Raw genomic sequence first — 72,089 nt, 5'->3', positions numbered from 1 at the left:
TTGACCTTTTGATCTTGGTTTTTAATGTGATACAATATGAACATGTATAAAAGTATGATAACATGTTTGGATCATCTGTGAATACATGTTTAGATCATAAAAAATGTTTGAATTGTATGCTCTTTAGCTATCACCACAGTGATACTAAAGTATTATGTTATATTAACATGTCATTGTGAGTCTACATCGTTTTGTGCAATCATATGAGAGTAATTATCACCTACAGGAGATGTTTGTTCAGGTGTTTGTATATATAAACATTAAGAAATAAACTATTTAGTCATACATATTAGAATAAAAAGTTACCCACAGTTAACTCTAATTCACATGTTTGAACAAATATTATGATTATGTATGTAACCATGAAAGGCATAATGTCCGCAGATGTTTGTCCTTGCTTGCTTATATATGTGTGAATGTTTTTATGACTTTATGACATGATTGTTGTTTTATTTAAGATTCTACCCACAAGAGTTTCTTAATTTGTATGTGTATGAGTTTGACTTTGTATATCTTTTTCATGTTTTACATCTTCTAGTTCTTAGTCTTTGCATTCGTATACTTCGTCTATCACATTCTTCAGTGGCACCAACTTCTCAGAATGGAAAGAGAATGTTGAGTTCACTTTGGGTGTGCAAGATATTGACCTTGCTCTCAAATTTGAAAATCCAATTATAGATGATAAGAGTTCCACTGAAGAAGGATCTCTTCAAAAAGTGAGAGAGAAGTGATAGGCTGAGCATACAGTTGATCTGAATGCACATTGATGCAAACATTAAAGGATCACTTCCCGAACCTAAAAATAGTAAGAACTTTATGGAAATCGTAAAGGAACGCTTTAAGACAGCGGATAAGTCTCTAGCTGGGAAGTTGATGGCTGATCTGACCACCATAAATACACCGGTGTAAGGTCAATGCACCAGCACGTGATAGAAATGCGTAGCATTGCTGCTAAGATCACTGAGATGAAATTAACTGTGGATGGGAATTTTCTTGTCCGATTCATTCTCAATTCACTTCCGCCTCAATATGCCCCTTTTCAAGTGCATTACAACACTATTAAGGAAAAATGGACTGCAAATGAATTGGGAAACATGTTGGTTCAAGAGGAAGCTAGGCTAAACCAGCAAGGGCTTAATCAAGCACATTTTGTCAATCGAGGAGTGAATAATAAGTGCAAGCCTGCAAAGGGAAATAAGGGAGCACCACAGAATAATTCTGGTCAACCTGAAAAGAATAAGGCAAAGAAAGATGACAATAAATGTCATTTCTGTAAGAAACCTGGTCATTTTCAGAAAGATTGCTCTAAGCATAAAAAATAGTTTGAAAATAAAGGTAATCCATTGGGATTCGTAAGCTATTTTGAAACAAATTTGACTGTTAAAGAATCTTCTTTATCATGGTGGTTTGATTCTGGTGCTAATGTTCATGTTTCTAATTCGATGCAGGGATACCTTTCAACCCAACTCACAAACCAGAATGAAAACTTCCTTTTTATGGGCGATGGCAATAAATCCCCAGTTAATGATGTAGGCATCTATCATCTGATTCTAGATCATGGATACTTTCTTGATTTGGAAAACACTCTTTTTGTTCCAACTATTTCCCGCAATTTAATTTCAGTTTCTCAACTAGATAGACAAGGTTTTCAATTTCAAATTGCCAATGGATGTTTTAGTTTGTTTAAAGATTTTAAAGTTATTGGTTCTGGTTATCTTTCTGATGGTCTTTACAAATTAAATTTATTACCGTCATCAATACCTGGAACCTATTTAACCATGCATCATAATGATAGAACTGAACATGCTGAGAGTAATTCCTCATTCTTTTGGCATAAGAAGCTGGGACATATATCTCGTGAAAAGCTTCAAAGATTGGTAAAAGATGGAATTCTAGAGAACCTTGCACTACACCAAAACCAGGATTTTGTAACAGCGCAACCTGTCACAGTTTATTTTTCAGTCACAGATACACCTGTGATAAGTCCTGCAACAGTTATAACTGTTATTAAATTTTGTATCCGTGATAATAATTAGGTTTATTAAATTCTTTTATTAGTCACAATAATATTTGTTGACAATTTTACAGACAATCACAATTATAATTCAAAGTGATGATTCCACCCAAATATTTCACCACATCTAAAACAACTCCAAATTATAACACTTTGAATTTTACTTGTCACTAATTTTCCCACATCTGTACAAACTAACAATTATATTTCATTTTTATAAATCAAAATACATTTTTCTTTTTCTTTTTAATTTTCTTAATATTAGAAAACAGGATCAAGACCAAGTCAACAAGTCATGACTTTATAGAAATTTGACTTTGACATATCTGCTTCTTCCGAAGACGGTGAAAATTTCCAGACTACCCTTATCGGAATAAATACAATAAAAATTCTGAAGATTGTGAAAATGACCAGACTACCCTTATCGGAAATAAGTAAAGTAAATATTACAGACTGTTAAAATGACCACATTACCCTTAATGGAAACAAGAGCAACAAAATATTATGCATGACTACCCTTATCAGAAATAAGTGAAGTAAATATTACAGACTGTGAAAATGACCATATTACCCTTAATGGAAATTAGTGCAATAAATATTATGGAGACTATGAAAATGACTAGACTATCCTTATCGGAAATAAGTAAAGTAAATATTACAGACTGTGAAAATAACCATACAACGCATATAAGTAATAAGTAAAGAAAATATTACAGTCTGTGAAAATGACCATTTTACCCTTACTGGAAATAAGTGCAATAAATATTATGGAGACTGTGAAAATGACCAGACTACCCTTATCGGAAATAAGTAAAGGAAATATTACACATTTTGAAAACGGCCATATTACCCTTACTATGAAAATAACCATATTACCCTTACTAGAAATAAGTGCAATAAATATCATGCAGACTATAAAAATGACTATATTATCCTTACTAGCAATAAGTGCATTAAATATCGTGGAGACTGTGAAAATGACCAAACTACCCTTATCGGAAATATGTAAAGTAAATATTACATACTATGAAAATGACTATTTTACCCTTACTGAAATAAGTGTTATAAATATTCTGGAGACTATGAAAATGACCAGACTACCCTTGTCATAAATAAGTAAAGTAAATATTACAGACTGTGAAAATGACCATATTACCCTTACTGGAAATAAATGCACTAAATATCACGGGGACTATGAAAATGACCAAACTACCCTTATCAAAAATAAGAAAAGTAAATATTACAGACTGAAAATGACCTTATTACTCTTACTGGAAATAAGCGCAATAAATATCATGGAGACTATGAAAATTACCAAACTACCCTTATCAAAAATAAGTAAATTAAATATTATAGACTATGAAAATGACCACTTTACCCTTATTGGAAAGATATGCAATAATATTATGGAGATTGTGAAAATGACCAGACTACCCTTATCGGAAATAAGTAAAGTAAATATTACAGACTGTGAAAATGACCATATTACCCTTACTGGAAATTAGTGCAATAAATATTATTGGGGGTGTGAAAATGACCAGACTACCCTTATTAAAAATAAGTAAAGTTAATATTTCAGACTGTGAAAATGACCATATTACCCTTACTAGAAATTAATGCAATAAACATCATGGAGACTATAAAATGACCAAACTGCCCTTATCAAAAATAAGTCAAGTAAATATTATATCATGTGAAAATGACAATTTTACCCTTGCTGGAAATAAGGTAATAAATGTTATGGAGACTGTGAAAATGACCAAACTACCCTTATCGGAAATAAGTAAAGTAAATATTACAAACTATGAAAATGACCAGACCACCGTTATCGGAATGAGTAATGTAAATATTACAGTATGCTAAAATGATCATTTTACCCTTAGGGGAAATAAGTGCAATAAATGTTATGGAGACTGTCAAAATGACCGAACTATCCTTATTGGAAATAAGTGCAATAAATATCACACAGACGGTGAAAATGACCATACTACCCTTATTGGAAATTAGTCAAATAAATATTATGGAGACGGGGAAATGACTAGACTATCCTTATCGGAAATAAGTAAAGTAACTATTACAAACTATGAAAATGACCATCTTACCCCTAATGGGAATTAGTGCTATACTGTGAAAATGACCAGACTACCCTTATTAAAAATAAGTAAAGTTAATATTTCAGACTGTAAAAATGACCATATTACCCTTATTAGAAATTATTGCAACAAATATCATGGAGACTATAAAAATGACTGAACTGCCCTTATCAAAAATAAGTAAAGTAAATATTATAGTCTGTAAAAATGACCATTTTACCTTAGTGGAAATAAGTGCAATAAATGTTATGAAGACTGTGAAAATGACTAGACAACCCTTGTCGGAAATACGTAAAGTAAATATTACAAACTGTAAAAATGACCATATTACCCTTAATGGAAATTAGTGCAATAAATATTATGGAGACTGTGAAAATGACTAGACTAGAATATCCTTATCGTAAATAAGTAAAGTAAATATTACAGATTATGAAAATGACCATATTACCCTTATTGGAAATTAGTGCAGTAAATATTACAGATACTGTGAAAATGACCATTTCACCCTTACGGCCGTAAGGATATAATGGTCATTTTCCAGGAAGGGTAAAATGGTCATTTGCACAGTCTATAATATTTAGTTAACTTATTTCCCATAAGGGTAGTCTGGTCATTTTCTTTGCCACCATGATATTTATTGCACTAATTTCTAGTAAGGGTAATTTGGTCATTTTCACTGTCAGTGATATTTACTTTACTTATTTCCGATAAGTGTAGTCTGGTCATTTTCACATTCTCCATAACATTAATTGCACTTATTTCTCCTAAGGGTAAAATGGTCATTTTCACAGACTGTAATATTTACTTTACTCATATCCGGAAAAGGTGGTCTGGTCATTTTCACAGTCTCCATAATATTTATTGCAGTTATTTCCAGTAAGTGTAGTAGGGTCATTTTCACTGTATATAATATTCACTTTACTTATTTCCGATAAGGATAGTCTGGTCATTTTGACAGTCTCCGATAAGGGTAAAATAGTCATTTTCACAGTCTGTAATATTTACTTTACTTTTTTGATAAGGGTAGTCTGGTCATTTTCACAGTCTCCAAAATATTTATTTGACTAATTTCCAATAAGGGTAGTATGGTCATTTTCACCATCTGTGTTATATTTATTGCACTTATTTCCAATAAGAGTAGTTTGGTCATTTTGACAGTCTCCATAACATTTATTGCACTTATTTCCCCTAAGGGTAAAATGGCCATTTTAGCAGACTGTAATATTTACTTTACTCATATCCGATAACGGTGGTCTGGTCATTTTCACAGTCTCCATAATATTTGTTGCACTTATTTCCAGTAAGGGTAGTATGGTCATTTTCACTGTCTGTAATATTCACTTTACTTATTTCCGATAAGGATAGTCTGGTCATTTTGACAGTCTCCATAATATTTATTGTACTTATTTCTGGTAAGGGTAAAATAGTCATTTTCACAGTCTGTAATATTTACTTTACTTATTTTTTATAAGGGTAGTCTGGTCATTTTCACAGTCTCCATAATATTTATTTCACTAATTTCCAGTAAGGGTAGTATAGTCATTTTCACCGTCTGTGCGATATTTATTGCACTTATTTCCAATAAGGGTAGTATGGTTATTGTCACTATCTCAATGATATATATTGCACTAATTTCTAGTAAGGGTAATATGGTCATTTCGTCTTCAGTTCATCCGAACGAGAAACTCAGGTCTAACTCTAGTAATCTGATATATTTCGTCTTCAGTTCATCCGAACGGGAAACTCAAGTCTAACTCTAGTAATCTTTGAACTTGTGATGTTCGAATCTGATATATTTCGTCCTCAGTTCATCTGAACGAGAAAACTCAGGTCTAACTCTAGTAATCTGATATATTTCGTCTTCAGTTCATCCGAACGAGAAACTCAGGTCTAACTCTAGCAATCTTTGAACCTGTGATTTTCCAATCTGATATATTTCGTCTTCATTTCATCGGAACGAGAAACTTAGGTCTAACTCTAGTAATCTTTGAACCTGTGATGTTCAATTCAGATATATTTCGTCTCTAGTTCATCCGAACGAGAAACTCAGGTCTAACTCTAGTAATCTGATATATTTCGTCTTCAGTTCATCCGAACGAGAAACTCAGGTCTAACTCTAGCAATCTTTGAACCTGTGATGTTCAATTTTGACATATTTCGTCTTCAATTCATCCGAACGAGAAACTTAGGTCTAACTCTAGTAATCTTTGAACCTATGATGTTCAATTCTGATATATTTCGTCTTCAGTTCATCCAAACGAGATACTTAGGTCTAACTCTAGTAATCTTTGAACCTGTGATGTTCAATTCTGATATATTTCATCTCCAGTTTATCCGAACGAGAAACATAGGTCTAACTCTAGTAATCTTTGAACCTGTGATGTTCAATTCTGATATATTCCGTCTCCAGTTCATCCGAACGAGAAACTCAGGTCTAACTCTAGTAATCTGATATATTTCGTCTTCGGTTCATTCGAACGAGAAACTCAGGTCTAACTCTAGCAATCTTTGAACCTGTGATTTTCCAATCTAATATATTTCGTCTTCAGTTCATCTGAACGAAAAACTCAGGTCTAACTCTAGTAATCCGATATATTTCGTCTTCAGTTCATCCGAACGAGAAACTCAACTCTAACTCTAGCAATCTTTGAACCTGTGATTTTCCAATCTAATATATTTCGTCTTCAGTTCATCCGAACGAGAAACTAAGGTCTAACTCTAGCAATTTTTGAACCTGTGATGTTTGAATCTGATATATTCGTCTTCAATTCATCCGAACGGGAAACTCAGGTCTAACTCTAGCAATATTTGAACCTGTGATGTTCGAATCTGATATATTTCGTCTCCAGTTCATCCGAAGGAGAAACTCAGGTCTAACTCTAGCAATCTTTGAACCTGTGATGTTTGAATCTGATATATTTCGTCTCCAGTTCATCCGAACGAGAAACTCAGGTCTAACTCTAGCAATCTTTGAACTTGTGATTTTCGAATATGATGTATTTCGTCTCCAGTTCATCCGAAAGAGAAACTCGGGTCTAACTCTAGTAATCTTTGAACCTATGATGTTCAATTCTGATATATTACGTCTCCAGTTCATCTGAACGAGAAACTTAGGTCTAACCCTAGTACTCTTTGAACCTGTGATGTTCAAATCTGATATATTTCGTCTCCAGTTCATCTGAACGAGAAACTTAGGTCTAACTCTAGTAATATTTGAACCTGTGATGTTCAATTCTGATATATTTCGTCTCTAGTTCATCCGAACGAGAAACTCGGGTCTAACTCTAGTAATGTGATATATTTCGTCTTCAGTTCAACCGAACGAGAAACTCAAGTCTAAATCTAGCAATATTTGAACCTGTGATTTTCCAATCTGATATATTTCGTCTTCAGTTCATTTGAACGAGAAACTCAGGTCTAACTCTAGTAATCTGATATATTTCGTCTTCAGTTCATCCGAACGAGAAACTCTGGTCTAACTCTAGCAATCTTAGAACCTGTGATTTTCCAATCTGATATATTTCGTCTTCAGTTCATCCGAACGAGAAACTCAGGTCTAACTCTTGCAATCTTTGAACCTGTGATTTTCCAATCTGATATATTTCGTCTTCAGTTCATCCGAACGAGAAACTCAGGTCTAATGATTTCTAAATATATTTTTGTATATTTTGGAACTCGTGTTTATCTTAATGATTTCCAAATATATTTTTCACTCTTACTACTCATTTCTTATACTTCCTAAATCTTTAAACGATATCACATGGTGCTCCACTTATTATTGAAACCAGAGAACCGTTCATAAATTTTGCTTTTGACACATGGCAAGAAGATAACCATCGGATATTCTTGGACCAATTACATTGGTGTTATAGGCAAGGTTTGAAAAACGGCCGTTTTTCCGAAAAAACGTCCGTTATAACGCTCACGCCCATATACCGTGCCCGTGAGGCTCACCAACACGCTTACCTAAATAACACCGATAAATAGGAAAAAATGGCGTTATTTAGACCCGTTATAACCGTTTTCACACCCGTGATTACCGTTTTTCTAAAATTAATATTTCAGTTTTTTTCTTCTAAATAACATTTTAACACACGTTTTTTACACCGTATTTTCCGTTTTCATACCGGTTAAACCCGTTTTTAAGGAAAAAAAATTTGAGTTGGAGAAATTCTTGTACAATTTTTAATTTCAAACTTACAACTAAAATTTCATAAATAATCATTAAACACTTCAAATTTTATAAACTTACAATAAGTAACCTAGTGACAGTAGTGCTTGAAATTTTAAACTTAGACAAACCAACTTGTACCGGCATTTTTTTCCTACTTATTCAAGTATTTTCTGTTTTCTCGACGATTCTCAGTTGATTCCTCCTCCTCTTCCTCCGCCTCATATTGGTTCGCGTAATTCATTTGGCTGTCGTAGTTAACAGTATCGTCATCTTCATAACCATAGTCTTCTTCCTCATTATCATTACGATTATCTACTTCATTATTGATATTAATATTGGAATTATACTCTTCATTAATTCCTCGGGTATCTTCTTCTGGACGATCTTCAGTGTAATGAGAATTGTATATGGGATTTTCATTTTCATGACCTTGTGTATTGTCTCCAAATGTTAGGTTACCAAAGTCATAAACAAAGTTACTCATTGGCAACCTTTGATATGAGATTTCAACTTCTGGATCATGCCATTCGTATGGTGGAGGGAGAGGCTCTGGATTATTAGCTGCTTCCTCTTCCAATTCATTTAACCAATGTTCTTCCTGAGGTAAAACTGGTGTTTCATCATCCCCTGCTATCCAATCAAGCATATTTTCATCTGTCAGCAGGCTATGAACATCGTGGACATCGATGTTATGTCGCTTTGCTTTACCTTGAACTCTTTTCTGCTCCAATCTTAAATTGTACTGAACATATACCAAATCGTTTATTCTTGACGAAACTAAACGGTTGCGTAGTTTGGTGTGAATTCTTTCAAACACATTCCAATTCCTCTCGGATCCAGACGATGTGTTTGTCTGGCTTAGTATCTTTACCGCGATCCTCTGGAGTGATGGAAACTGAGCACGTATGACAACCACCAGCTTACAGGATCACCTTGCAGAGCATCCAATCTTGCTGATGGTGATGCAAATTGGCCTTGCATCATTTGCATTCTTCCCGCCTAAAAATATCAAAAACTGTGAATAGAAATTCATATAATTACGAAATTAATTGTTAATAAAAATTCACACCTCTAGCATGCATGTCGCTTGTTCTTGAGGGCTACTAATCATTTTTGATATAACTTCACTGAGACAAATTTGGGGCTGAGAAATTTCATTGTTGATGAGATTGGCTGCTGGGTTGTAGATATAATATGGATTCAGAAAATGCGCTGCAGCATGAAGAGGAGAACTCAACTGATCTTTCCATCGTCGGTTAATCACACCTACAATAGAATTATTTCGAGTTTTACCCAAACCCCTTTCTATAGTTTCCACACATGTAGCAAGTGCATGAAACAAATAACCCATGGTAGGTTTATCTGAATCCAAGAAACGGATCATTTTCAATAAAGGACCAACCATCATGCATGCATTTTGGCATGTGTGCCAAAACATCTCATTCAAAATAATGTTTTTCACATCTTTAGCCGTACGAGTTTTTCCTTCTGGCGAGTTCACAAATTCTTGGTCTACAAAAAGACTCTCGATTGCATTACGTTGATCAATGATACTTTTGATTGCGATAAAATTTGTCGCAAACCTTGTTAAGCCAGGGCGCAATAGATTGCGTCCCCCAGAATGTTGTCTGAATCTAGCAAGAACCCAACCATGATTATAAATAAATTTACTGATTTTTCTAGCTTCTGAAATCACACCTTTAACAAAGGGGAACTTTTCAGTATCTTCCAACATTAAATCCAACACATGAGCTGCACAAGGTACCCAAAAAAATGTACCATACTCTATGGCCAATCTCATACCTATTAAAACAAAATGAGAAATGAATTAATAATATATAAAAATAAAAACTGTAATTAAATTAAGTTGTAATAGTTACCTGCGGCTTTGAATTGGGATCCTTGATCAGTTACTATTTGAACAATATTTGTCGGACCAATATCTTCTATAACCGGTCTGAACAAACTCATCAAATACTCTGCTGTCAACCGATTATGCTCGATGTCAACGCTTTTCAAAAATGTGTCCCATGGCCACTGTAAACTAAGAAGTTTACAATCGTATGGTTATTTTTGTTTTTCCAACCATCTGACATGAGTGTACACCCATACTCTCTCCAATAATTTCGTTGGACCGACACCACATCCTTCTGAATCCTTTGTTTTTCCTGCCTTAATAATGGGTTCGACAACTTATAGGAAGACGGAGCTCTGTATGATTTTCCGAAATTTGCAACTGCATTGAATGCCTCGTGGTACTGAGTTGAGTTGGCCACATTGAAGGGAATATCATTAGCATAGAAAAAACGTCCAACAGAAGAATCAACTTTTTCCCGGCATGTTTTACTTCTCCCAAAATTCGCCATGCTAGGTTGAGAATCCCTATTAGTATTATATTGTCCTCCCATATCTACAGACATCCTAGGTGCTTGGTGTGGTGTACGCATTGAAGAACTAGGTATGTCCATAGAGGCCTGTGGACGCTGTGATGTACCTTCTCCGGCATTAGTATTCTTACTTTTTCGTCCAAAAAGGTTCTTCAACTTCGATAACCCGCCCATTTTTTTTGTGTTACCGGCGCTTGTTCTTCTTCATCTATATCATGCACAGGGTTCCACGGTTCATTTTCATACATATCTTGAATTTCTGTATCTTCATATTCAGTTTCTGGTACTCGTTGCCGTTTTGCTTTGTTTCTGTCTTGCACCCATACTTTTGCTAAATTTTTAATCTCAGGTGGCACATGCATGCAGGGAGTAATTGTACCTCTTTGTTGTGCCAAATGCATTTTGAAACGCGAAATTCCCGCAGACACTTCTTTTTCACAAAAATTACACTTCAACTTTTTACCATCACTCATTACAGTACAATATGCATGAAAAACATCTCGTTTTGCAGATGTTGATCCTTCCATTATATTCTGTAAGTAGGAAATTTCACATAGCAATAAGTGACATATATAAATACAAGTTAAGTGGACATATTCCATCAATATAAAAATGGTTAGAGTAGCATTATAATTAGAAATCACAAGTTGCATTAGTCATTTACTCAACTTGAATATTAAAAGTTGAAATTAAGGATCGTGTAGCCTCTCATTTTTTCATGATTGAGAACAGGAATACAAACATACCATACATCAATTCATCATGCCATTTTTTTATAAAGAAACAATGATTTTTTACGTGCCAACTGATTCAAGTTGATGGACTATTTAATTATGAATATTAACATTTATTAAAACATTTCTTAAATAAATGATAATAAAATGAACAAAAAATCTATATTTCTTAAAACATTTCTTAGATAAAAATGAAACATTTATTAAGTAAATATACGTTAATAGAATGAAACATTTCTTCACTTAACATTTCTTAAATATTTCTCAAACATCATGAAAGAAAAAAACATCGATATTTCTCAAACATCTATATTCACTACTCTAACATCATGAAAGAAAAAAACGATAATAAATAAATTAATAACGTATTAATAAATTATATCTCTAATTGAATGAAAAATCTACAAAAAATAATTAATATTACCTCTTAAACTTGTATTTGAGAAATTCAAAATGTAAAGCATTCCTTTGAGCAAGAAGCAGAGAACCAGAGGTATTGATTTCATTTCAATTCTCTTCTTGTCCTTTTAAAGCATTCCTTTGGGCAAGAAGACATAATAGCTAGCAAATCGAAATATTCTTGAAACATTTGGAATCTCGTTGCATGCGTATATAAGCACAGGCTAGCTATGTCTTTGATCATGAAACCAACTACTCTTTTTACTTTTTTTTTGTTTTATTTTCTTTAACTTTTGAGTCTGAACTCTAAAGTACAGACCACATGTAGCATATACTGTACACACCTCCAAATGCAAAAGAAAAGATAAATCGACTCCCTGACTTCCCTCTCTCACTCTCTTTTTCTCTAGCTAGTCTCTGACTCTCTTCCTGTTGCATTCCTTGTTGGTTAGTCTTGTAGCAAGTAGCTAAGACCCTAGGAGTATTATTTGACAACAAAGTTTTGACTGCTTTTGAATCCGAATATGCATTATTGAAATATTGGGGAATGCATTGAACTATTCGAGTGACAACTTGAACATATCAACTGGATAGTGATAGTATGCGTGTATAAATATTGTCGGTAGACGATAACTACAATGCATTGTTATAAGTCATAGACTTAGGGTTGTGAATTTTACTAGATATCCATAAATTTTGTATGTTAAAAACCCATAAACAAATAAATAAAAAATCAAATAAATAAATTAAACCAAAAAAAATGAAAAAACGTAGTAACAACGTTATTTAGACCCGTTGTAACCGTTTTCACAGCTGTAATTACCGTTACATAGGAAATTCAGATCATAAATTATTTATTTTTCTTATTTAATCGTTATCACACCCGTTATTTTAAAAAAACGTCAAAAAAACGCGTTTTATTCCTATATAACGCGTTTTTGACCCAAAACGTGCTCACACCCGTCAAAACACGTTATAACGGTCACGCCTAGTACCTGTGACCTGGGCCGTGACCCGTTTTTCGAACCTTGGTTATAGGGAATTATCGTCTGGCTATACCACACAATAACTGAGTTAAGGTACTTGTGCGAAACGCACAAATAAGAAATCGCGTGCCTACATCTCCTTGATTAGTTATTCGAGGTAGGTTTTCTTATACTCCACATATCTCTAGAAGAAAGAGAATATCAATCAACTTTATCTCTTTTTCATTCTCCTCTCCTCTGCATCTCACCCTCTCACCTCCCTTTCCTCTCGTTTCTTCGTCCTTGATCACTTTATTGATGATGTTTTATTTAGTGATTTCGGTGCGTTTATGAGTGGATATGGTAATTGGTTTTGTCATCAGAGAGTATCTCGATTTTCCGTTCGATTCTCCCATCAAGATAAATTTCTTCTCTATATATCTCTTCTGAGGATCTCTTCTGAGGTTTGTTGGATCTTCTCATATTTGTTGAGAAAACAAATCAAGGATTCACATTTTTTATGTTTCTTCATTTGATTTCATGGAGTTTAAATCATGGGTTTGGTTTTAATTTAAGTTTTATGATCTCAGTTTTGAGTTAGGTTATTATATTTGTGTTTGTCTTAACAGTATTTCATCATTCAGATCTGAAATTTGTGGGATTTATAATGATTTTGGTTTGTGATTTTTTTCAGATATTGAGTAGATTAGTCGAAAGCTGAGAAGCAGGAATAATTAGAGGTTTATTTCTTTGATTGCATAAGTCTGTCTAATTTATTTGTATTTGGTCTCTGAGGTGAGGTTAGTTTAATAAGTGGGTTTTAGATTTCAATTGAAAATTTGGTTTTTTTTTTTTGTTGATTGGTTTAATTGTGTGTTAGTTTTCTCTTCTGCAGTTTGGCCTCGTACTTTAAGGAAATTGAGGTGTGGAAACAAAAGACAATCTTGAACAGAAGACCAACATAACTGCACATTAAGTAGAGAAAAAGCCTGAAAGTACAGAAAAAAGGGTAAAATTCTTATTGCATTCTTTATTTACTTCAGTAATGGTAGGGCTGCGATGTTGGTGTTGCATGATAATCTTGCAGGCTGTGGTTTAGTCTTGGGACTTGTTGGTTTTAACTTGATTAGGTTATTTGTTTTAAGAAAGAAGTTGCATTCCTAATTATATTTTTTTTGGCAGGTCATCCTTGGATTTCAGAACTACAATGATATAACAGTACCTACTGATATTCTAATATTTAGGCTCATGAAATCCTGTATGCGCTCATCATATCTATATAAAGTTACATTAAGAGTGAGTACTTTAATATTCTCGAAATTTGCTTTATTATTGATCATGTCTCATAATTTGGTTTGTCCACTACCCTTGCTTTTCTGGCATTGTCCAAGAAACTGACTGTAGATGAACTCTTTTATCTGAAGGAGTAGTTTACACTATTAGAACATAACTTTGGGGAATATCTGGACGGTAAGTTGAAGAAAGAAAGAACAAATAGATCACTTATTTGGTTTATGATTACCGGGCCTCCTTTGAAAGATAACACCAATCATTATTTTCCAGCTGGATTGTAAATATGCATATGTTAACTAACGTCTTGTGCTTCTGTAATTTGAATCAGGTGTGGATGAAACAGGACATGATGTTGCACCATAGATGTTACTAAGTAAGTTTGTTTTCTTTCACTTCATATTTGTGTGCTTACAAGGTGACCAAAATGCCCAGAGTGGTTTAGTGCAATGATATGCTAATAGTGCACTCTTGCAGTAGCATGTTGTGGCTTAGTGCAATGGATCTGCTGTTGTGTGTCTGTAAGAGAGTATGTAAGAGGAGTAGAGCATTAACATGTGTCTGCAGTTAACCATTATTCTTGCTTATGTTCTGCAATTCTCTTTTGCTCATGTAATTCTTCATTCTGCATCCTTTATTTTTTGAGGTATTGGATTTGTCAGTCATGAATATACTTGAAAGTTAGATACGTTATTTATTGGAGACACTGAATATGTTCTTATGGTTTTCATAGTGATACTTGGTATAGTTTAGTAATTGTAGGGCAGTTGATGGGTAATTGCTTTAGTGAATGATGCTATCAATCTCTTGTTAACCCTGGCATGTATTAGAATTATTATCTTTCGCTCACATAATATTAATGTATAGAGTTAATATGATAAGTAGGTATCCTAGATTATGGCTTTCGTATGTTATTATTGTGCAAGATTGATAGAACTGAGAAGTATGTATTGTGTCTATTGCAGGTATCTTGCCTACACCTTCAAGTATGCAATTTTGACCAAGATGGATGTTCTGATCTTGAGCATAGGAGGCCCTAGTTAATTAGATCCTCCTCCAGTTGAGAAGGTAAACATTTCATGGACTTGGTAGTTGGTCGCTTAAAATTATATAATTATCTTTTCAGAAAAACCTTGATAAACTTGGTTGCTTGTATAGATTTCCGTTGTGTCAGACATTGTTCGATATTATTTACTCTTGCTTGTATAAGTTATCTCTAAAACTAATTTATTTACTCTTGCTTGTATAAGTTATCTCTAAAACTAAATGCATTGATTTTTATTTGCAGGAAGTAGTGGATACTCTTATTTGTATGAGAGACTTTGGCAGGCAGGAATTATAGTAAGTTCATAGATTACTCATTTTGAATACAATGCATTCTATGAGGGAAGTTGTTTTATGGCTCACGTGTTTTCTTGTTTAAGTTTTATTCACTGAATATATGGGTATTAGTTCGGTTGCTTCATTAGGTTACAGAACTTATTCTTTTCAAAGTTCAATGTAGTTTAATTTATATTTTTGCCCAATTCATAGCTGAAGTAAGGTGCCATAGCATGCAGCCATACATGATAGAGAGTAATTGTAAATGTCTTCCAAAAAACTTGTGGTTTACTTTTTGCCAAGAATGTCGTATTTAAGGTTTTGAGAGTCCAATATTTTTTCGTGTTAGCTGAAGCAATGGTTCAGAAGTAAAGATTAAATTTTACAAGTACATATATAAGTAGCTGTTACCATGTGTGTTTGAGTTTTAAGGGACCTCTTTTCACGTTATTGTAAAGTACAAGAAGTTGCAATAATCCTTGTCCCTTTTGCTAATTCGCATCTATTTGATTTCAGTATTGGATCAGTCACTTGGAAATACCTACGACAGCCTACCTCTTTTCCCCTTTTCCTCTAGATATTAACCGAATGAGTTTTCATTTGCTTATGAATCAATTGTAGTGCCGGCCTGCAACAGGAATTCAGGTTCAAAACGGCCTGCAATATATATATATATATATATATATATATATATATATATAAAATTTTTTTTGACTCTTGACCACTGAACTCATAATGTAGGATAGAAATAATGAACACCAATCATGTTCATCTACATACCCCTATTATTTATTCTTGGTGGTGCTATAACATATTATTGTTCATGATATTCATTTATTAGAAGTAGCTGATATGAGCTTCACATCTAGTGGTGGTCATTATGCTTCACATCTAGTAGTAGTGAAGCAGCATTTAAAGAGCACATCTGTCTGTTGTTTGCGTCATTAACTAATATCTATGCTCAATTTTTATTGTTGGACAGGTCAGGAGTACTAGATGCCAATGCTGAAACTGGTGCATCCAAAGAGAACTAAGTGCTTTTGTTCTTGATCTTGGTTGTTCTCTTCAGGTATTTCCACTCCAAATCTTAGGTGTTTGAGATTTGGAGTTGAGCATCCAGCTGCTTAAGTTGATAGATACATTTGTCATGCATGTAACCTATATTCTTGTACCAACTAAGCAGCTGGAGAGGATTTTGTTTTTGTCCGAGAGTACTTGAATAAAATTAAATTGTTTTTGGGTAGATTTCATAATGATAATGAATAGAAGTATTCCTTCGTATTTGTGTTTTCGTAATGAATGTATGGATGTAATGATGGTGGATAAGTTGCATATTGAAAAGAAGAAACTGCAATTGTGATTGTATTTCAGGCCTGTAAACTGAAAGTGCAGGTCTACGATAATGACCTGTAAGCTGGAATTCCAGGTCCATCAAAATGATATGGGCTACCCATTTTTTTTTTTGATTGTAACAGAGAGAATTGTCACGGTTATAACTGTGACACAAATTGTGAAGAAAAAATAACACGCGTCATCATCTTACCGTTGTTACAATTGAGAGTGACATTTTAATCGCTATAAAGCCGTGACAAAAAGACAACACGTGTCTGTTACAAATTAATGGCAACACTAATATGTGTTACTTTAACCCTGACAAAAAAGGACACGTGTCGCCGGAGCAATCGTTGAAAGGTTTAGTAACAGTTATAAGTGTTTTTGTAAATGTGACTCTTTAAGACACGTGTCATACTATGAATTGTGGTTAATAAAGAGTAACAGTTAAAACCGTTAAGATAAATGTGACAAATATGACACGTGTCGCTCTCATAAAATTAGGTCAATTTTGGCTATTAATTATTGTAACGCTTTTCGTATGTGACTGTATCTGCCTTTTGTCACAGATAAAACCGTTACAAAACACCACCACAATTATTAATAACGACCTATTTAGTACAGTTATAACAGTTACAAATTCAATAAGTAACAGGTAGAACTTGTGACAAAATCCTGGAAATGGTGTAGTGTTGATTTTACTGATTATAAGAGTTGTGTGGATTGTATTAAAGGCAAGATGACAAACCACACAAAGAAAGGTTCCACAAGAAGTTCTGAACTCCTTGAAATAATACATACAGATATTTGTGGACCCTTCGACTTTCCACCTTTTGAGGAGAAAAATATTTTATCACCTTTATTGATGATTTTTCACGTTATTGTTATCTTTACTTATTGCATGATAAATATCAAGCTGTAAATGTTGTAGAGCAATTCATTACCGAAGTTAAGAGGCAATTAGAAAAGAAGGTGAAAATCATTAGGTCTGATAGGGGTAGAGAATATTATGGAAGGTATGACGAAACAGGACAACATCCTGGACCTTTCGCTTTACTTCTTCAAAAGCTTGGAATTGTTGCCCAATACACAACGCCAGGTTCACCTTGGCAGAATGGTGTAGTAGAAAGACGAAATCGTACTATAATGGAAATGGTTAGTAGCATGATTAGTCATGCGAGTTTACCCTTAAGTTTGTGGATGTATGCTCTTTGTTATGCTGTGTACATTTTAAATAGAGTTTCTAGCAAATCAGTTCCAAAGACTCCTTTTGAACTGTCGAAGGGCTGGAAACATAGTTTAATACACTTGGAAGTTTGGGGTTGTTCAGCAGAAGCGAAAGTTTATAATCCCAAAGAAAAGAAATTGGATATGAAAACTGTTACCGGCTACTTTATTGGTTTCCTGAAAAATCCAAGGGGTATATTATTTATTGTCCTAACCATAGTATGAGAATTTTTGAAACTGGAAATGAAAAATTCATTAAGGATGGAGAAGTTAGTGTGAGTACACCACTGCAAGAAAAATCTGTTCAAGAAATCAGAGTAATAAATCCCTTTACCTCAGATTTCTACAGATATTGTGACTCCTCCGTTTGTAGAACCGATTGATGAGGGAGAAACACAAATAACCGCACATGACCTTCATGATGAGACTATTGCCACTGAAGAAATTGTAGAACAACCACAAGAAGTAGCCTTAAGAAGATCTACCAGAGAACGGAAAAAGGCTATTTCTGATGATTATGTGGTTTATCTACAAGAATCGGATTTTGATTTAGGGATTATGAAAGATCCAGTTTATTATTCACAAGCTATCAAGTGTAGTAATTCTGGTAAATGGATTAATGCTATGAAAGTCGAGAAAAAAATCGATGGATGATAATGGAGTCTGGGAAAACGTTGAATTGCCCGAAGGACACAAAGCAATTGGGTGTAAATGGGTCTTTAAGACCAAACGGGTGCTATTGGCAATATTGAACGTTATAAAGCTACACTTGTAGCCAAAGGTTTTACTCAGAAAGATGGCATTGATTACAAAGAGACTTTTTCTCCCGTGTCAAAGAAAGACTCTCTCAGAATTATTCTCGCATTAGTAGCTCAATATGACCTTGAGTTACATCAAATGGATGTGAAAACAACCTTTCTTAATGGTTAGCTTGAAGAATAAATTTACATGTGTCAACCTGAAGGTTTTGGAAGGACAGGAACACATGGTCTGCAAACTTAAGAAATCAATTTATGGACTTAAGCAAGCCTCCAGGCAGTGGTATCTAAAATTCAACGAAACCATTCAAAAATTTGGTTTTGAAGAACATGTTGTAGATCCATGAATATACCCTAAGATCGGTGGGAGAAAGTTCATATTTTTGGTATTGTATGTAGATGGCATACTACCTGCGAGTAATGATCTTGGCCTTATGCATGAACCTAAGGAATATCTCTCGTAGAATTTTGAAATGAAAGATATGGGTGAGGCTTCTTATGTGATTGGGATAGAAATATCTCGTGATAGATCACTTGGAACATTATCAGTCTCACATAAAGTATATACCGAAAGAATTCTAGAGAGGTTTGAGATGAGTGCATGTAAGCCAAGTATAGTTCCGATTTCTAAAGGAGACAAGTTTGGACTCAATCTTTGTCTTAAGAATGAATTGGAACGTAACAAATGGATAAAATCCCTTATACTTCCGTGATGGGAAGTTTAATGTTTGCCCAAGTTTGCACACGACCAGATATCAGCTATATAGTTGGTTTGCTGGGAAGATACTTTGTGAATTCTGGAATGGTACACTGAAAGCTGTAAATAAAGTTTTGAGGTACCTGCAAGGAACGAAGGATCACCATCTCACGTTTACGAAGTCAGATCAATTTGAGTTGGTTGGATATACAGATTCCGATTTCATGGGATGTAATGATACTCGAAAGAGCACTTTTGGATATGTTTTTCTATTAGCTGGAGGAGCAATATCATGGAAAAGTGCAAAAGAGTCTATTCTCACTGGCTCAACAATTGAACCTGTATTTGTAGCATGTTATGAGGCTACAAATCACTGTTCATGGCTGTAGAATTTCATATCAATGTTTGGAGACCTAAATTTTGCCTCCGCACCAATGAAACTTTACTGTGATAATGCCGCATCAGTATTCTTTTCAAAGCACGCTAGATATACTAAGGGTTCAAGACACATGGATCTAAAGTACCTATGCGTGAAGCAAGCTGTTCAGATGAAAAAGTTGTTCATTGAACACATAGGCACAAAAATTATGATTGCAGGTACATTTACGAAGGCGTTACCTCCCAAGACCCTTTTGGAACATGTTGGAAACATGGGTCTTGAGGGAGTAACAAACAATTAGTTTCACTTAGACTTTTGCTTATGTTTGAACACTTATCGAGATCTTATTATTGTTATTATTCTGAACTTAATTCTGTTTTAATATACTTTTATGTTATTGGATGCATGTTAACAGAAATTGTTTTCTTTCGAAGACATTACTGGACCATTATGATATCCCTATTTAAGGCCTGATTAAGTAAGTTTCTTGTGTTGTGGTACATGGAAGGGAACATGTTGATAACAGGACAATGTGCCACCGCCATGACTCGCATAAGTGATTTGCTTGGTTAAGGTATTACATTTAACCATTAAATTTGTTTAGCAATTGTGCGTGCTTGTGTTTTTCTACAATTAGTCGTTAATTAAATTATCACATGGACCAGTGGGAGTACGTAAGAATATTTATATGCGTAGAAAATATCCTGTGGGCCCATGTAATTACTTTGGTTAATTAAGAATATTGCTAAATATTTCGGTTACCATTGTAGGGGATTAATTCCTATTAACTCTTCCTTGATGGACGGTCGAGATTGATTGCTAACTCTAAACCCTAGGAACCTTGTCCTCCTTCTACCTATAACAGGAACTCAATAGCCATTAGTATTGGTTCGAGAATTTTATTATTCATTACACAAAACCAAGATATTCTACTGTATTCTGTTCTACGGGTGTGTTTGCAGCCTTAAAGAATTTCTTGGATTCAATCAATGGCTTCATCAGGTATTCTACTTTAACACAACTATGCGTATTGTGATTATCATGTTGTTCAAAGTTCCTACTGTTATGTATATAAAATAATTCTTATAGATGCGTCCTCATTTTTCCGGTTCAGACACCTGGAGGAGGATCAATAGCCTCTTCAATATCTACAAGCATAAAAAAAGAAGAAGCACCAATTTCCAGAATCTGTTTAATTATTAACCTCCCCGCATACATGAAGGTTCTTTTATGAATGCTTGTAGAATATATTGAAGAGGATATTAATCCTCTTGGTGTCTGAATACATGAACCAGAAAAATAAATATGCATCACTTGGATTCATTGATCTACCAAAAACACTCAAGTTGTTCCACTAGCATTAATTTACTCGATGCCTTCCGTGAAACCCAAAGAGGAAGTAAATGTTGTAGTTGAAGAACTTGTTTGTTTTGATAGAGGCCACAAAGTAATTCTGAATACAGACTTTGATAAGTATTTTCAGTGGCGGTGCTACTCAACCCTGTAGTACAAGGAGCGAAACATGTTCAAGCTGTGTTAGCTGTACTTGCTGCTGCTGGACAGCATGCATCCATCTGCATTAAGTGTGATGAACCCTACTTTCACAGGTTTTCGTCCAGCTTCAATGTCACCTTCAACTTCGCAACTACGAGTATTGGAAGCGTTTGGAGTGGGGAACCCCAGTTTGTCAGAATCCACAAAGTCATCAATTGAGTTTATCATACAAGATAGCGCCCTCTGGGCATGGTCTTGCTAAAAGACCTGCTTTGGGTCATTATCTTAAGAAATTCGGTTTGTTCATCCTGCTTTATTTTACGTGGGTATATTTTTTCTTCTAGCTATTATTCTCTGATCATGTTGTTTGCTATCCAGTGTTTCCGATATTTTGGTTTTAGCTTTAGAATACAGAGCGTAGTTACTCGTGTCGCTTTAATTAGGGGGTCATAAACATGTTCTAAGTCTAACACATTGTTAATTTTGTTTCACCTTCCGATGTTTTTGTTACTGGAGCTCTTTCTTGTGATTTAGGCATCTAGCTTCTTCTGATTGCAGTACTATGAAGCAGCTGAATTACATGCTAAAGTAGGCAGTACTATGAAGCAGCTGAATTTTTATACACCGGGCTTAAGCCTAAGGTTCACAGATATTTTATGGCCCAACTTAAAATTACGTAGTGAAAAAAAGTGTTTTAAGAGGCCACACCGTGGTTCTGCACATCAGATGACATTCAGAGGCCGACGCTCAAAAATGTATCTCCGATTGCCGCTTAAACCTTTATTCTCAGTTTGGTATATAGATTCACGATGACGCATATTTTCTACGTGTGTTGGAGTGGATACTGGGTGGTTTTGGTGGTCCTATGTAATGTATAGGACTATAGAGACGGATTCAAGTAAAATAAATATTTGATTCGTACAATACGCAAGTTTACATGTGTGGTTGCAAGGAAAAAAAATGGTTTCTACATGGTTGGAAGATAAGATCAAACCAGTTTGATTGTTTAGTGTTTACTTCTTCCGGTGAAGTGGGTGAGCTGAGGGATCAAATCATGTACACACGTCCCTAATATGCTATGACATGCTAGAGCAGCTAGAGTAGTGTTTTACTGTCGCAAGCAGACGATTAATCAGTTTATTAAACTTTATTTCTTCCTAGTTTCTAATGTGAAAATACTTTATCCACCGTATGCCTGTTTCAAAGCCTTGGAATGAAGATTATTAACACCTAAAACGGATTAATATCATAGGCCACACTGGCTGTCTAATCTAACACAGTAATGGTTGATGAGTCTAATCACCGTCCCCATCAAATCTTATCAAATCAATGCACGCAAAGCATTTTTTGATCCGTTTCCCACTCTTACTCACATATGGCATATTTTTTTTTTTTTTTGAACAAAGGGGATTTTTCATTAAAAGAAGTTCAAAAGAGCAACATACAAGACCCCTGAAAGCTGTAAACCCATTGCCGAAACAGTGGCCAAAGAACCAACAACCTTCTACCGGGTACTAACTGGATATCCCCAGAGCATATCATAGGGAAACCAATACCCACGTTGTAAACAACTAAAGAAGATTAATTGATACATCAGACACCTACTCTGAGAACAAATTTATTATTGACATTAAAGACCGCAAAAGCCCCCAAAATTCATTTGAGAGAGAGAGATAAAATACGTGGCTCTCGTAAGTTGAACCCTGAAATGGACCTTATTTGGCACTCGACAATGAAATGGTGCACTTCAACCCATGCGTCATTATTTCATAAACCCTATAAAAATCTCAAATCGCTACTTTTCTATTCATTTCCAACTTTTTATTTACCCATCACTATCCAATGGCCAATATTAAAGATCAATTAATCAATATTATTCGTTCAGTCTCAACAGAGAATACAAAAATCATTGAAGAAATTCGTAAACTTGCATTTCAAAATCCATCACATTGTAGAAAAACTACTCTTAAAGCTTCAAAAGAGCCACTCAAAAAGATAGGAAATCGGATGACTGCTTCTGATTCAGCTTCTTCTGATCAACAGCAAATGAATGTGAAGAAATATGCTGCAGAGAGTAAAATCTTTGTAGGCAATGTGAGTTCTCAATCTGAAATTACTGCTGAAAAACTGCACAAGTTCTTTTCAAAGTTCGGGGAAATGGAACGAGGTCCATTAGGATTTGATAAAGACACTAGGAAGCCGAAAGGGTATGCTTTGTTTACATATAAAACTGTTGAAGGAGCAAGAAAGGATTTAGAAAAACCAACCAAGAATTTTAATGGACATACACTGCATTGTGCAATATCTACGGGTGGCAGTGGTAGTGGTAGTAATAAGCAGAAATCTGGTTCTGGTCCAAATGAAAGCTTAACCTTGACGAATGAAGGGTGTGATTTTGCTGCAATGGCACCAACAAATATTCAACCAAGAGCAGCTTCAGCAATGAAGAAATCTGCAGCTTGTGATAATCCACAAGGTTGTCACCTAAACACTTCGCACAAGATTGGACCGTCTAGGAATGCTCCTGCTAAGAAACCTGCATTAGCGTGGCCAGGAATATGTGTATGTGCTGCTTGTTTCGGTTATTACCTTAAACTTTGTATGTTGTTTATCTTGTGTCTGGTCGGTGTTTTGTTTCTTTTATCCAAGGTTTTCTGATTGTGTAGATACCAAAACCGCATTCGACGCGTGGTGCCATAGGGAAGAAGGAGTAACTTAGCGTCTTTAGAGTTATATACACAGTATCTTAGCTTGGTTTCTTTAGTTTGTAAGTAAAAGGGTATTTTTGTAAATCCATTTCAACTCTCTAGTAGTTAAGAACATATCTAAGAGAGAGAAAGGGATCAGATTTTATTTTCTCTAACTTCATCTTCTTCCCTAAAAACTAGATCTAGAAGAGCTCCAAAAACTCATTAATAGAGTCTCATCTTGTAAATCAATTAATCATATTGAAGAACCATGGATGTAGATCAATTATGATCGAACCATGTAAAAATCAAGTGTCTCATAATTGATATGAGTAATAAGTTTAGATCTAGAAATTATTTTAGGGGTTTGAAGTTGAAATGAGTCAAGAACAAGGAAGTAGCAAATTGGGTGTAACTAAGGATATTCCGTAGTTATATTTTGGCGCCAGAAACAGGGATGAAAATAATTTGTTGATTCAAGAGTGTTTTGGTCATGGTTGTATCTTCATCCGCAGATCTAGGGAGATATGAAAATTTCAGGGGCAAAACATGATGTTATATCCAAAGAGAATGAATCACAACCAGCATATCAATATCGTTAAAGCAGAGAAAATCTTCATCAACGATCAATCCATCACGACAATCTTCTCTCACAATCTCTTTGTCTCTTTAATTTTGTTGTCAAAAACTCAGATCTGATAGAGTTTTGGGAAAGAGTTTTATAAAATCTTTAGTTGCTTTTCATGAGAAGATTGATTTTTATCTTCAAAACTTGATTAAAATGAGTTCTCAAAGCAGTTTTGATATAATCAAACCTTGTTTTACAAACCCGTACGGTTGATTTCAAAAGCATTGGGTATCTAAAAATTTTAGTTGATTTCTTCATTGATTAGATTCATTGGTTGTGTGCGGCGAGTTGATAAAACAAAGGGTAAACGAGTCTGGTTCGTTGATAGAATTCCGCGAGGAGATAGCTGTTCGGATTTCATCACCAATCTCTACTGCTCCGATCCAATGAGGCTGGAGACTACAGACATAAGGCTCGCGAAGAAAACTGAGCCGGTTATGTGTTTTACGAAGGAGTTAACCCAGGAAAAATACCACCTAAGGGACGATCAGCTAAGCCAACTCGGCCAGAACCATCAGCCAGCAGTATCTCGACAAAAGTTACCTCGTCAAGCAGCAGATGAAGCACACATCAGCTCAGCAAAGATTACCTGGCGAGAAGAGGATTTGTTTCGGAGAAATAAACTAGCGAAATAAGCACACGGAACGGCTCATCTCGTAAAGGAAAATAACTCGTAGAAGGAATATGACGAAGTAATTCCAATCACAAGATACAGTTAGCTCAGTTTGGGTCGTTACTTCCAGTAGATACGAGCAACGAAACCAAAGGGGAAGTATTCTTACCCTTTTCCTCGCAGATTACTAAAATTACTATTGAAGAAGATCTGAATATTATCTATAGTTTGTTGTTATTCAGTCTTTATAATTGTCTAACCACTTGAATTATGAGACACAAATATGTCAGCTTAAACCACAGCCAAATACTTAAGCGAAGAAGAGATTCTGTGAAGCTTACTTCGTCCGAAGATCCGCGAAGACGAACTCTTATCACAGCTCGCCAGTTTGAACAATCAAAGATCAGCAATAATTACTTCGTCAGTTAGATATAGAGACATTACTTCGACAAGGGCTCCGGCAAAGAACAACTTTGTGATCACCTGCGTAGTAACACAACTGACAAGTCACTTCGTCATCAGACCCAGAAGCCTATCCATCTCGTGATTAGAGGCAACGAGAAGACAGCAAGTAAAGAAAGGCATACTTCGTCAGGAACCATATCATTGCGAAGCAAAAGCTCACTTCGCCGGAGCATCATCAGCGAAGGACAATTTTGCAAGATGATCAGTTATAGTCCAACCAAAATCCATCTACTTCGTGGAGTGCCAAAGATGTCAGGAAAACAAGTGCCAGCAAAACCTACTTCGTCAACATTGGTAAGGTCGTGATAATTCACGAGGAGATCAGCAGTCCGACAAGAATAAATGAGTCAACAACGAAGTTAGCATGCATCAATAAAACAAGGAAGGACTACTTCGTCAACAACGACCCAGCCAGCTATCTCGTAGTTATTGCATTCAGCAAGCAAACAGAAAGTGAAGGAATGAATACTTAGTTAGGAATCACAGTATAACGAAGTAATAGTTAACTTCGACCAATTTACGAGCAACACACTAAAAAGGGGAACACTGTTGAACTTTTGATATTTTTTGATGATCATGGAGATGCATGAGCTAGTGATTAGTATTGCTCATACAGAGCTCCAAGATATGGAACAAGATTGTCTCTCAAAACTCTCTTTTTTATTGATGTTCTTGTTCAGTTTTACATTGATACAACAGTGCCTTTTTATAAGCTACATTTGCCGACCCTTACCTTCTCTAGTTTTCTCTAGAGAATACTAATTGCCGTATCTTTTTGACTCACTTTAGACCACTCTAGTTTTGTCTAGATATTTCTCATCTTATCCCTAACTATCTAGTTCACATCACAACACTTTCCCATGGCATCTCTAGAAATTTCTTTCAACTTCTTTTGTTGATTTACAACTACTAACAACTCAGTAAACTAGATATTTTTACCTTAAGAACAAACTTCATTCACACTTGCAAAACTAGTCTAGATTACAAATCAGTTTCCAACACTTTAGCTCTTAAAACTGTTCTTGCACAATGAAGTTTTTTGTTAATCTTACCATTGCAACCTCTTATACGTTTTACAATCTTTTACTCACTAAAATCACAAGCCGCAGGTGCATAAACGAAGTTCAAGAAGCATACTAGGACTGCGGGGGAAGCAGAGTTTCAAAGAAGGGAACAAGTCAGTTCGTGACACCTCAGATTCAATTCGTGAGATCTACTTGCTCGTGCAATACAGGTCAACTTATGATATCCAGGCACTTCGTCAACGAAGCGGACCAACTCGTAATTCTCATGCAAAGAGAAAGATGCAGTGACCAAGTGAATCTCGTCAACATCTCATTTCGCCAGAACGAGTAACGAAGAAAAAGATACCAAGAAATCTTGCTTTGTCATCAGATTCAACGAAGTGTCATCATCTACGAATCTGCAACCAACCATTCCAGCGAAGCATTTGGCAGGAGTTACTTCGTAAAGAGGAAACTTAACTCTATGGAGAACGAGCAGAAAGGAGGAGCATGTATGGTAGACACTACACGAAGCACTGTACTTCGGAGAAACGGGAAGAAAATAAGAGCTTAGTTCACTTCGTCATCAACTTCAGAGAGTTGCAAGTCTAGTCGCGAGCATAAGCACAACTTGAGATGCGGAAAGAAAATAATGCAACCTCATTACTTAGGAAAGAACGACCAGCACCACAGCCAAAAGGGAAAATTTCTTACTTTAATAGATCATGAAGAATGAAAGGAACATTGATATAAATTATTATTGCGTACTCTTTAGCCTCATTAAGAAACTACTAATCTCTAATTGAAACTCACAGGAGCACGTACAGATATCGCAGCAAGCAAGACCATCATAAAGATTCGAGGAGACACTACCGGAATGCATACTATTGCGAGCAACAGTATAGCTAAGATGACTTTGAAGAAGGTTTCGTGAAACATCAATCACCTGAGACCCTGGAAGACGCTCGTAAGTAACGGTAGAAGGTGTTCACGAAGAAACCCCAGAGCAAAGGAATAACTTAGTATTCGTATCTCCAACCACCAGCCAATTTGACTTCGGAGAAATATCAACCTGCGAAGAAAGAACAGCCAACTCGTGGCAGTCAGAAGGATTGTGAACCAGTGACGAATCCCGACGAAAGCTCATCAGCTAATTATCCAAAAAGCACCAGCGAAGATAAGTGAAGATCTGCGAAGAATGAATTGGGTTTCTCACAACACTTCGTCGATTTTAAAGAGGAACCACGAGCAAAGAAACTGACGATACTTCGTCAACCACGAGTAAAAATACTTCGTCAACCACCAACTTCGTCAACCACGAGTAAGAATACTTCTTCACAGTTCCGGCGAAGTTGATGGAGCTATACCGGCGAAGTCAATCAGCTCACTCAAACCCATGCAAAGAATAACACAAATTCCAGCGAAGAAGAAAAAGATAAGGTAGAATGGAATAGGGGAACACCTTGTATTTTCAGACGAGAAACGACTGCAACAACTCAAGGAGATAAAGAAGAAGATTCAGATAAACAGGAGCTGGGTACACTAAAATCAGACAAAGACATCATCAACAATTAAATCTAAAAGGACGAATTCTCTTCTTATCTCTTTACTTTGTCCATTATCAAACTGGGTTCACAAATCCATGTACAGAATCCCCGAAAACTTAAGTGATGAGACTTTGATCTAACTGTTCTTTTGTTTATCCCTTGTCTGTGATAGTTAACGAAGGAATATAACACCAACAACAAATCAAGGCACAAAGAACGACAGAACAACATTGGTCGCAATAATATTTGGCCAAAGGAGCATAGAGAAAAACAACAACATCCCAACGAAGACAATGATAAGAAAGTGGAACCAACGATGATAAAGTGAGCGGCAATGGAGAAAACAAGGACAAGCTCTTCGCTACAACTCCACAACAATAATTTCATCTCGCATACAAACATCAGCTCGCCAACGCAACGAGATAAGTATCATTGAATTAAAAGTCTTCATTTGTATAACACAACATGATATATTGTCTCTATAAGAAATACCCCTCCCGAAAGATAAGAGACCAAAAGTAAGACCTCAGATTAGGAGGCTGATAAGATTAAAAGAAAGGGTTCAGATGATCTTAAAACCTTCGCCTAGGAAGGTTGGGAATCCACGGTGTGCACCCTAGTCCTAAACGCACGTAGTGGGCAACTCTCAGACAGATAGCTAGGGGTATATCCTATCCGCCGAGGGTCCCTTTTATGATGGCCTTCGGTAAGGGGTGTAGAGTCCGATCAGGGCTGATGTACACGGTTGAGTCATGAGTGCCTGGGGCGTCTGGAGCGTACCTGGCCATTCTAAGCAAGTCCTGACTACGATGCACTCGGTCCCAAAGAACCCCACCTAGGGTGTGAGTTCGTAACCAATAGCCATATCAGCGAAAGGGATAAGAAGTCACGAAAACAACCGATGTCGTGTAACCGGATGGGAAGAGCTCAACATGCATGTTAGGGGTACCTTCCTTGAAGGGGCATTCAGCGGGAAGGGACGTCACCCTCCAGATTAGAGAGCTGGTGACCCAATAGTCGGCAACACTACGGGGCTTTTATTCATGGGAATAATTAGGCCTGTGGTATTGCCGCAAAGTAAGACCTCAGTAAAGAATGTTAAGGCGAGGTTGATGGATTGTTAGTCGCAGGAATAATGAGCGCATGAGACTTTGTCGAATAGAAACCCTTAATGACAGGGTGGGGCGCTATAAGAACCTTAATTAGGAGGCGAATTAAGACCCCGTATATCCACATACAAGTAAAAGATTGGAGCAAAGACCTTACCGGTAACAATTTTCAACACCCAAAATATGTAGAGAGGAAAAAAGAAAGAAAAAAAGAAAACAAAAGCAAAAAGAAAGGAAATGAAAGAAAATGAAATGAAGAAATCATTGGACAAAAGAAGAGAAGATTATGAAAAGAAGAAAAAGGAAGGCATAAAGATATCAATGAGGCATGAAGAAAGAGGCAATATAGCATGTTATTATAACTTGAATAAATATCCATATTGCTATGATTATACTATTGCTATGTTGTACATGCTAACAATGTAGGAGTAAGCTCCGAGGCAATAAAGCGACGCAATGCACGAGATAAAGTTGAACGAATACATACAAGGAGCGAACTTGGAGCAAAAACGAGATCGATGAGCATACAAAGGGCCATGAACGAGCGAAGAGCAATGGATGAGCGAAGAACCAAAACCATGCGAGGAGGAATCAAAACAACACGAAGCGAGATCAACGCCTTCAAGATTGAATGAGTTAAATAACACACACATACTCTATACATTTTATTTTATCAACTATAGGTAAGCATATTATTTATGTTCATTCATCGTATAAGAATTGCATATGCATTCTCGTCGCATTCATTCATTGAACATGTTCATCTCGCACACTACATACTTTGTCTACTTCAAGGAATGATTCTTCTTATTTCGCGTTTATAATTCGCAAAAAGACAAGGGAAAGTGGTCAAGAATGGTTACTTCGTATACTTCGGAATTCTTATTTTTCATACTTCTTGAAGATTATGTTTATCGCCACGAATACTTCTTGAAGATAATTAATGAGAGATACTTCTTAAACTTTGTGAGGATACTTCGCGTACTTCATACTCCGTACTTCATACTTCTTAAAGATGTAAGACATCAAGTAAAACAAGGGAAGAGGCAAGTATATACTTCGCATATTTCATTCTTCGTACTTCTTATACTTCTTAAAAGGATACTTCGTACATTCAAAGGAATAATGTACATTTCCGTAGTTATAGATTGCATATAATTTGTTTTCAGTTTTAACCTCTGTGAGTAAGTTCCTTTTTCTTTTTTTGATGGAACATCTTGCTCTTGTCTTTGTGTTGGTATTATCACTATTTCTCTTTGTACGAATCTGTTTCATTTGATTATATAATTAAGTTGGTTATAGCAGGAAAAACAGTTTGGAGATTTAGTTATATTATAGAGATTTACATGATAAAAATAAATATGAAATTGGTTTATAAGAGAATGGTTCAATATGATCTAATATATCAACTCTCAAATAACGACTTTGCGAGCACTCAGAAGTAGGATCATTACACCATACTAGATACAAACACGATTTGTGGATTGCAGTTTTCGTAAACTTTACACCCAGAGCTTATAATCACATTCATTTGAGAACTTTACATTCAATCGTCGTAGAAAATCAAATGCAAAATAACCAAGTGAAAAAAATAGATCGACCATTTCTAAAGATTTTTACTAGTCGTATTTTGCTGAAGAATGAAGATTGATATGGGTTGAATTCATATTTAGGACATCATAATCGTGGTGTGACAAACCTACTATTATGAGGTTGGTTGGTCCATGCCCCTATTGTGATTTTGTGACACTATAAAATCGGCAAAGAGTAGTTTTGATTAATTTTTTTTTACCGAAATTGGGTCATTTGCCCAGAAACCTTCTAAACCAGATTAATATGGACGGATAAGATTTTGTTTGGGTCAAATGCATGGGAAATAATTTGACTTGAACCTGATAATTATACCATGCTACTTCTTTCTTCTACACTTCATGAAGAAATTTCTCGATATTATCTTCAACTTTCTCCTCCATCTCCGTAACTTAGCGGCACCTCTGCTATCATCTGTCGATATATTTAGTTTTCCACTATCTCGATCTTCTCTTTCTCCACCATCACCACCATCTTCAACTATAAACACAGCTACCACCACCACTATCGACAATAACTACAACCACCACCATCATCATCTACAACAACTACAACCAACACCACCATCTTCCTCCACCACCACAAACATTGACAACATCGTCGACATTGATATCACCACCACCACAAGCATCGACAACCCTAATTAAATGGGGATTTCTCAAATTCAATCAAACCAAAATCATGGTTTTTGTCTTCCATCAATTTCACCGGTAAGTTTCTCGATCGATCCTAATTTTTGTTCTTGATTTTATTATCCGAACTCATCAATTTCACACGAATTGATGTTAACTACTTTAATTTTCTGAAATGAATCATTTTATTTATTAGTGAAATTTCATTATGTTTTTTTTCTTTTTGTGTAAACATGGATGAAACTGGTGTCATCCCGTTTTAGACTTGAAATTTATGAGATGGCCAAAATTTTAGTTTGTTTGTTAGTTAGTTTTTTGCTAGTATAAACATGGATGAAACTAGCATCATCTTGTACTAGACCTGAAATTTATGAGAAGAATAAACGTTTGTTTTTTCCTCTTGCACAACCATGGATGAAACCGGTATCATGTTTTTTTATTAGATCCGGTAGATATTTTTTCCATCCATCTTTAGAATAGTAAGAAATTGGTATCGTTCTGATATGAAACTGGTATCATCCTACCTGATATTGTTTGCATCCATGTTTACATTAGAATGAATCTGGTATCATCATGTGTCAGGTTTTGCTGAATTTATTTTAAACTAGGATGAAATTGGTATCATCTAGTTTTAGAATTTGCAGAATTTATTTTCTTCCATGTTTAAACTGATATGAAACTGGTATCATCCTACCTGATATTGTTTTCATCCATGTTTAAACTAAAATGAATCTCGTATCATCATGTCTCAGGTTTGGGTGAATTTATCTTAAACTAGGAAAAAAATCAGTTTCATCCTACTTTAGATTGAGTTAAGTATGGAAGAACTACGATCTATATATGCTGGATGTATCCAGTTACATACACTTTGATTACTGAAATTTAAATAAGAACAGGGCCGGCCCTGACATGTTGATGCCCCGAAATTACTTTATGAAATGATGTCCCCGTGGAAGTTATATATTAAAAAATTATTGATGGATCATTTTCTTAGCATCGTAAATAATTACGCGACTATTTGTTTTATTAAAACATGAGATAAGCTTAATAGAATAAAGAGATGAATTCAAAAGATAAATTTTATTTGTTGTAGAAACTTCTGTTCGGGCATTTTTTAAAAGCAAATTTATATACGTGTACACTCGAGTAATTCAGTTATCTATCTTTTAATGTCTATCATAGCCAACTCATTTAACCTCTCTTGTAGCATTGGAGACCGAATATATGTTTGATAGTTTTTTCCTACAGAGGCAACTATAATCGGTACGTAAACAAAATTATATAAGCAATCCACTAGCACATTTGATTCGATATCTTCAACTACAGATACACTAAATTTAACAAAATATTTATTTAAAGACCCAATAATAGATTTTAGTGAATCACCATTTTTTTCATTTCTTTTTTAATTTTGATATCCCAATGGTAGAAATACCTACAAACTAATACATACAATATTACGATTAATATAATTTATTAAAATCTACTTATTGTAAACTAGTATAAAAGAATTAATACCCTAAAAGTATTATTATAAGTAATAGTACCCTAAATTTAATTTAAAAATAAATAAATTGATTAATCAAGATGGGATATTAGGATTAATGAATTAATTTAATTCGAATAAAAAAATTAGTAATTAATTATAAAACCATTAAGTTAAGTTACCTTGTCTTGTTTTAAAGTAATAACAGTTCCCTTATTTCTTTTGGCTTTTCCCCATTCTGTTCTTAGATGAATACCTGTGTAGTTTGATTCTAAATAACTTGTTAACTGCTAAATTTCAGTTAAAAAACTAAACAAAAAGCTCAACTTGTACATAAACATATTAAACCATAAAATACACAGAATAACCGACTGTGGTGATCAAATTCACTCAAACAAATGAAAAAGTCGTAACCTGCAGTTGAAGTTCTTTTCTATGTGCAAACATAGAATAAGGTAACTAAATATTCAACGACTTATTCCTGACCACTGATTAGTTGTAAGCAAACGTATTGATCAAAGAATCTATAGTAAGTCAAGTATCCATGATGAGGAGATTCCAGAATACAGTCATGAACACTGAATCGGGATTTTGTATATTATTTTCTAGTATGCCAACCAGAACATCCGTTTTTAAATCACTGATATTCGTCACCGTTGATCAGTTTCTTGATGGGGATTGCTCTTTTTTCTTTAATATATGTTAGTTTTTCAACTTGTTTTGTGATTCAATAATTTGATAAGTTGTATATGTTTTTATAACTTGATAATAATAATGATGATAGATTCATGGCTGCTAATAGGGGTACCAATATACTTGAGGGTGTACCATCTTAGAGGTAAAACATGTTTTGACTTATGCAAAATTTGGGACACCCCATTAGCAATCTTGGATAGATCAGCCTGTCGTTTTAGATGTTGATGAGCTACTATATTTGGTCATGCATCACGACTCCATAAGTTGATTGGTTGGTTTCGTACCACTAGCAGCCAGAATCTACACGGTGAATATGTAAGCTTGACGTCATATGGTATTTTTTGTTTTGTTTTATTTATTTTATTGGTGCATTTCCAAACCAACCACAATAATTGTCTTCATTTTTCCTACTGAAAACTGAAGCATTATCGATTCTATTAGTTATCACATATTGGTCCACGGATGCTACGTGATCGTACAGCGAGTATGGTTTCACTGTAAAAATGCGCGCGACATGCTTAGGACAAGCACTATGGGAGGGGTTATCCCTGTGATCAAGCATGGTAAGATCTAAGTTAATAACCAGGAGATTTGGCACATGCTCAATTCTTGCGAGAAACTTCCGACCCGATTGGAATTCTTTCTTGTACGACTTCTGTAATGGGACATTTTATTCAGAAAGTCCATCAAAAGGTAGTTTTAGTATAATATCCAATCGTTTTACAGTCCTTCCTTTTTGTTTCCGAGGGTTCATTAATTCCTGGGGAAGACATAAGTTCTGAATTCAAAACTAGAAAATTCTCGGATTACCAAATACAGACAAATTGTAAACTTAAGTCAAACCAGACCAGAGAGAATGAATGTTTTCCTCCCACGGCACGGCAGTAACCAAACAAATAAAGAAAATTAATTATTCTTATTACCAAAGTAGCCTCATGTTTTCTTGTAGGTAGATTCTGATTCCGTATCCAGACTCTACAGAGAAGAAAAAGTCAAATATAAATGTTTTCTATAAGTAAGGAGATCTAAAGATTCATTTCTTCACCCAAAATTTTCTCTCATCAGATAAAAACTCTCTTCTTCTTCTTCAGTAATAATTAATCATGGCGTCAGCGTTATGTTCTGCAACAGATTTAGCACCACTGTTGGGTTCTGCTGTAAACTCAACAGCAGCAGCAGCATATATCTGTGCTTCATTTGATACAGTATCAATAAAATTTGTAGACGCAACATTTGCAATCGACACAACATATCTTTTATTCTCAGCATACTTAGTGTTTGCTATGCAACTAGGATTTGCTATGTTATGTGCAGGTTCAGTAAGAGCTAAAAACACGATGAATATAATGCTTACTAATGTTCTAGACGCTGCTGCTGGTGGTTTGTTTTATTATCTCTTTGGCTTTGCTTTTGCTTATGGTACTCCTTCTAATGGGTTTATCGGTAAACACTTCTTTGGTCTTAAAGAAATTCCAGCACCAGGTTTTGATTATGGCTATTTTCTCTACCAGTGGGCTTTTGCAATTGCTGCCGCAGGGATCACTAGTGGTTCAATTGCTGAGAGAACTCAGTTTGTTGCTTATATGATTTACTCTGCCTTTTTGACTGGGTTTGTTTATCCTGTTGTTTCTCATTGGTTTTGGTCTTCTGATGGTTGGGCTAGTGCATCAAGAACTGATGGGAATTTGCTATTTGGCTCTGGGGTTATTGATTTTGCTGGTTCCGGTGTTGTTCATATGGTTGGAGGTATTGCTGGTTTATGGGGTGCTATTATTGAAGGACCGAGAATTGGTAGATTTGATCATACAGGGAGGGCTGTTGCTCTTAAAGGTCACAGCGCTTCCTTGGTTGTTTTGGGTACTTTCTTGTTATGGTTTGGTTGGTATGGATTTAACCCTGGTTCGTTTGTTACAATCTTGAAACCTTATGGTGAAAGTGGAAGTTACTATGGGCAATGGAGCGCTATTGGTAGAACTGCTGTTACTACTACTTTAGCCGGTTGTACCGCGGCGTTGACGACTTTGTTTGGGAAAAGATTATTAGTTGGTCATTGGAATGTTACAGATGTTTGTAATGGTTTATTGGGTGGTTTCGCTGCCATTACTGCTGGTTGTTCTGTTGTGGAACCATGGGCAGCTATTATTTGTGGATTTGTTGCTTCTGGGGTGTTAATCGGATGCAATAAACTCGCTGAGAGATTCAAATATGATGATCCGTTAGAAGCAGCACAGTTACATGGTGGTTGTGGTACTTGGGGTATAATCTTTACCGCTTTATTTGCTAAGAAAGAATATGTTGCTCAGATATATAATGGTGGTGTTCTTGGTAGACCTTACGGTTTGTTCATGGGTGGTGGTGGAAAACTATTAGCAGCACATATTGTTCAGATTTTAGTTATTGCTGGTTGGGTTAGTGCAACAATGGGTCCATTGTTTTTTATACTAAACAAGCTCGAGTTATTGAGAATTTCATCTGAAGATGAAATGCAAGGAATGGATGTTACTAGGCATGGTGGTTTTGCTTATGTTTATCATGACGATGACGATTCACTACCAAAGCATGGGTTCATGTTGAGGAAAGTTGAACCTAGTAGCACTCCAGATACTGCTGCACAATCAGCTTAAGATATGAGTTCCAAACCTTTAATCAGTTCTGCTGTGTAGTTTGATTTAATTGTGATTTTTTTTCTTTCCGTCTTGTTTGGGTGTCACTCCAGATGAACTTCCTTTGCTACACATAAACTGTGAAATAGACTGTCGTGGTCCCGTCTTATGCTGTTAGTCTTTTTCACTATTGATCTGTCATTAAGTGGAGCATAGGAATACTAAACATTTTAGCAGGTATTTCTCAAAATAAAATAAAAATAATAATAATAATAAATTTAGGACATGCGAACTGCATCCTCATTTACTATTTATGCAATATATGGACATAGGAACAAGTAGCATTTGCCCATTTATTTCATCCATGCATGACTAGCAACCTGACGTTCAAATGTCTACAGTATTTAAATTCGGAAATACTACTAGCCTGTTATAATCATAAACTAAACGTACTACTGGCTATGTTGTAAAGGTGGACAATGAGTGGGTCTGGTTAATAGTATCTCGTCAATGAGTGGACAATGTGGGTAGAATTACAAACATACTTCCAGGTGTTGGTGGGTTGTTTGTGCAAATCGGACCTCATTTCTTTGGAAAGGTTCATTTTACTTCACTTACAGATAGTTGGATGCCGAACCCGCTTCTTGGATATTAGGAAGGACAGTTTGTCAAGTATAAGGTCGTAGAAATTGGTCGCTCACCTAACGGGCGTTGGGTGCAATAATCAAAAATAAGCAAAATTCAAATAAGCAAAAGTTATTGATACTTAGCTTCTTTATAATGGAAGTGATCTATTTGATGAAACGGACGAGCTCCTCATATCTCCGTAAGAGTGATGCTATAGCCCTCACAAGACGGATATCTCCAGGATAAAACACCCTACTACACCTACTAGTAGCATATGTAGTAGATGCTCAACTTGAGCTTGACAACTCCACCCAATGTTAATTTTACCGTGTTATAAATGAAATCATTTCATAGTATAAAAATGATTTTGGTAGTCTTTTCCCATGATTGTCAGATTATCATTTATAGAACACCAAAATCAGTTCACACCCAGATTGTCAGATTATCATTTTTAAATTTATAGAAATGAGTTCACATCCAGATTGTCAGATTTTCATCTCAAATTTATAGAACACCAAAATCAGTTCACACCCAGATTGTCAGATTATCATTTTTCACCCATTTCTTTTAATCCACAAAGTCATCAATTGAATTCTTCATACAAGATTGGACATGGTCCTGCTAAGAGACCTGCTTTGGGATATTATCTTAAGAAACTCGGTTCGTTTATTATATTTGTTGTGGGTATATTTTTTCTTTTAGTCATTGCTCTCTGATCATGTTGTTTGCTGAGCTTAGTATTTAGCTTTAGAAACGAGACCGTAGTTACTTGTGTCACACTTTAAACAATTATGACGGGTAATTAGGGGTTATGAATATGTTGCAACACATTGCTTATTCTGAAACAAAAAGTATTTTGTTTCACCTTTTCAATCGTTTATCACCCACATTTTTTGTTACTGAAACTTTTCCATGTTCTACGTTTTCCATGTTCTACGTTATTTCGAAGTCAGATTTTCCATGAATCGAGCTGCTGGCTATGTGTCTAGCTTAGAAATTCTCCATTTTAACTACAGTAGGAGGCCTGCTGGACAATATCAATTGTCTCTCGTAAGTTGTGGCGTTTAATTATTTGGCACCTTAAAATCAAATGGTGCACTTCAACCCATGCACCACTAATGTGACAATGACCAAAATCCATTTCATCATTGAAGAAAAAGCAGAAGACTTGAGAAAACATCTTGAACCATTATGTATACAAAAATTGTCATCCTTGGACAATTTGTATATACAAAAATCCACCTTTCAATTGTACCAAAAAAAACAAATTATTTTGTAGGCAAGTTGTGATCAACAACAAATGAATGTGATGAAAAATTCTGCTCAGAGGAAAATCTTTGTAGGAAAGCTACACTTGTTCTATTTTTCTTCCAAGATTGGGGAAATTGAACGAGGTCCATTAGGATTTGGTTTCGGTTATTACATTAAAATTTTCATGTCGTTTACCTTGTGCCTGGTAGGTGAGTTGTTTCTTTTATCCGGAGTTTTCTACTCGTGTGTACATTGTTTTTAGTTTTGACCCCATGAACTTATTGTATTTTTGGTAGAATGTCTTGTGGTGTTAGTCATTTTCACTATATATCCATCTATCTATCGAACTGTCATTTAAGTTGATTATAACAGCCAAATACTAAACACTTTAGGGCAAATGAAGCTACTTCCTCATTTTCTATTTATGCAGTGGACTTAGAAACAAGTAACATCTGGTGTTGATATTTTGGTTTTCTTCTTGCAACTTTATAAAGCTGAAAATGAAGGATATATAACTTCATGGAACCAACCACTCCATTTCCTAGTCTTACTTTTACAAGCGTTTTTCATTTATTCTCTCTTGTTTCATTTTCTTTACGGTAAAACTAAATATGGACCGTGAAACAGTTTGCCTTAAAAGACTGTTGAGTGTAAATCACAAAATGTCGATTCCAAGACAAAAATAACAACTGAACTGAACCAACAGCGACTTAAACTAAATACTGTACCACGTTACTCAGAAGTTTCCTTACCGCGTTATAGTAGAGATTGCTTCATCAAACCCACTTACATATTTGCCATTTCTGTGAACATGGATAACTTTGATTACATACCTTTTATTAATGTGAAATCATTTCATTAAAAAATGAGTTTGCTAGTTTTTTCCACTATAAAAATTTCATTTCAAATCTATAGAACACCAAAATCAGCTCATACCTATCATTTTTCACTCAGTTCACTCCAAACTTCTGCTTTAACTTCATCAATCAATGGCCATGAAACAAAGGGTTGAAGACGGAGTAGATACAGAACCAGAAATGGATTCAAAACTAGATGATGCATTAGTACAAGAAGAAGAGTTGGAAGAAACAGAGGAGGAAGAGGAAAGAGAAACAGAGGAGGATGAAGAAGAAGATATAACAAAACTTCTTGAACCATTTAGTAAAAAACAACTAATTGATATAATCTGCTAAATATCCTCAGAAAACAGAGAAATCATTCAAGAAATTCGCAAACGAGCTGATCAAGATCCGGCTCATTGTGACTTGTTTGTTCATGGATTAGACTGGGAAACAACATCAGATCAACTCAATGGGATTTTCTCAATTTATGGTGATATTGTACAGTGTAAATTTGTTGTTGACAGAACTTAAGGGAAAATCGAAGAAGGTCCATTGGGGTCTGATGTGAACACTGGGAAATTTAGAGGATATATGCTGTATTGTCAAATGGCTACTGATCAAAGGCAAAAAATGAGTCATGGAGTTGGTGGTTTAAGTCCATGTGTTGGTGTTAGTGCTGGTTTTAATACTCAAAATGGTGCTATGCAACCTTACGTTCAACCTCTGTTTGCTTCCGGTGGACAGAATCCAGCTCCTATAATGAACCCTGCTTTCAAGAATCCACAGAGTCATGAACCAAATTCTTCATACCAGATTGCACCCTCTGGGGATGGTCCTGCTAAGAGACGTGGTTTGGGTTATTATCTTAAGAAACTTGGCTTGTTTATCATGTTTGTTGTGGGTTTATTTGTTCTTTTAATCATCCTTCTCCGAAAATCATGTAGTTGCTTACTATCCAGTGCTGACGTTTTGGTTTTAGGTTTAGAATCCAGAGCGCAGTTACTGGTATCGATTTAGACTATTAGGATGCGGTTTTAGGTGGTTATGAATATGTTCTATCTTCTAACACATTGTTGTCTTCCCATGTTTGTGTTATATATTGGAGCTTTTCCTTGTTCCGTTTTTTCTTGCAACTGAATCGAGCTGCTGGCGACGTTTCAAGCGAGCTTGCAAATTCTAGACGACTAGACCCTAGGGGCTTTAGATTTCTATTGTTGGTCAACAGCAGACGAATGTGTAAAGAAAAGTTTTGCACAAAGGAAAATGTTTGTAGGTAATTCATATACCTAATCAAGTTCAGTGTCTGGTCCCTAGTTAGCAATTCGGGATTTGGCAAACGTACGGAACCGTAAACGTACCAGTATTATACGGTTTTGTAAAATCTAGATTCGGTCCAAAATTCGGTCAACGGGACGTGATTCGTCAGTAATTCGGAACGGCACACGTACGTGTATAATTCGATTTATAAATGTGAGTTCGGCTCTGAAAATTCGGTATCTATAGATAACAAATAATTTGTATTTATAAGGTCATAGACCAATTTTTATGCATATGTGTGAGTTATTTAAAGAAAAAATAAACTTAATATGGTGATATTAATAATATATACAACATTAGTTATCCAAGAGGACGTCGTATGGTGGTTTAGATGCTTGGTTAGTGAGTTTGAGATCTCTCTCACCTTCACCTTCAAATCTCTTCAGTCGTTTTTGTTTCATAAAAATTACAACACGTCTAATATACGGTCGTGTATGCTCGGAAGGCAGTAAAGCCCAAAAAGTGGAGTCTTTGAAAAGTAAAAGCTAAAGAATTTATGGCGAATTAAGCGGACGTATCATTCGGAATACGTAAAATTCGTGAACGGTTCGCGAATAATCCGGGAATGACACATAATACGCGACTTGGGTTCGGAGTTGCAAACGTACGCGAATAAGACGGTAAAATTCGTGATACGGAAAAAATTCGCGAATGATTCGCGAATCATTCGCGAAGTTACTAACTAGGGTCTGGTCTGGTTTTGATATTTTGGCGTTTTACATTTATCTTCTTCTAAGGTAAAAAGTAAATATGGACCACGAGACTGATTGCAGCTTTAAAAGACTACTGGTGTAATATATTTGTCAATTCCAAGGCAAATATAACAACTGAAACCAATAGCGACTTAAACCTACTTGCTGTATGTCACTAATGGATTCTTTCTCTTCCATCATGTCAATTTTACCGCGTGCATTGCCATTTACATGACATGGTTAAATTAATTGATTAGATGTTTATAACCATACTGCACGCAATTATTTGTTAATTGATCGGTGTAAAAACTTTACACCGTGGTTGGATGGGTAATCCTAGAGATGAACTGTTTATATAGCCGGTTTCGATACAATTCTGTTTATGACTTCTGCATCTCCAAAAGTAGAAGTCAGAAACAAAAGTCAAAAGTCCAAATATTTTGTTTCGTAAAAAGTCGATTTTTTTGCTCCTAGAAATCGTTCTGAGAATCCACACCCAAACTGACTTCTTGTTTTTGACTTCTAAAAGTCAAAAAGCTACTTCTGGATGTGCATCCAAACGCGCTAATAGTGTTTCGATAAATATATCTTGAAGCAACTTTTTGACTTTTAAAAGTCAAAAACCAAAAAATTAATTTTGGGTGTTCAATAATGCGTTTGGAATGGGATGCACACATTCAGAAGTAATTTTTCGACTTTTCGAAGTTAAAAATCAAGAAATTTGTTTTGGTGTAAAATTTCAAAAGAACTTATATAAGCAAAAAAAAAAAAAGGTGACTTTTAGTGAAATAAAATATCTTTGCTTTTGACTTTTGCTTCTAATTTCTTCTTCTAATATTCAAACGCGCTATAAAGTTTCAAAACAACTTTCAGAAATAAAAAAATCTGACCTTTTGTGAAGTAAAACATATTTGATTCCGATTCCAACTTCTAACATCTAAATGTGTTATAAAGTTCCAGAGCGTTCCAAAATAAGAAAAATGACTTTTTATGAAGCAAAACATGGTTGTCGTGACTTCTCCTGCCTGAGAAGCAGAAACAATACTGTTTATCCAAACTACAAGGAAATAAAAGGCAAATAAAATAAACGAGAGCCTAAGGAAAATAATGACCTGACAGAGATTCAACCGTATAGACTTTGACTAGATGATGACCTCTTGGAAGGTTAGGGCACCATTAATAGGGCTGAACAGAAACCGAACCGATAACCGTAACCGCACCGATAACCGCATAACCGAACCGTAACCGCACCGAACCGATAATCTAACGGTCGGTGACGGTTTTCATTTTAATAACCGTTAGATCTACGGTTCGGTGTACGGTTTTACCCATAACCGCAAGATAACCGCACCGGAAAACCGATTAATAGGGACCGTCGATTAGTTTTTATCTTGATTAATCCTAACCGTCTACATTAAAGCCTACACCATATATATTTCGGAACCCTAATTTTTTTCAGAAGTTTTCATCTCGTTTCTCTTCTTCTCGGCTCTCGCTCTTCAGTCTGAAACCCCAGTCGCCTCCACCACCAGTAGAACCACCACTTTGATCTTTTAAACCACCTCCATCAAGAGCACCACCACCTCCTTGGCTCTATCTAGTAAGTAAATAGATCCCCTGTTCTATTTCTCATTCTCGTTTCGATTGATTTGTTTGTTTTTCAATTTCTAGGGTTTTTTTTTTAATTATTCTTCTGTTAGGACTTAGAGTTTCTTTCTTCGAAATGGTTTGCTTGTTGTTTTGTGTTTATCAATCAATTTCTTTTGTCAAATCTTATTTTTCTGATTACAGTCATGGGTTTTTTATTTTAGGTTTTGGTTGAGTTGAGGGGAGGAACTCAAGAAGGAGTCTGAAAACTATTATCATTCAGTTTGAGTTAAGGGAAGGAAGGAGTCTGATTACAGGTAACTACTAACTAGTTATCTACTCATGATGAAGGAGTTGTTGGTTAGGTTTTATTTATAGTTTTTGTTAGTAGTCTTGTCCAGTAGGAGAAGAAGTTGAATCTAGCTAGGGTTATATTTAAGATTTTGCATTGGAGTCCAAGAGGAGAGATCAAAGTTGGGTTCATGATTACTGGTTTGATTTTTGTCTCTGTATTCATTTAGTTGCAGAGGGTCGCTTTTGTTTTGTTGATCTTTCTTTTACTAGCTCCATTGTTATTAGTACTAGTAGTTCTGTCTTTGATTGAAACTATCTTGCATTTTCAGTATCTTTTAATTTTATTTCTTATATCTGTTGTGATTGAATGCAAGTAAAAGACTAAAGCAACAGCTGTGCAGTTGGAATTTGAGAAAGACCATGGATCTGTAATTTCATTGGATTTAGGAATATGTTTTTAGGATGAACCCAACCTTGATACCAATGGGTGCAGCTTCAATTAGAAATTGATTCAAATTATGGTAATCAAGTTAGTTTCATTATCAAGTTCAGAACTAACTTGATTGTTTTAAGAAATATGAATGCTTGTATTAAGAAGTAAGAACTAACTTGTTTACCTTTGGTTGTTTGGCAGGGTAATGATTGGATCAAGTTCAGTTTCATTATCAAGCTGCAAGATGGCAAGTGCATCTCCCTCTCCATCCCCTGCATCTGGGTCTACTGATGTGACACTGTCAATAACACCTCAAGTTGATGCTACAAATCAAGAAACACAAGCTATAGAGCAGGCTACACAGGACCCTGCACCTGAGGTTGTACCGAAGAAGAAGGGGAAAACTAGATCAAAAGTTTGGAATGACTTTGTAAGGCTCAGTGAAGAACAAGCTCAGTGTAAGCATTGTAAGAAGAAATTGCAAGCACATAGCAGAGGAAATGGCACTTCCAGCATGAAGACACATTTAGGCACATGCCCTCAGAATCCCAACAAGAAGCAGAAGGGTCAGAAGAATTTGATGTTTCCACCTCCAAGACCAGGACAGTCATCACAACTGGTTGTTGTAAGTTATGACAAGGATATGTGTAGAAGAAGATTGGCTGAGTTTGTCATCATAGATGAACTTCCATTTAGAATTGTAGAAGGAGAAGGGTTTAGAAGATACAGTGAACAGTTGGAGCCTAGATTCAAGGTGCCAAGCAGGATGACAATTTACAGAGATCTTTTAATCATCTACAAAGATGAGAAAGAGAAGTTGAAGAAATACTTCAAGGAAAGTAAACAAAGAGTCTCTCTCACAACTGATACATGGACTTCTCCAAACAACTTCAATTATATGTGTGTGACAGTGCACTACATTGATATCCATTGGAAGCTTCAAAAGAGGATCATTCTGTTTTGCTTGATCAAGGGTCATACTGGAGTGGATATTGGGAAAATGCTTGAGAAATGTTTGCTGGATTGGGGGCTAGAAGATCTTTTTGGTGTGACTTTGGACAATGTCAGTGCAAATAGTGTGGCAATTGAGTATCTTCAAACAAGTGTCATCAATTGGACCGGAGCAAAAGTGAGATCTCAGTACATGCAGGTATAATTACTTTTCTTGGCTCTATTCATTATGACACTTGAAACTGATTCAATATGAAAAAAAATTCTTTAGGTTGATAGCATATAATCTTGCATAGCCATGAGTTCTTTATAATGTACTTGTTGCTTTGTGCTTGTTGTATATCTTTGTGCTTGCAACTGATTCTTTCATTCTGTTATTGTTTGATGAACTAGCTAGAAAATAATTCTTTGATGAACTGTCTGTGCTTTTATTGTTTCATTCCTTCCAGGTAAGGTGTGCTGCGCATGTTCTTGCGCTTGTTGTCAAAGATGTTGTGCTGTTGTATCACAAGTCCATTGGAAGGATCAGATCAGTTATCAAGTTTGTTACCGGCTCTCCCTCTAGGGTGGCCAAATTCAAGGAATGTGCTGCTCTCGAGAAGATTGATTGTAAGAAGATGGTTTTCCTAGATGTGAAGACCAGGTGGAATGCTACGTATCTGATGCTTGATGCTGCCATTCCTTATGAAAAAGTCTTTAAGAGGTTAGAAAGAGAAGATAGGAGCTTTCGAGATAAGTATATTTTCAAAGAATCTGAATGTGAAGCTTTGCCTAATACTGATGCTGATATTGTTGTAATTGATAATGAAGAATATTATCATAGTTCATCTAGTGAATCTGAATGTGAAGTAGATGTGTCTAAAAAGAATAATACTAAGAAAAAGAACAAACCTCATCGTCATCATGCTCCATATGCTGCAGACTGGTCATATGCTAGGTGTCTTGTTAAGTGTTTGAAAATCTTCTTTGATGTTACTGTTAGGTTCTCAGCTTCAGTTCAGGTTACTTCACATGAATTTCTTTGGCAGTTGGCATTGATACATGAACAGTTGGTTCTTCTTAGAGCTATAGGAAACCGAGATCCTCATATTTCTAAGATGGCAGAAATGATGTTTAAAAAGTACAACGCATATTGGGGGGAATATGAAGATATGAACTCTGTGATGTATTTTTCTAAGTTGCTTGATCCTCGAGAGAAAGAATCTGGTTTGAAATTTGATCTTGAATGTTTGTATGAGCAAGATGATTTTAGGGTTACGACTGTTTTGAAAGCTGTGAAACAAGATATGGGAAAACTTTATGATGAGTACAACAACATGTATTCAAATGCCAATGCAGAGGAAGGTGACATCATTACTTACTGTTGATCATCATTAGTTCATTACTAATATTGCTTATTTATTTTTTTTATCATCATTACTTACTATTGATTGTTCTCATGTCTTAGGTACTGGCTCAACATCTGCTGCTGGTGTTGATGACATGGTTGTTTGTGTGCAAGAAGAGAACATTGAGGATATGCTTGAGTCGAGGAAGAAAAGGCGAAGAATGAATGTTCACAATACTCAAAAGTCAGAGCTTGAAAGGTATTTGTTTGATGACTGTGAAGCATCTACCAAGGAGTTTGATATTCTAGCATGGTGGCAGGCTAATAGTACCAAGTATAAGGTATTTGCTTAATCAACTCTTTTAATAAATTTCTTAAACTAGCATGGTGGCAGGCTAATAGTACCACGATCTTGGTGATGATTCATTTTCTTAAACTCTTTGCTGTTGTGGTTGTTTAAGGTACTATCACTAATGGCAAAGGATATTTTAGCAATACCAGTGTCCTCCGTTGCTTCGGAATCTGCATTCAGTACTGGAATCTCCATGGAGAAGCTCGCTATCTGCCAGGACAGTTGAAGCACTTCTCTGTACGCAAAGCTGGTTGCAGAAACCTATCTCTCTTGATTTCCTATGTGACTACGTACCTGATGACAATTCCAACATTGAAGATGGTAATGGAATCCCTTCTCTTTTGACCTGAAATTTGAATGAGTGTATCTTCTTTTATCTGTTAGTTTCTCACCTGCTGTAACAACAACAGCAGCAATCATAATTCATATTCAGCCAAGTGTTTGTATTCTTCTTTGCATTCTTGTTGTTTTTCTTCTTATCTGTTAGTTTCTCTTATCTTATTTCTTCTTGTTTTTCTTGTTGCAGAAATTTTGAGGAAGGATGAAGATTAAGGAGATTGGCTTGAGAGATGGATGGACTGCAGTCTTTTAGCTTTGGTTAACTTGAGAAATGAAGATCAAATGGATGAGTGCAGTCTTTTTATGTTATTGGCAACATCGTTTTCTTTTAACTTTCGTTTCATCAGACTTTGGTTATCTTTTAGAATTAAGACTTTGGCTAACTTGTTTGTGAACTTCAACTTTGGTTATCTGTAGACTATGGTTATATTATCAAGATTTAAGTATGGCATGTAGTATCAGTTTATTAAGAATTTCAGAATATATTTATATACAGGTGCAGGGTATAGGTGAAAACCGAACCGAACCGTAACCGAACAGTATCGGTGCGGTTAAAAACCGAACCGAATACTGAACAATTCGGCTACGGTTTCAATTGTGATAACCGCACCGAACACGGTTAGTTGAACGGTTTTACCTATAACCGCACCGAACCGAACCGAACCGAACCGTGTGCAGCCCTAGGCACCAACCTTTTGAGTTCCCATGTGACCTCACCAAAGACTACCCTCGGTCCAGTGGTCCAATCAAACGACTCAAGTTGTTTCATTTGTGCGCATATCTCCATACGTAAATAAAACCCTAGAATCTCGTAGGCCACCCCAAAATTCTCATTTCAACATCCCCAAATATTCCTTCCCTTCCAAAATTTTAATTCCTGTGGAAAACTCCAAACTTTCCCCCAAACTTCATCAATGGCGAAGAAACGAAGAGCAGAAGAATACTATGAAGAAGAAGACACAAAACCAGAAATAGATTCACAAGAACAAGAAGCAAAATTAGAAGAAGATTTGGTAAAACTTCTTGAACAAATTAGTAAACAACAATTAATCGAAATCATTCGTTCAGTTTCATCGGAAAACAAGAAATTCACTGAAGAAATTCATAAACTAGCTACTGAAGCCTTAAGAGAACAAATACAAATGACTGCTTGTATTTTAGCTTCTCCTCCTGAAGAACCTCAGCTGCAAATGGTTGTGAGTAGAAATTCATCTCGAGAGGAAATGCTAAGGAGGAAGATCTTTGTAGGTAACGTGATTCCTCATCCTGAAATTAATAGTCTAAAATTATACAAGTTTTTTTCTAAATATGGAGAAATTGAACAAGGTCCATGTGGATTTGATAAAAAGACTGGGAAACCAATCGGATTTGCGATATTCATGTATAAAACTGTTGAAGGAGCAATACAAGCTTTGAAAAATCCAATTAAGAATTTTTATGGGCATCCCCTGTATTGTGAAAGGGTTAATGGTGCTAGTGGTGGTAGTAATAAGCAGAAATCTGGTTCTAATGGTCTTAATAGAAATTTACCCCTGAAAAATGATGATTGTAATAGTGTAGGTAGTAGTCCTAGAGGTGGTGCTGGGTTTGATGCTCAAATTGGGGTTATTGGTCGTCGGGGTTTTGCGGATCAGGGGGATATTAATGGTGGTAGTGGTATTACTAAGCTAAAATCTGGTTCTAATGAACCTATTAGAAATTTACCCCTGAAGAATAAGGACTGTAATGGTCTAGGTAGTAGTCGACGAGCTGGTGCTAGGTTTGATGCTCGAAATGGGGTTATTGGCTGTCGGGGTTTTCTGGATCAGGGGGATATAAATGGTGGTAGTGCTAGTACTAAGCTAAAGTCTGGTTCTAAGTGGGATATTAATGGTGGTAATGGTAGTAATAAGCTGAAATCTAGTTCTAATGGTTCTACTAGAAATTTATCCCTGAAGAATGATGCGCGTAATCATGGTGGTAATAGTGCACAGGCTGGTGTTGGTGTTGGGTTTAGTGATCAAAATGGGGTTATGGGTCGCCGGGTTTTGCTTGAGCAGTGGGATAGTAATAGTTTTTTTGATCGGCAATGGGATAGTAATAGTGGTGCACAACTGTATGGTCGAGGGAAGGAACCAATTCAACGTCGTCAATTAGATACTTCACGCCAGATTGGACCATCTGGGCATGATCAGGCTAGGCGACCTGCAGTGGCACGAGCAGGAGCATCTGTTGTGTGTATCGGTTATTATCTTGAAAAACTCATATTGTGTATCTTGTGTCTGCTAGGTGTGTTGTTTCTTTTGTCCGGCTTTATATAGATTTTGATTTTGCTAATTAGTCTTTACATGGTTTTACTTGTCTGGAATTCGGAAATTTAGTTGTACATGTTACTGTAACAAAGTAGGATTTTAAGCCATGAGAGCTTGAGGAATTGGGGGTCTTCAAATGCTTTCTTTATGTTCTAGAAAAGCTATTTTCTGTTTTATGTTCTATGAAGTCCTTAGCGGGTTTTCCCTGCAGCTGAACTACACTAATCATACTAATCGATTAGGTTTTTGAGACATTAAGCAATGGACTTTTGTCTTGCGCCCTTGATGCTTTAGTATTTAGTAAACGGCGATATTGTTTTTCTCTGCTGCATTATTGGAAATGACTTTTAACTTTACCTGTTTGATTTCTGGTCACCTCTTTGTGTTATCCAACCCCATTTTCTGTTTTCCCAGTCATACAAATTATGGTACTGATTTTTTAAACTTCATGCTGCCGACATTTTTGGGTTAATTGTCATAGCATATGCCCTGCTCTTGCTCTACTTGTGTTTGAATTTTGTTGCACAGAATGCATCTGGTATCAAGGTTCCGAATTCTCTTTCTGAAATTATTGCAAGATTTGTCCATCTGAAATTCTGCAAGAAGAGAAGCCTGAATACTGTATCAAGTTGGATAGTGGTGATTAACTTGAACATTGAGGAGAAGGTAAGGTAAGTAGTTGTAGTTGTTTTCTTTGACACTTTCTTGAAATCTTCCTGCAGTAATTACGGTTGTACTCTTGAATATTTTAAATAGTACTAGATATATCAAAATGTTTATGTATTTCTTTTTTTTACACTCGTAATCGATATACACCCTTTTAATTTGTTATCAATGTCTTATCTTTTGCTGGTACTGTAGATATTGGAAGACTGAAAAGATTATTCCATTGTTATGTCGGCGCTATGTATTTGAGTGTTTTTTTTACATTGGTTATGTTTTTAGTCTATATAATCATATACACCTTGCTAAACAGTATCCCAGTGGTACTTGTTCCCTCCTGTTGTTTATGTTCTGTGAAGTCTTTTATGGGTTTTTCTGCAGCTGAACTACACTAGTCGCGCCTTTTTGGTGTTGGATTAAAGTTTTTGAGACATTAAGCAATGGAACTGTGTCTTGCACTCTAGCTGCCTGCTTTAGTATTCAGAAATTGATGATATTCTTTTCCTCTGCTGCACATCATTGGAAATGATTTTGAACTTTACTTGTTCGAGATGAAGGGGTGTTTAGGTCTGTTTCCTCTTTAAGTGATACTATAACTTATGGACTGGGCAGAAAACTACGCAGCTTAACCATATCATCCTACACGGCTCTGGAACCTAGATTCATTTATAGTTGGGTCCTCTTTTTTTTTTGGCATGGCTGAGTTGGTTGGCTCATGCCTAAATACTGTTTTTTTCCTGATAAAAGAGTGAAACAACCTAAAATATTTCATTTTTCCCTCTTTTCCATTTTCTTGTGTTCTGTGTTCATTTCCACATTTTACATGTAAAAAATAATTCTGACTCGTAGTTTTCTTTTTACCTGATCCACAAAAAAATATTACTCCCTCCGTTTCAAAAAGATAGGCTTGTTTCACGTGTAATGTACATTGAAACAAGCCAACCTCTCATTATAGGGGACACTCCGCCATACCTGAGAGACTAGGACTCTATCAAGATAAAGGGCACTAGAAGTAATCTCAGGGGAGGGGTGTTTAGTGATTTTGATTTATGTATTACACATGCACATGCACATGACATAGGTGAAAGTTGAATGAAGGGAAGGGAACATATATGGGGAAGTTTCAAACTAGTTTTCCATGCTCATGTAATTTCGTCTTCTAGTGTCCACCAATTTATCGTCGCAACTGTTAACAAACCAAGGAACACTCACAGTAGCCTCAGTATGAATGGTTCCTGCCTTTCATACACCTTATATGCAGTGATATGTTTGAATCATCTTCATCTTAACAATAATTGGACGTTCAAAGTCGATACGGTGCATTGAAGTTAGTAAGTTACAACAATCATGTATTAGCCAAACGTACAATGAAAACCTTCAAATTTCGGCAAAGGAAGTTAGAGGACGTAATATGATGGATAGTTAGTCAGATTCCAAGTTCCAAACGGGAATATAGTAAACAAAGAGTTAACTTAGTCGTAGAAAGATACATTACCAAATAGCCAGGTTGACATTATAAAAATTGAAGCATCATTCATTAACATCCTAAAGAACTAGGGGCATGAGCAAGCCATGTATGAAAATAGGAAAATATAAGAAAGATAAAAAGAATGTAACTGATATAACTCACTCAGACTAACTGTTAAACTGCAGCCCAAGACGATTGGCATGCTACAAAATTCTGATAAAAAGTACCTTCTTTCTGACCCATGAATGGGAATGAAAAAGGGATGAATCCTCTTAATTTAGCATCACATGCTTTTTAATTAAAAAACTCTGAGACAAACCATGCTGCCATGAAGTTTAGTAACCAACTATGACCGGCCAGGCAAGTGACGCACAATGATTGCGCGTTACATCTTGGATGGCCAAGTCAGTAATGCACAAAGGTTGTGCATTACTGCATAGACTGTCAAGTGCTAAGGTAGCAAGACCCTACAAGGTCAGTGATGCGCAAAAGTGGCGCTACACTTTAAAGGACATTGGCTAAGTAATGAAGCTTATTGGCCGACACGATGAATCTTCATTGAGGGATTGGCAAGACATGACCAAGTTTTCAGATGCAACATGCGATGTTGGCGTTAAGGCATATCCAGGGAATTAAGTTGCCCCAAACTCAAGGATGATGCAAGAAGGTAGAATAAGCTAAGAGTTGGTCTATGCATTAGTTCAAGGTTGGTCAAAACTTTAATAATGCAAACACACTAGTAATGCATGATTGACATTGCTATTATTGAGCAAATTGTCTAAGCGAAGCATATGGCGCATATATAACCAGAATGAGCTAAAGAAATGGCCAACTTCAGTAAGCGCAACAATTGTGCAATATGGAGACCAAGTCCAGTAAAGCATAACAATGCTGCAATCTAAAAGCCGAGTTCAGTAAAGCGCAACAGTTGTGCAATATGGCTCAAGTGACGGTTAAGAGTTGGTTATTGATTTCACAAGCATGCCAAACACGCGAGAAAACATAGAACGGTTATGAAGAAAGTTTATAAGTGTGGGAGAAGGTTCATAACAACTTAAGAACAAGTGTTGGATGATGGCGCGAGTTTGAAGAGAAACTGGCCTAGTTGGCACAGTTCATGACGGTTACAGAACTGCTTTATGAGACAGATAGTTGTCCCATGCGTCTGCAACAGTTGTCCACGGTTTTTGGCTAGTAAAGTTGTTGTATAAATAGTCATAAGGCATGGGAAAATCGTCAGGCTTACATAGGAGATTGTGAGACTCAGTTGAGAATTTTTTTGTAAGGCTAAGGCTTGGTTCAAGAGGAACAAGTCTGTGTAAATCCCCAAGTGGGAAAGTTTTGTATATCTTCCCTTTGATGCAATAAAATGAGATAATTGTGTCATGTTGTAAGTGTTCTTGGTTGACTGATTTTTTTTGGTAAAGTATGGAATTGTTTGAATGCATTATGGGGTGCATTCAAGTCTAATCGAATGCCTTGACAAGAAAAAATAGTTAACTAACCTAGTGTGTTTCTTGTCTAGGGTTTCTGTTATTACCGTACCTATTATCAAGTGAACACTTTGTCGTCGTAATGTATCTATTTATTATCAATAGACGATCACACAAAGTGTATTGTGAAAAAGAGGGAGTCTAACAAAGACACCCTATATTTCGTTTCGGCAATCTCTATGGACTAACTCCAATATGCTTTCAAGAGAATCAACTAGATAGTCAGACTCAATCTTTAGAAAAGTATATCAGAGAGTTATATCTCTGTTTCTTAATGTAATCATAAAATCAAACAGATATAAATCCGTGAGCCTGATTAATATAAGAAACAACTTGGACGGTATCACAAACCAATATCCAAGTTTCAATCAATTCAATCAACAACCCAAAGGCCTGATTCAAGAACTGATTGAACTTACGCACAACTCTTGATATTTCAATTATATTAAAAATATAATGCGGAAAATAAATAACACATACACCGGAATTTTTTTAACGAGGAAACCGCAAATGCAGAAAAACCCCGGGACCTAGTCCAACTTTGAACACCACATTGTATTAAGCCGCTACAGACACTAGGCTACTATAAGTTAACTTCAGACTGGAATGCAGTTGAGCCATAATCAATCTGACACTGATCAAGGTACAGTTTCGCTCCTTACGTATCTGAATCTCAGAAGGACTCTACGCTCTTGATTCCCTTAGCTGATCTCACCCAGAACTAAGAGTTTCTACGACCCAAAGTCGAAGATTTGATAAACAAATCTGTCTCACACAGAAAAGTCCATTGAAATACATAAATCTGTCTCCTACAGAAATACCTATGAGTTTTCAAGGTGCACAGAAACCAATCGATAAGCCGGGCTTATATTCCCGAAGAACAACCAAGTATTATCAATCACCTCACAATAATCTTAATCATATGGACACGAAACAAGATATTGTGGAATCACAAACGGTAAGAGGAAGATGTTTGTGACTTCTTTTTATCTTACCTATCGGAGAAAAATCTCGAGCAAATCTTAGAGAAGATAGTACTCAATCACGATAGTATAAATTAAGATCAGAACATCTAACTACAGAGAAAATAGTTGGGTCAGGCTTCACAATTCCGATAAAGTCTTCAAATCGTTAACCTATGAGGGTTTTAGGAAAAACCTAGGTTAAAGAAGAATCGACTCTCGTCGCAACTAGTATCACACGGGAGGTGTGGGTATTAGGTTTCCCAGTTTCTAGAGTTCTCCCTTATATAGTCTTCAAATCAGGGTTTGATAAATATCCACTGTTACATGAACTCCTAGCTAAATTCAAGCTAATATCTTTCAACCGTTAGATCGAACATAGCTTGTTACACACAAATGAAATGTACCTTCATTTAGATATAGATAATCGTGCTTAAAAGTATACGCCAAGTTGTCTCAACAATAGTTAAACTAAGTTAGCCATATGAATACTTTCATATCAACCTTATTCATATTAACCACAACTAGTTCAAATGACTCAAAAAAAAAACTAGTTATAGAGTTTCTCAATTGTTTATATTCTCATAGAAGTATACAAGACACAATTGAAGCAAAAATCGGTTTGATTCACTCGAATTGATTCATGAACATTATAGCCACGGTTTGCAAAAGACTGCATTCCTAATTATACAAATGTATAGTTCATGGCACAACCGATTCTAGAACATAACTCACTCAATTATGCAAACGGGTACGCATACCTATGTAGCCGGACTTGGACTGTGTTCTCCGGTATGCAAACATGTATTAAATACTGTCACACACTTCCAAACTTCAGTTGAAACCAGTACGCGTACAAGTACACATACTATAATTCCCGGACTTCAACTGACTTCGCCAGTATGCAAACAGGTATGCATACTCCAGCTCTTGGACTTTACCTGACCTCTCCAGTACGCATACGGGAATGCATACTACACCGGGCTTGGATCAACACATATGCAATTACACATATGTGCTTATAATCCAATTATGGTTAAGTGTTCTAAGCTTCCATTTCAACCATTGAAACATTCTTAGAAAACGAAAATAGCTGTCTCACATAAATTATTAGCTTCAAAGAAATTTTCAAGTGATCGAATAATCAATACAAAACATTTCGAGTCTACATCAAATGACTGTCTCAGACAAAGCATAAAAGATGTTACCAGGCGATTTTCACATGATCATCTTTTGACTTTCGTCAAGAATATAAGATGAACTTGGTTAAAGCGAAAGCTTTCTAACACATATTTCGAGAAATATGTAAGCGAGTTAAACTCATCTCAAAATATCAAATGTGTATAATATGAAGTCTATATAATTATACGAATTTTGTCTCAAATAGGAGATATAGTAGAAATAGACTTCTTAGTGATAGATGAGTTTCAGTCTCCACATATCTTTTGTTGATGAAGTACCAAAATCTATCCTAAGTAGTTTTTCGTCTTCAATTGATGAACGTCATGAAGTCTAAAGCTCAACTGCACATTCTATCCTAGTCCGAGACATAGTTATAAGTATATTAGAAATCAAGACTTGTAGTTTTGATTACTAAACTGGACAAACAAGCTTGAGATAGCAACTCTTGCGAGTTTGACCAAGAAGTGCTCTAACAATATCCCCCTTTGTCAATTTTAGTGACAAAACTGTCAATATATATGGATTACAAAATAAATAAACTTTGTAGCTTCTCACCCAAATGCTTGGTCTCCTTGGTTTTTAAACATTACTCAAAACTTTCGTCACTTCCAAGTACTCCAGTGATTCTGAACGTGTTCAACTCAGCATCATAGTTTTTGAAGATCCATAACAATGAGAAAATAGATGCTCTCAATCATTGTTATATAGTGTCATAGTATTATTCCACAACATCAAAGTTCAATTATATCACAACTTTGACAATAATACTACGGTGATAGGTATCACTCCCCCTTAGTCAATACTTCATCTCACAATGAAAACTACTCCCCCTTACATAATGATCCGTAAACCATATGAACATGTAGTGTGAACTACAAAATAATTCTCCCCCTTTTTGTTAATATAAATTAGCAAAGGTACGAAAACTAGCAGGATCATAATGAAATTTCCATAGAGATACTTCATGACCAAAAGAGGACATATCAACTTTGTTTCGATGATTTCACATAGTCGAAACTTAGTGTATTCATCAAGGAGTTTATAAAGATACAAGAAAACTACTATAATATTCCACAACGGCACTCCCCACAAAGATTTGGCAATTAAGCATAAGTTCAATTAAGAACTCTCCCTCATAAAATGTCATTCCCGAAAGAACAAGCGTTCTTACTTTTACAAGAAAAGAAGGATTCTTTGGATATTAACAAATCACATGAAACATGAATTTGTATCCAAAAATCTCAATTAAATTAAACCCAAAGGAAATGATTAATTTAATCGGAAGTGCTCAACATAAGAAACCTTATGGAGCAACACAGTATTTTCACAAAGATGTGGATCAGGGAAAGACCATTACTGCGGAATACACAAAGATTAATTCTATTCTTCATCAATACTTTCATAATGACATATAATAGACTTAATCTTTGTAAACATAAGTTCATTTTGTCTTCCATCAATATTTGCAAAGAGACATATGATAGACTTAACTTTTGAGCATATATGGAACAATAATAGTTCACGGATGTAAACACACATATCCCATAACAAGTTTTACAATATATAAAACCAATAAAGATTAAAACTGCAAAATCATCTTCCAAATAACTTAGAATTTAAATAAATAAATCTAAAAGTATTTCAAGATGGAAACCGTTAGCAATAGTTATGTGTAATCACAATAATTTCTATTCCAAACCCTAGTTATCCTTCTTAAAACACAAGAATAAATTCTCATAAGAAGTTTCCTAGACAATAATTAAAAAACAGTTCCTAAACCAGAGAAAGTTTCACTTACTTTGAATACTCTTCTCATACTCCCTATAATCTTCAAGCTCATCTTCAATTAGATCAATACTGGATTCAAGATTATCCATCTTTTCCTCAAGTCTTTTGGAAGAAGATTCGAGTTCACTCTTCAAGGCGTGCACTTGTTCCAATACGAGATTCATGGTTAAAGAAAGCTTATCAAAATGAGAGACAGAAGGATTCCTATCAAAAGAGGAATCGCGTTTGTCCGAGCACATCTCACTATCAGAAGAGTCGAAACGAACTTTCTTAGAGGGAAAAAGAACAGTCTAGACATCATTTTCTTTGCTTGAAATACTTGATGGAGACATGATAAATAGATAAATGAAATGCTCTGATCAAAGGGAAATCTTCAACTTAAAAAGAAGGAATATGTGGGATAAGTTTCCAAAAAGACCTTTGACCAAAACCTTAATAGAATCCTGGATATCCCAAAAAAAAGTCTTATTAGGAAAACCGCTTATGTAAAAAAACGGTTCTTAACTCAATAAACAAAGGTAGAGCAATAAAACTATAAATAAATTAGGAAAAACACCAACAGAAATTTTCATCACAACCCTCTAGAAGATTATGGTTCTTGCTTCAAGGGGAAAAAAGAAGAAGAACCTTTGACAAAATTACAATTTGTAATTTTTATCATCCATACAAGACGGGGTGGTATCTTATGAGAGGATGAAAACATAGTTATTCCTTGTTTTTGATTTTTATTCAAGGATGAAAGATCAAGTTCAGAATCTTTGCTTTCCAGCACTATTCCGAACACCTTGTTTAACGATTTTTGCAAACTATGAATGGTTCTGGAAAACTATTTCGAAAAAGATGTAGGTTTCTTAGAAGATTTCCTTTGCTTTTTCTAAAACCTTGGTTTAACAGAAGAAGATTTTCCTTGAACCTTTATGCACACGGTTTCTAGATGATCCTGATTTTTACACAAAAGAGACAAATCATTTGTTGTGTCCTTGTAATTTTTAATATCATTCTCATTGTAAGAAAGATTTGAATCACAATTGTTAGAGTTAGCTTGTTAGATCACCGATGTTCGATTACAAGGACACAACAAATGGAGAAATATAATTACTAGAGTTAGCTTGTAATTTCCAGTATCTTTCAATCGTTAGATCGAATTTAGCTTGTTACACACAAATGAAATTTATCTTCATTTAGATATGGATAACTGTACCTAAACGTGTACACCAAGTTGGCTCAACAACAGTTAAGAGAAGTTATCCATATGAACACTTTCATATCAACCTTATTTATCTTAACCACAACCAGTTCAAATGACTTAAATAAAACTACTTATAGAGTTGTTCAATTGTTTACATTCTCGTAGAAGCATACAAGACGCAATTGAAGCAAAATCGTTTTGATTCACTCGAATTAATTCACGGACATTATAGTGACGGTTTGCAAAAGATTGCATTCCTTATTATATAAATGTATTATTTCATGGCACAACCGATTCTAGAACATAACCCACTCAATTATGCAAACAGGTACACATACCTATGTAGCCGACTTGGACTGTGTTTGCTAGTATGCAAACAGGTATTAAATACTGTCGCATACTTCCAAACTTCAATTGTAACCAGTACGCGTACAATTACGCATACTATAGTACCCGGACTTCAATTGGCTTCGCCAGTACGCGCACAGGTACGCATACTCCAGCTCCCGGACTTTACCTGACCTCGCCAGTACGCATACGGGTATGCATACTACACCGGTCTTGGATCAACACATATGCAAGTACACATACTGTTCTTATAATCCAATTATGGTTAAGTGTTCTAAACTACGTTTCTGAAACATTCTTAGAAAACGATAATAGATGTCTCACACAAATTATTAGCTTCACTGCAATTTTCAAGTGATTTAATAATCAATACGAAACATTCCGAGTCTACATCAAATGACCGTCTCACACAAATCATATAAGATGTTACCCGGAGCGATTTTCACATGATCATCTTTTGACTTTCGCCAAGAATATAAGATGAACTTGGTTAAAGCGAAAGCTTACCAATACATATTTCGAGAGATATGTAAGCGAGTTACACTCAGCTCGAACTATCAAATGTGTATAATATGAAATCTATATAGCTATACGACTTTTATCTCAAATAGGAGATAGAGTAGAAATAGACTTCCGAGTGATAGATGAGTTTCAGTCTCCGCATAACTTTTGTTGATGAAGTTCCACAAGATCTTCTTAATAGTTCTTCGTCTTCAATTAATGAATGCCTTGAAGTCTCAACTACACATTATATCCTAGTCCGAGACATAGGTATAAGTAGACTAGAAATCAAGACTTATAGTTTTGATCACTAAACTTGACAAACAAGCTTGAGATAGCAACACTTGCGAGTTTTACCGAGCCGTGCTCTAACATATTGGATTTCTCCACTTGACTTTGATATTCTCACATTGTTAGCCCAGTTCGGACTAACCCTGTTTCAAGTGGACACTGTGTTGAAATATTCCTTCAGTGATTGATGCTTCAAGAGGTTTATACACGGTTGGTCTTAGATAGGTTGTGATCAAAGAAAAAGATTATGGTGCATTTGAGTACCCTCTTCTTTTCAACAAATAATATTATTAGTTGGATACAACATTGACTCCAAAAATATGTTGCCAGCCTCAGAATAAGTTTGATAGAAGAAAAAACTTCAGTATTTATATACCAAGGTAGTTTGGACACCAAGAAATTTCTGAAACCGAAAATGTTCTCAAGATATGCAACAAAGCACCTGATTTCGTCTTTGTATATAATTCCAACCGATGGTTAATAATTTATCAGATATCTCAGGGTTGCTTTTAAATTTATCATTCTTTCTCATTTATTGAAAACCTAAGTGTAAACCCATGTTTGATCTCATCCAAAACCATAACTTTGTATCTCTATTGAAGAACTTAATCTCTTTCTTTTTGATGCTAAAATAGTGTCCCAAGGTCCAAGACTTAACAAGCAAGTAACTCGATGTTCACTGGTGTATGTCTTCTGAAATATTTTTTTTTTATTTTTGTTGTTACTTGTCATTCCTTTTCATAGGTATACAAAATAACACTTTCGTTAAAGATTTCATTAATTTCCTAAGTTTAGCGGTAGTTTTTTGAATTTAATGTATGAAATGATCATTATTACCTTCTTCTTTGTTTCTTTCGGTCGAAAGATTTCTTTGTTCAGTTCACATTTATGTTTTTTACAATATTATGGTTATATATTTTGATTAGTTTCCTAAGATACACTGGAGAATTTCAGTGAATTTGGATTGGATTTCTGATCACAGGGGAACTGTTGCTGGTCAAAACATGATTTTGACTTTATTTCTTGGTTTTAACATGGTCAAAACATGCATATATTTTTTGATATTGCAAAAAATTTAAACTGCAGTTTACAGTTGCGGCCTATTAACGTAACAACAATTTAAAACTGTTGCGAACAAAAATTTGCAACTGTAATACAGTCGTTGCAAAATATTACAACATCGACTTTATAGCAATGAGGCGTAATTGTTGCGAACCTGCTTTGCAACTGAATCTCGTCATTGCTAATAAAAAAAATGGTATAGTGCATGCTCTCTCATTGTTTCTGATAAAAATCATTTGTGTTTATTAGATGGAATTTGGTGATATATGCTGCGTTGATGGGGTAGTGCGCAGTGTGGATTGGGTAAGTGGTTGATACACACCTAACGTACAACCCTTATATATTATTTTTTATTTTTGAACGCTAGATGGTCAAGATCTTGATCTGGATTACATATAATTACACCGGTTTCACATGTTTTTTTTTCTTCAAATCATTGTCATTGAATTTTCTAGATACACTCGGAATGTTAATCTTAATTTTGTCTAACCTGGAGCTCAAGGGGATGAAGGAGTATCTCACTGTAGAAGCAAAAGGAGTTGAACCAAATGCACAAGTCCAAATAATTACCATCTCCTATATTCCACCTAATGCACTCTCTAAAAACATCTCTCCTGCTAAGAATATTTCTCCAACGTGAAGAACATCTAATCTTGTTAGAGCATATCTCGGTTGAACCCACCAAGCGTTGGTATGTCAAGTTTGGTTGTCATATTTTAGTGAATCAAAACTCAAGTTAAGAGTCACTTGATTATGTACTAGAGTCAACTTCGTATAGGTTACCTTGAAAGTATTAGGATATGAGACATTACAAGTATTGCAAAGACTTGAAGATTTGAAGAAGCAAAGAGCTACAACGACAACAATCATCCTTCCACTTGAGGTTAATGATATTTGACTTGAACTGTTTCATTCTCTAATGTATCTTTCAAGTCGTGCATATTGAAAAAAAAACTGCGAAACATATTTGAATTCTAGATAGACATTACTTAAGGAATACAATACGAGGTTTATTTCTTAACCACTAAATTTTTTAAATAAGACATCGCCATAATCATTTGAATGCTATTGTGATTATGTATATGGGTATTTGGTGAGGATTTCATCCTAGGTAACAATGTTTTACATGTGTTCTAAGGAAGTAAGTTCATAAACTTGTTTGTGAACCAAAAAAAAAATTGTCAGGTGTTATTGGTTTTTTTATTCATTGCTTATCTTATGAACAACCAATATGTGTGATTGAGTATAACCACTCACAACTTGTTTGTGTTCTTGGTAGAACTATTCACAAAATCCTGACATGTATTGGTATGACTTTTATTAGTGAAACCGATCTTAAGTAATCACCTGAGATGGCATGATCGGGTTTGTGTTTTGTCTGACCAAATTTGGGAAAGGGGAACCGATCCTAGTAAGAGGTGCAGTACATCACAAAGGGGAACCGATCCTTGTATGGGGTGCAACAAGTTTTATAGCAGAAAAAGGAACCGATCCTATGGACATGTGCAACACGTTTTAGGCAAAGGGGAACCGATCCTATGGACATGTGCAACTTTAACAAACTAATATACATAATCTAATTTCCATGCTATTAGAGATGTGAATAACTATTGTACAAAGAAAATTACTGGACAGAGAAATAAAACAACTTTTATACATATTGACCAAACTACAAGCTTAATAATCTGAGGCTAAAAAGGAAAAAGTCATACAGTTGTGAGGGATTAAGGGATAAAAGATCAGAAAAGCATCTACCTGAATTGTCGAATCGCGTTTTTGTATCTGAATTTTCTAGTCTTGCTCCAGTTGAAAAATATGGGCAACTTGATTTCTGAGTTGTGTGTTTCGATCCTTCTCAATCTTATGCTTTTCAGACAACATCAGATTTTCTGACTGCAGCAAAAGTGATACAATGAAGATAATGTCGAATTGCCCTAGACACAACATAAACAGAATGTTTTGAGATATTAAATAACTTAAGAAAAACCTTTAGATCTGCCTGCAATGTAAAGGAAACTTTCCGGGCCTTCTATACTCCATTGAAAGAATAATACACTGTCAGAAGATTTAACACAAACTTACAACATCTCTACATTTCTTAATGGTATCTCGATTCCCAAGACTTAGCTCCGCACTCCGAGCTCTTGCATAGAAAGTAAGAGATGACAGTGTCTTGGGCAGATTAGAAGCATTGGGACAGACATTTACGATCAACAATGTTTTTGATCTTCCTCCTGCAAAAGGTTTGACTTTAAAACTCTAATAAAAGCATTATATTTAACCAACTTCAACACTTGAGTAGAAAGAACTGATTACCTATTGAATCTTCGAGTAGTCTTGTGAGTCTAAAGTTCTCATCAGGTATCATCTCCTTCTTCGAGGTCAACGAAGACAAGACATCACCCAAACTACAAGTGAAATACCAAGAAAGTCAGAGTCTTCCTTGTCACACCAAATAGTTGAAACTTTTGTGTTTGGCCCTACAAGTAAAAACTTCATGTTTTGATGAATAGGCTGAAATTTGTTACATCTAAGATAAAAAATTTCAATCAATAGACATGTTGAGTAATAAAAAGACCACTTACGCAGATAGCGATTTCGTCACATGCAACAAGTCTGTAACATGCTCTCCAGTAGCATCTTCCCCGTTGAAATCATTTTTCCCATGGAATATTCTATTCTACATGATGTTTTTTTTTGTCAAAATATTCTACATGATTAAATAGTATTGAAACATGACAATGGTATAAATTCTGTTAGAGACATAGCAGTAAATGGACATTGAAAATTGAAAGACAAAAATTATTCTTTCATTTTAAACATGAAAATATTCTGAACTTACTTAATGGAACAATTGTGATGTTGTATACTTGCAATACACTTTTTGCAGTAATTATGAAATTTTCTTGAGCTCACTATGCAGCACGATGAATTTCTGTAGCTAATCGAATATAACTCAAACCGCTAATAGGTCATTGATGATGGATCGGTTGTAAGCGGAATTTAAACCATATAGATCTTTCTGAGCTTGGCATCCAAAAGAGTACCAACCATATCATTTCCCTCCGACAGTTAATCCTTGTCCAGTGCACTACCGTTGCCAGTTAATAAGTAATCATAACTTGAATAAAAAAGATTGGCAATAAAAGAATCTATATGGTACTGCAACTATCAAATTTATTTTGCTTTCATTTGAATGTACTGTGTGTCGGAAGCATTCCTTAAATGGTTTCATAATACAACCAAGTACACAAATTTCCTAAAAAGTAATTGAACAAAGACACTGATATAATGAACGCGCTTATTACGTTTTTACTTATTATGTCCGTCCAAACTAAGGTGGAGTCTAAAACAACCAAAATAGAGAATAGGAAATGCAACTCAATTAAATTGTGTCCCAAAACCTTAAAGAAAAACAACACCCAACTTAAACAACCTCTTATTACTAATTGATTCTTCTCTGCATACTCACAAACAAAATGAGTATGGAGTTAAAACATAAATAGCACCAACTAACAAGTTATGGAACTGTACTTGTATTTTTCCCAAAGAATTTAACAAATCGGGGTAACAACATGATATTATGTGTTTATTTTCAAAAACTTCTCAGTAGAAGGAACTATTTTGCAATTTTTAATCAAAAACCAACAGATCCGAACATGGTTAAAAACAATGCACAAAATGGAGGTGACTAATAATTACGAATGAACTGTCAGGTAAATAAAATAAAGATCTCTAATACAGCAATGTAAGTTTCCTTTAGGTTACCTGTGGTATTTATTAAGAGGTTTTCATTCTTCATATGCTCCCCAAGATGATGTCAATGCATATAGGGACCAGCTATAGGAAAACAAACATTGTCGACATAATCATATGGCTGGAAAGCTGCAGCAGCCGTAAGACGAATCAAATCACATTTAGAACACCCTCAGGAAGGTCGACCTGACATGAACAACACACAACTAAGAAAATTACAGAAAGCGTTCAAAAATGAAGATCCTAGTACATATCTAACTCTAATTCTAATATACTTAAGTATGGAGAAATTAGTACCAATTTTAAGAAAATAACAAATATTAAGGAAGAATAAGAAGCAAAGTTTCAAAACAAATAATGGGTAGGAGCTACATCAAATTTGCAGTAAAACCTTAGGATAAGAGATCTTTTCCTTGCCAAGTGATTTGAAGCAGCACCAACTCTAGCATCCATCTCCTTATTAACTGATTCCTCTTTATAAAATCAGAGTGACTAACTATTAAATCAGAAGATGCACATACAACAAAACTAATTAAGCATGAAACTAATAAAAATTGACTTCTATTCTCTTCATATCTCTTACGGTTAGAAAAGTTGTAAAACGAACATTTCTAAATTTTAACTTCAGAAGCAAATGAAAGTCAAAAATCCAAAAGATATCTCAAGAAGCAGAACATCAACGGAAAAACATGGACATCCACGGTCACAGCATATACCATCACAACCAAAACATGAATGAAGAAGAAAAACAGACCGTTCTCCCATGAAATAATCCCTTAGCCTTGTCAGATCATCGGTTGAATGTCATGTAAATAGATTTCTAAACTCTAATAAGAAAAGAGAAATATAGATCAAATGGACAAAACCCCAGATTTAAAAAGTAAAACTTACAAAGAAATGGTCCAAAACACCGAGAGTACCAGAATTTGTAAAATCTTGATGTGAGTTTTCTCTGTTCAAATCCTCCCCAAATTCTCATGACTTCTGTGCAAACTCAAATCAGATGAAAGCTCATCTTTTCATATCTGATATTAACTTTAACTCCACCTCAATCTCGTAAATTCATCTCAATGAATGAACAAAAACAATTGGATAAGACAAAAAATTCTTTAAAAAAGTTGAAGAACCCTAATTCTTCAAGCAATCGAAAAAAACCACAATATAAATGAACTTTACCAGAAACCCATTAAAACTCTACAAATCTTGAACTTATGAGAATAACCCTAAATTTAGAAAATGAAAGAAAATTTGAGATCTGTTAGTCTAAACCCTAATAAGATTTTTTTTCTCAGATTGAATAAAATTACCCTAATAAATTGGTCGGAATGACTTGGGATTTGATATATATCTCTGAAATAAACAAGTCATTCGACCTTAATCTCAGAGAGATTACTGATTTAAGACTTGGTAAGTTATCTGAAATCAGAGTAGTTGAACCCTAAAAATAGAGAAAAGAACTAGACAAAGAGAATCAGAGAAGAAAGATAAAAGAAGAGAAAGGGTTCTGATAATCACTATCAGCATCATCGTTGTGTGAATGATCGATGAAATGATTGAATCTCCAAACAAGAAGAAGTTGAACCTTAAAGAGAAGATATCGAGAAAGAGAATATAAAATGAAGAATAAGATTTTTGTTCGTTTTAATCCAACCCTGAGTCAGTTTTACAGCTGACTGAACATCTGGATGGGGTGAAACCAAGTCAGATTGAAAGTGTGGGAAGCACAGAAACGATTCGCACGCGTACAACTATATTATGTTGCGAATCGCAGCTGAATAAAACAGTTGCAAGTTTCATAACTGGTTGGAACTGTTGCGACGTTTTTGCAACTAAAATTAGCAACTCTTCATAAAATGTTGCTAATATGAGTTGCTAATCCCTGAATTTGGTGTAGTGTCTGCGATTGTCTTGTTAGTTGCCTCTTCTTGTCCATTACTCTGTGGATACAAAGGAGTGGATTTTCCACTTTGGATTTTGAATGCATTAAGTAGCATTTCTATGTTTTCTCCTTCAAACTGTTTTCCATTATCGGAAACTAGTTGTACGGGGATTCCGAATCTACAAATGATATTCTCAAATATGAATGTGAATATATCTTTATCTCGAATATGTTGCACCGCTTTCACCTCTACCCACTTTGTAAAATAATCTGTTGCTACTATTAAATATCTCCAATGCCCTGATCCTAGTATAAATGGACCTACAATGTCTAAGCCCCATTTTACAAATGGCTACACACTTGTTGATGAGCTCAGTGCCGCTCCTAGGGCATGTATTTTCTTTCCGTGACGTTGACATTCTTCGCACCGCCTCGATACTTCTTTCGCGTCTTCATGCATGTAGGGCCAGTAATATCCTTGTATCTTTGTTCTGTACGCCAAAGATATGCCTCCACTATGGTTCCAAGCATCTCCGTAGTGTAATGCTTTCAAAATTTCCATCCCCTCTTTTCGCGTTAAACATCTAAGCGATGGTCCAAGGAATGATCTTCGATATAATACACAATCTCTTAGTTCGTAATTTATCGTTCGACTCTTTAACTTGTGTGCCTCCAACCTGTTCCTTAAGACTTCTCCCTTCTCCAAATATAAATGGAGTTGGGTTCTCCAGTCTGCGTCTTTGTTCGCTTGCTCTTCTTTTGCATTTTCTACTATCATTACATCTGCATCTTCTCTTCTTCCTTCTTGATAGAGGGAGAAAATAGTGTATGTATCTTTATACACCTTGCGGTTGGATATACCATCATAGATGGAATAAAAGAAAATGTGTTTGTTAATCTATTATCTTTCCTTGATATGTATCTCCAACTTATTTTTGGAATTTGTGTTGATAGCTCTGCGACAAGTTTCTTGTACTTCTGTAAGGATGGCTCATTTGTGTTATATGTCCCTTCTATTTGGCGGATAACTAATTGTGAGTCACTAGTTATTCGCGCATCTTCTAACTTCATTTCAATCACCAACTGTAACGCGTGCACCACCGCTTCGTATTAAATTTCATTATTGGTGGACGCGAACACCAACCTGAATGAGGATGCCATTCTCACTCCTGCTGGTGAGATAAAAACTATTTCGATTCCATTGCCTTCTCCATTCGATGATCCATCCACCAGTATTTCCCATCTATTTGAATTATGATATGTCAGCAAATCTTTAAGATTCCCATGTTCTTCATCCACGTCCATCATTTCTTCAGCATGTTCATCCTCTTCCAACGTAAATTCTGCCAAGAAGTCTGTGATGACTTGTGATTTTGGTGAAGATAATATTTCATAATTGATTTCAAAATTCCCCACCTGTGCATTCCATCTTTCAATCCTTCCTGATCGTTTTGAATTTTTCATTATAGACTCAATTGGTGCTTCTGTCAATACCTTAATTTTATGGGCTTGAAAATAAATACGAAGTTTCTGTGTTGCATAAACCAGTGCGAGAATCAGTTTTTCAATCTTTGAGTAATTTTTCTCTTCTACATTATATGTTTTACTTATATAGTATATTGGCTTTTCTACTCCTTGATCAAAACGTAGTAAGACAGCACTTAGTGCATGCGGTTTTGATGCTAAATATAATAACAATTCTTCTCCTGGCTCCGCTTTTTGCAAAATTTATAAATTCATTAGGTAATTCTTTATGCTCTGCAGTTCTTTGTCATATTCTTCTATCCATTCGAACTTAGTCCCCTTTTTTAAGATATTGAAAAAGTGTTTGCATTTGTCTGAAGAACGCGAGATAAACCGTCCCAACGAAGCTAACAATCCATTTAGCTTCTGTACATCTTTCACTGTCGCAGGTGATGGAATGTCACGAACCGCTTGTACCTTTTCTGGATCGACTTCTATTCCCTCTTTGGATACAATATAACCTAAGAATTTTCCTGACGCAACTCCAAAAACGCACTTTTCTGGATTTATCTTGGTGTTGAATTGCCGCATCTGCTCAAAGATTTCTTTCAAGTTGTCAACATGATCTTCAGCAACATATCATCGACATAGACCTCCAATGTCGTATGTATCCATTTTGCAAACACTTTTTCTACCATTCTTTGATATGTCGCTCCTGCATTTTTCAGTCCGAAAGGCATTTTTGTATAACAATATAATCCTCTGGGCGCGAAAAAAGAAGTATGTTCTTGATCTTCCCCAGCCATAGGACTTTGATTGTAACCTTTATATCCTTCCACCAGTGAGAGTCTACCATTTCCTGATGCTGCTTCTACCATCTGTGGTATATCTGGTAATGGAAAGCTGTCCTTCGGACATGCCTTGTTTAAGTCACTGAAGTCTATGCAAATCCTTATTCCATTATTCTTCTTTGGCACCACCACCATATTTGCTATCCATTCCGGATACTTTGCTAGTCTTATAATTCCTGCCTAAAGCATCTTCTGTAACTCTGCTTCTATTTGAGGATGGTATGTGGTTGTTATCTTCCTTATCCTTTCCTTAAATGGCCGTGCGTTCTTCTTTATATCCATTTTGTGGCATGCGACAGAAAGATATATTCCTGGAATTTCTTCCATGCTCCATGCCAAAATGTCCTTATATTCTCGTAAGATATTGATCGTTCTACCCTCTTCTTCTTTACCCATCTTTGTTCCAATTTTTAATATCTTTGGTTCTTGTTTTGTTCCAATATTTATTTCTTTCGTCGGCTCCGCTGCGATGAAATTCTCTCTTGGTCCTCCTATTGGTGTTGTCTCCTTTATTTCTTACATCGGTTCGCCTTCTTTTTCTGGAATTTCACTCGGTTCGCCTTCTTGTGCTCTTAGTTCTTTTGCTCTTCTCAAGCTATCTTTTCGCTTTAGTGCGCGTCCTTCATAGTTTCTTACATCTATCTGGCTGCAGATCTTCGCACTCTTAGCATCTCCTTTTATTTCGCCTATTCCGCTTGGTATTGAGAACCGTATACATTAGTGAAGAGTTGATGCTAAAGCTTTTATCACATGTATCCATGGTCTCCCCAAGAGCATATTGTACGGTGATTCCACATCAACCACGCACAATGTCACATGTGTTTCTATTTCTCCCAACATTATTCGCACAGTTATCTCTCATTTTGGCTTTGTTGTTGTTTTGTTAAAACCATGAATGTTATAAGTTGAGCAGGTCATATCCGTATCCTTGTATCCCATACCTTTAAACGCGCGGTAGAATAATATATCTACCTACCCCGTGTCTTCCAAGGTTCTTTCTATCGCCCATTCGTCTGAAAATTTCGCTTCCGCACTTCTTTCTTATCGCGCTGCAGTTACTGTAACTACCAAAGGATATGTGCGCCTTCAATTCCGCACTTCCTCTGCTGTGAATGTTATCTTCTGTTTTTCCCAGTCCTTCAAGGGAGGTAACTTTTCTACCGTCATAATTTTCGTTCCTTCAAAATCACGCTTGTGTATTTTTCTTGTGAGTCCTTCATGGAAATTATTGACAATTGTTTTGGTTATTAGGTTACACTATAATCTCCTGCCGCCTTCTCTTGATTTGATGATTTTGGTCGAATCTGCTTGTCCGTCTCTTTTTGTAGCACCTTTTTGATTTTTGTAATTGTTTTTTTGTTGGATCTGTTCTTGGATTTGCTTTAGGTTGTTTTTCTTTTCGTCCATTTTTGCTGATTTAACAATTTTATCTTTCTTTCTTCTTAAGATAAGATCTTCCTTTGGTAATAAATTTCTTCTTAATGAAGAATCACTAACCACTTCAGATTTGCTTTTCAATTAGATTCACCAATAGGGTTTATCAGTCCGAGATGTTTTCTAGCGCCAAAATGTAGTTGCAGGAAATCCTACAACCACACCCTTAATGAAATCTAAAGAAAAAATCAAGTGATCATCATAAAATTCATAAGAACATTCATTAGATCTTCAATTTGGATACAAAATCATGAGAAAGCTCTAACTTGGAGAATAAACAATCTTTGTCTCTCCTGAATTTCTTGTCTAAGATCTCCAAAAGATCTCCCTCAATACAGGGTCGCTCGGTCCCTTATATAGGAGTTTACATAGTGGATGACAGCTAATAATGCCCTTATTTTCTGATCTGGATTGCTTCATTAACGCACACTTACATTGACTGTTCTCGCACATACCCTATAACATCGCACAATCTTCACACTTTACTCGTGATTGCGTTGATGTCATCTGGTACATCATTCTGGATATGCTGTATGCGATTGTCTTCGCCCGGTCTTGATAATCATTGTATTGACATACTTGATTGGTGTGCGGTATTTTGTATCTACACAACAAAAAAGATACAAAAACTACTGGTCCAATTGCAATGTCCCTTGAACTCTCCATGAAGGCATAAATCAACAGGGGAACGAAACTGGAGTCTGTAACGACATAACAGAAACAACAAGAAGCATATCTTGCAATTAGGACGTTATTATCATAGAGTCTGTATGATAATTAAATCAAGGAAACTTACAGAGTCCGTATTGTGGATCCAAACCTGCAAGCTTGGCATACCCAATATCCTATTTCACATGTAAACAGAACGAGTTAGCATTGTATGGTCATCTACCTAGTAATTATATTAAACGAACTTTTAACTTTTCTTTTTCGTAATGTTTTATTTATATACCTGAGGAATACAGAGGCTTGCAATGGTGAGTCCTGCAATGAGATCTCCTTTAAACTTAGATAAGTTGTAGGTTCTTCCCCAGGCGAGAATGGGGAAGATTGCTTGGAGTCCCAGGAAAATTTTTCTTGATCTTGTCTGGTTCTTGAAATGCCGCAAAGGGTCATCCGAAAAGAATGTCTCATTTACTGTTGTTCTAAATTCTTTCATCAAGTTTTGCTTACTACAAGGTGCCCAGACTTTATGAATAATGTGTTCACCGTTTGAATCATCCACTCTTGAATGTTAACTTTATATCATCACGATCGACTAAAAGGGTTTAATTATCTGTTTTTTATTCGTGAAAATATATGCTTTCACTCAGGAGAAGTTCTGGTATTTAAATTTTGTTTTCACGTCGTTTGCGTAATTTGAACCTTTTCAACTCAAGTATTTAAGCATTCCGGGACTCAAACTGTTAAAACACAATTTACACTTTGCCGGGATTTGAGATTCCATATAATCTGTGTGTTTTAAAATAGGTTATATTTTGTGGTGGGTTCACCAGTTCGTTTTTTGTCCAAATGAGAGTTCATCGATTATAGAAACTAGAAAGAACTTGTTTAAGTATACTCATCTTTTTCACTTTCCTTAACCTTGTATTAAAATCCATCGTAAACAAAAGACATACAAGGAGAACTCACATTCAAACAAAAACCAGCTAAAATACAACGTTGGTTCAGATACGATGGTATTGCAATTGTATGTAGATGATATTATTTTGACTGGTTCTTCAGATGTCTTGCTTAATCATTTAGTTCAATTTTTAAGTTCATCTTTTGCAATGAAATAGCTGGGTGATATGCATTACTTCTTAGGCATAGAAGCTGTGAGAACTTCAACTGATATTATGTTAACTCAGAAGAAGTATACAGTTGAGTTGTTAGCAAAAGCAAAAATGTCATAGTGTAATCCTTATACTACTCCAATAGCTAAGGGTCTAAGAGTGTCTATCAATGAAGGAATTTTATAATCAAATGAGTATGGGGATAGGACTATAGTTGGTATGCTACAATACTTATGTTTAACAAGACCTGATATATGCGTTGGAGTTAATTATGTAAGTCAGTTCATGCATGCCTCGACAGATATTTACATGTCATTAGTAAAAAAGATTCTTATAGATATTTTAAGGGAACTATTGGATATATCATTCCTTTAAGAAAAGGTGATATTAATAAGTTAACAGCTAATACTGATTCTCATTAGGAAATTTGTCTTGAAACTCCAAGATCAACATGAGTTTATGCTATTTTATTGGTAATTGGTAGGCTTCTAAAAGGTCCTAAAAATTATCCCCGGCAACGGCGCCAAAAACTTGGTAGGCTTCTAAAAGGTCCTAAAAATTATCCCCGGCAGCGGCGCCAAAAACTTGGTGGGCCCGGGAACGTGTATAAAAATTAAGCGCAATGAAACGCGGGCCTACAGTAATACCGCAAGTGCACGGTCGTCGGTTGTAGCTCGTGCAAGTACGGGTCGATCCACAGAGATTGGGAGTGTTTTGTAATGTTTAGCTATTTGGGTTCTAGTTGCTATTGTTGGGCTTTGGATACCAATGGATTTTGGTAACCAATGGGTTATGATTGTACTTTGGGCCTTTGAGTTCTTTGGGAATGAACTGGGCTTTAGCTTTAGCCTATCAGTACACTAGGCTTTTGGAGAGAACTGTGGACTGGGCTTAACAGTTCACTTGTGAACTGGGCTTGGTAGTGAACTAGGCTTTGGCCTTTAACCTAAACTGTGGCTGGGCCTTATTAATGAACTTGGGCTTTTGGATTAAGTAAACTGAACTTGGGCTCAGTGTTGAAGTGAGCTTTGGGTTCAGTTGCAGCAGCAGCAGCAGTGGAAGGGAGGCAATGCAGCAATGCAAAGGAAAGCAGCAACAGCAGGGTTGCAGGGCAGATGGGTTGCAGCAGCAGCTGCACAAGCAGTGCACAGCAGCACAAGGCCAAGAAAACAGCAGCAACCGCAGTAGGAAGGAAAAAACAGCTGCAGCAACAGCAGCTGCAGCAGCAGTGGAATAAGAGAAGCAACAGAGTTGCAGGGCAGTGGAAGCAAAGATGACAGTGAAGCAAAGACAATGAAGAAAGTTTAACAAGACAATGACTCAACAAGCAAAACAAGGCAATATAGCAAAGGGAAAG

General features: G+C 35.6%; 2 protein-coding genes and 2 long non-coding RNA genes across 11 annotated transcripts; 3 read left to right on the top strand and 1 right to left on the bottom strand.

The window, feature by feature from the left end:
* Positions 1-13,555: 13,555 nt before the first annotated feature.
* On the top strand, positions 13,556-16,620 carry LOC113285444. Of its 2 annotated transcripts, none has more exons than XR_003328662.1 (7): positions 13,556-13,566; positions 13,662-13,775; positions 13,949-14,062; positions 14,388-14,432; positions 15,022-15,124; positions 15,345-15,397; positions 16,359-16,620. It is a non-coding gene; the product is annotated as an uncharacterized LOC113285444 (long non-coding RNA). The 2 variants fall into 2 exon arrangements; XR_003328663.1 differs by lacking the exon at positions 16,359-16,620 and adding an exon at positions 15,893-15,916.
* Positions 16,621-23,105: 6,485 nt separating this feature from the next.
* On the top strand, positions 23,106-23,977 carry LOC113290506 (UBP1-associated protein 2B-like). The gene is made up of 2 exons (XM_026540102.1): positions 23,106-23,825; positions 23,930-23,977. The coding sequence occupies exons 1-2, from the start codon at positions 23,106-23,108 to the stop codon at positions 23,975-23,977; spliced, it is 768 nt and encodes a 255-aa protein (XP_026395887.1).
* Positions 23,978-34,744: 10,767 nt separating this feature from the next.
* LOC113286961 (ammonium transporter 1 member 1-like) lies at positions 34,745-36,609 on the top strand. The gene has a single exon (XM_026535614.1). The coding sequence runs from the start codon at positions 34,824-34,826 to the stop codon at positions 36,342-36,344; it is 1,521 nt and encodes a 506-aa protein (XP_026391399.1). The 5' UTR covers positions 34,745-34,823; the 3' UTR covers positions 36,345-36,609.
* Positions 36,610-61,201: 24,592 nt separating this feature from the next.
* On the bottom strand, positions 61,202-64,922 carry LOC113286959. Of its 7 annotated transcripts, none has more exons than XR_003329615.1 (8): positions 64,221-64,922; positions 63,721-63,825; positions 63,342-63,515; positions 62,416-62,664; positions 62,159-62,253; positions 61,890-61,981; positions 61,656-61,807; positions 61,202-61,507 (listed from the first exon to the last, which is right to left on the bottom strand). It is a non-coding gene; the product is annotated as an uncharacterized LOC113286959 (long non-coding RNA). The 7 variants fall into 7 exon arrangements; XR_003329617.1 differs by having other exon boundaries at positions 63,721-63,802; XR_003329613.1 differs by having other exon boundaries at positions 62,159-62,283; positions 63,721-64,922.
* Between the last annotated feature and the right edge of the window lie 7,167 nt (positions 64,923-72,089).

The sequence above is a fragment of the Papaver somniferum genome, chromosome 6 (assembly GCF_003573695.1).
Source record: "Papaver somniferum cultivar HN1 chromosome 6, ASM357369v1, whole genome shotgun sequence".
Lineage (NCBI taxonomy): Eukaryota > Viridiplantae > Streptophyta > Magnoliopsida > Ranunculales > Papaveraceae > Papaver > Papaver somniferum.
Note: the sequence above shows the minus strand (reverse complement) of the source record. Positions and strands in the feature narration are given on the sequence as shown.

Bases quoted from the DNA above. Each gene is read 5' to 3' on its own strand.
- LOC113290506 (XM_026540102.1), top strand. From the start codon at position 23,106: ATGGCCAATATTAAAGATCAATTAATCAATATTATTCGTTCAGTCTCA. The intron at 23,826-23,929 runs GTATGTGCTGCT...CTGATTGTGTAG, and splicing joins TAGCGTGGCCAGGAATATGT to ATACCAAAACCGCATTCGAC.
- LOC113286961 (XM_026535614.1), top strand. From the start codon at position 34,824: ATGGCGTCAGCGTTATGTTCTGCAACAGATTTAGCACCACTGTTGGGT.